Genomic DNA, 69,648 nt, shown 5'->3' on the forward strand with positions numbered 1-69,648 from the left:
CGGATTATGGAAGAAATATTTGATTATTTCTTTGGGCACATTAATGAGCTTAAAACATAGAAAATTCTATATTTTTACCCGTTAAATTAGCCTAGAATAAGGGAAAAAATTCTGCTTACAAAATGAGATTCCCCCCATTAAATCTCTAAGTCTATGCTATTCTAACACGTGGTTTATGGTAAATTTTCGTGTATTTTAACAAAATATCCTTTAGATGTTAAACTCTTCCAAATTTAAGCTAATTTAACTAAAAAAATAGTATTTTATAAGCCGATTTTTTCTTTAAACAGTAAACGTCTAAAAAATAATTTGTAGACATTTAATGTTGCATAAAGTAGTAAAAAATTTGCATTTAAAGTATAGGTTTGTCTCTAAATTTGCATAAAGTTTAGAGGAATTTAACATGCGATTGAGCATCCCCTTCCTTAAAAATTAAAATATTTTTTTTGGAAAATATTATAAGAAATAAATTATTTAGACGTTCAATAATATATAAAGTGCAAAAAGGCTTCCACGAGAACATTTTACCCTTTGTTTAAACACGAATTTAGGAGATTTAACACCTGATTGAACACGTTTTAAAAATATTTCTTAGAATAATCTTCTTTAAACTGACTGTTCTAAGAACTGTTTGAGAAGCAGCAAAATCGACTTGTTTTGCTGTTAAATTAGCTTAAGTTTACAGGTGTTTAACACGTAATTGAGCATTCCCTTGTATAAAATATTATCCACAAAAGGTTTTTAGATGTTTAATCTTACGAAAAACAGCCGTAAAGTTTTAAAAAATCACCTTATAAAAGACGATTTACACACTAAACCCTTACTTTCTTTATGCTAATTTAACACGTGATTGAACATTCCCCTGTACAAATTAATCAAATATATTTAGAAAAATGTTTATAGAATGTTCTAAAAAATATCTTTCTGGTGTTTTATCTAACATAAATCGCATAAAACAAATATATATCCCTTTAATGCTATTGAATTGTTTCATTCCTGCGTAGACTATAGGAGCAACACAGCGATATTGAGGGGAACCGTATTGGCAAGCGCCAAATCCGACAGAGGGCGCTCAAAATGGCTGCCGAAACAGGTAAGAAGCCGACAGGAAACGTTGTCTTGTAGAAGGTGAAACCGTTTTGGATGCTGGACACATCGTATTTTGTGGATTAAACTCTAACAACAACACTGAACATAGTTTTATTTATCATAATAGTTATGTTTTTATATTAGAACATGGTGTATACTGCTTAAAATATTTAAACACTTCTCACCTGTTAACGTGTAACAGGTGAGAAGTGTTTTAATTCTACACACGATAGTCTTTTATTTTATTTTTAAATAATAATTCTTATGTAGTCATGACGTAGCGGTAATATTCCTATTCAAGTTTGAAAATTATTCTCTTGAAAATCTGAAGCCGTCCACATAAAAAGAAAAAAATGTCTAATTTTTTTTTGTAAATGGACATGCCTGTCGAAAAATTGTTTTTGTACGCAGATCGGAAAGAAAATAGGTAAATTTTCTATCTTCATATACATATGTCGAGATAACTTTCCAGTCAAATTTTTAAAAATATTCTTAATTGAAAATATAAGTTAATTTACGTTTTCTGTTTTCATTTTAGTATTATGTTCGGCTATCACATGTTTACGAAAACCAGACAGCCCCGCTTTGCACGTGCATTCTCCCCGTAATTGAGATGTATTAAAACGACAATATCTGAGATTGCAACACTAAAGCAACAACATGAACATTCAGTGTTGTTGTTAGAGTTTAATCCACAAAATACGATGTGTCCAGCATCCAAAACGGCTTCACCTTCTACAAGACAACGTTTCCTGTCGCCGATACAGTCTAGAATTTGACATAAATTCAATGTATTTAATAAATATATAAAAATATAAATACGACTATACAAAGATAAAACTTGCTTCTGAAAGACAGAAGCAAAGTTTTATCTTTGTATAGTCGTATTTATATTTTTATATATTTATTAAATGTAAATAACGCCGGCCATGTACTTTTTATTAATTATTTACTTTATAAATTCAATGATTTGTTCTCCATTTGATCATCGCAGTAGTCGTCACCGATGGAAACTGAATCGGCTCAGGCATTGAACAAACACATGGTCAATTCCTTACCTGTTTCGGCAGCCATCTTGAGCGCCCTCTGTCGGATTTGGCGCTTGCCTATAAGCTAGAGGGGCCACGTCTGCTAGAGGGGATTATTCCCCGAATTCTCAACATTCTTATATTTAAATAAATCACATATTTGTGTCGGACGTCTGAATCCAAGTTTAATTCGAAGGAACCAAGTAGCTTACGTTAAGGGCAGTTTAACAAGCGATACAGCCTCCCCTTGTATTAAACATCGACATTAAACATATAAAAACTGTTCTAAACATTATAAACTTACACAAAATCACCCTAAAATGCGCATCACCCGTTAAACCTTCCCTTACTTTATGCCGAATTTAAAAGAGTTCAACACGTGATGGAGTCTTCCCTTTCACAATTAAAATACTCCCTCTCCTCGAATAAATAAAATTAAAATTTAAAATAAAGTTAATTTTTTAGATAATTCTAATAATATCAAATAATTAACATTGAATAGGGGTAACCTAAATTAAATATTTTTAAGTTCAAATTATGCTTCAGTAATTGTAATTTGAGTCCATCAGATAAGGTTTTAGCGTAGAAAAGGGCGAAACACTTATTTATTTGTTTATCTGTAAATTCAAATAAATGAACCAGAAACGGGAAAGGAAGTTACCGTTAAGACAATTCCACAAATTTCTCTATTCAATTGTCTTAAGACCACTTCAGACCTTTTAGCCTCAGGGGCAATTACAACCGGCCAGGTGTTGACCTACTTAACCCTTCTGTCTTTGCGTGAGAACATGTTATTTATCCCCCACAATGCAAATTCGAACGTTAACGTCCATCCCGCACCAAATTTGGTGGGAAAGTTTGACCTTCCGAGTTCAAAGGTTGAGGGCGAAAAATAGAGAATTTTTGGCATATATATATATTTATAACCGTCTATAAAAGATTTTGGGAACCACCCGAGGGGGTGTCGATCAAATTCATTTGGATATTTTTAATTTTTTGACCGTCTCGACCAACCTGCGGTCCTGCTATACACCTGTTCGATTTTACGCTTCAAGGCCTCGAATTCTTGGAAATTCTAGTTCGATTTTACTAGATTCTAAACCGTAAATTTAATTTTTAGACAGTAAACCAAGAGAATATTTAATAATAATAAATAATTTTAATTCACCCGAAAATAATACAAATTATTGTAGATTATTTAACGTATTGGCATGAAAATAATTCAAAATTTACTATTATTTCGCGACTAAATTTATAAAATATGAATGTTAATAGTTAATAAAATATTAAATTATTATCCTTAATTTTTTAAATTTAATAATTACGCGAGAATTTTTTAAAATAAATTCAAATTACAGCTTAAAATTTATGTGGAATTGACACCAGAAACAAAGAAACGAGCGAAAAATCACGTTTAAAATCTAAAACAATTCGACTTAATTGTATTTTAAAATTAAATAAATAAATAAAAAATCTTAATTACTAATTAAATTTTAATTAAAATACGGCATAAAAACGTTTCCGAATTTATTAGAAACCGTTAAACAAGAGGCCCGAACACCGCGTTAACGTTACCGAACTGACTACTTTACAACAGAAAAGATTGCTTAAATAATTTCAAATTAGGGCCTTAAATTAAAATGCAATATATCAAAATAAACCTTAAAGGGTCCATTTTAAGGTGTCCGAGGTTCTAATTAGCAGAAACGATAATTTAATTAAGAAATCAGTCGTTAAAGTGGGGCACCAGGTAGACAATTTTGAGTAGAGGAGGATTTTTTTTGGACGGAGGTTACGCTCTTCGGGTCCATTTTATATAGGAAAAAACTCTTAGAGTTTAATAGTTTATTAGGGAACGTATACGAGATCCGACAAGTGGTTACGCTAGGAAGCCACGTCTGGGGTTTAAGATATATCGGTCAGCGGTTGGCGATAACAAATGGCCCTGTCATAAAGTCTAGTCAGTTAGGTCATTAGGATCTAATGGATGTAACGGGTCCTAAAGTCGACCAAACGATCATTTATCTTACCTGCACCGTTGTTGGAGTTTTGCGAGCGACGAGGATTGTCCCAGCCACCGTTTCCTGAAGGTCCTGTCTCCATAATTGTCAACTTAACAAACGTAACAGTTCAAATCTTAATGCGAGTCGTGTGTTCTTCGCTGTCCTAACACTTTGGACACCAGGTTGCACTGTGTAGGTGGTACTTATACAGTTCTTAAGACTATAGCCGTTATGACTGCAGGTCACCTATGCAGCTGTTTACACATCCCCTACTGAGATCCCTCGGGTGTGGTTATTCTTCTGTTGGGGTAGCGGAACTGCATCACACTTGTGTAGTGTGTATCTTCTCCTATGTTTGCGCGTGTTTGATGAGTTTCTTTTTATTTATTTTTTATTTATTTTTTGATTTTTTCTTTAATCTTTTGTTTCCTTCTTCCTTAAGGGGACTCCCCCACTTCTAGCAATGACCAAACGGGAGGGAGAGACGATGCGAATCGGAAATCGTAGTGCGTGAAGTGGGTTAGCTTTGTGTTTCCTGAAAAAATATGTTTAGGGAGATAAAAGTTTTATTAAAGGGCCTCCTGTGCTAACACGTTGCATCACTGCCGTTCCATCATTTGCGTGCTGCTATCGTTTAAAAGACACATTAACGGGCATACTTTTACCGAAGACCTCACCCTATTTTCGACTCGTCCGCGAGGTTGAGGCACGAATTTTAGAAGTTCAAATTGATAAAAATTGCAATATTTAATAATAGAAAGTGAAGGGGAGTATCCCAGTAAAGAAATAGGATACTTTTAACCACGTTCTGTTTGAAAGATAGAAAATTTTTAAAGTAATTACAGTTGAAATCCCAAATAAACAGAAGGGGTGCTTTCGACTTCGTTCTTTCTACAATTTTAACGTAATTTAACGCCGAAAATTAGATTAAATCTACCGAAAATTGAAGCTTTCGACACAAAAAAAAAAAAAAAAAATTGGAGAAACCTCTAATATACAAATAGGAGAATTCATGCTATTTTATCCCTATAATCATAAAGATAAGCTGTCGAGATGGATATTTTATAGCGTTAAAACTCAAATATACAGTGTTTAAATTAATAAAAAAAAAAAGAATTACAGAATTAAACGAGAGAGAATTAAAACTAACTCCCTCATAAACAAACATGGAGCTTCACCACTTCCTTCCTACGACAGGGCGAACTTTTAAGGTAATTTTATCGCTTAACAACGTTTCTCATCAGCCAAATTATATGCCTAAAAAATTCATCAAACATGTGTTAAAATGTCTCCAACTCCTCACTTGTTAACTAAATAATAATAATAATCAAATTTATTAATCATCAGTATGCTAAATTATCATTTAAAAGTTTATAACACCGCATATATTTATATGTAGGGAATTTTTGAGGGGTTATAAATTGATAAATTTGTATTCACAATGCAAATGAGCCCCTGATTTAAGCTTACTGCAAGGGCTTATTTGCATTGACAATTTCAATGCACATTAATTAAGGGCTAATTTGACAATTTCAATGCAAATAAGTACTTGCAGTAAGCTTAAATCAAAGGCTCATTTGTATAACGTGTTGAAAAAAGCAATAGTATATAAAGCCGTTGCTAAAGTGCTTCATTAATCGAGTCATCATGCCGAAGGTAATCTCAAAAGATATTCGTTTACTAATCCTGCATCACTACGAAGACGGGAGAACCCATGAAGAAATATCCAACATGTTGAATGTGTCTACACGGGCGGTATCCAGGATACTAAAACAACACCGGGACACAGGTTCTGTGTCGCCGGGAAAGGCGAAGGGGCGGCATAGAAAAACAACAGCGGCCGAGGACGCTCGTTTAAAGGCCACAAGCGAGGCCAAGCCTTTTGCCACGGCTTCGATGCTGAAGACAGCGCTTAACCTGAACGTATCTGTAGATACGGTAAAACGGAGGTGTGTAACATTTGTAATATAATATTCCAACGAAATATATTTCTATAGATATGATGAATGCCGAACATATAACTTTATAAACGTGTTGTCGCATACAAAGAAATGTAGGTAGCAGAATAATATATATCTTTATTTTATTCATAGGTTGCGAGAAAATAAACTGTTTGGGCGAAGAGCGGCCCAAAAACAGAATTTGACTATCACAAATCAGATGGATCGGCTGGGCTTCGCCCAATGTTACCAGCGGTGGGCGACAGAAGATTGGGAGAATGTCGTTTTTACCGACGAAAAGATCTTTTGTTCCTTAAATAATGGGACCGTGTGGGTGCGTCGCCCACCTTCTACGAGGTATGATCCTGCTTACGTGTGGCGCACCCAAAAAAGCAGTCGTTTTTCAATAGGTGAGTTTTTTAATGTTGTGTTTTTGTGTATTAAATGTCATTAACTTTTTTGAACATGACAATTTGCTTGTTCACTTTATAAATCACAAGTTTATTGACTTTTTTCTGTTTACAGGTGTTTGGGGTGGATGACTACAGCAAGGCCCGGGGAGTTAATTCGATTAGACGGTAACCTCACCGCTGGGCAATACCTGGAGATACCGGAACAGGTGTTGTTGCCAATGGTGAGGGCCGTCTATGGCGAAGAGCGAATCAACTTCGTGCACGACCGCTCCCCGGTCCACACTGCAAAAGTAGTAAAGGAGTGGCTGGAAGAACACCTGCAGCTGGTAGACATGGGATGGCCGGGGAGAGGTGCAGACCTCAACCCGATCGAACATCTTTGGGCAGCGCTCCGCCACGGCCTTCCTCAGCCGGCAACTCCCGACGAACTCTGGAATATCGTCAGAGGTCGTTCGGAGAAGCTTTGCGAGGGCAGACTTTGTCACAAGCTTGTGGCAAGTATGCCCGAGCGACTGAGTGAGGTCGTGGAGAGAGTTGGATTGTGGACGAGGTTCTGAACCTCTCCCCGCTATCTGCATGGCCCAAACTGGGCAGTAATACAGTAATTAATATTTGTCATTTTTAGTTTTCTGTAAATACAGTAATAAATCACTCGTATAGGCAATACGTATTTAACTTAAATTTTAGATTAAGGTTAAAATTCAAATTTAATATTTAAATTTTGGGAGAATCTGTCAATGAAGTAAAAAAAATAATACCAATTAATAAATAGATATGATAATTTATTAATAAGAATATCACTTACCTATAAAAAAAAATATTAGTATCGATAATACAACACTGACAGATGCTCCCAAACTGCATTAGCAATGAGACAAAATTAATAGCAGATAAATCACGCCGCCTAAACCAAAATATTAACAGATTTTTTCTGAAAAGAAAGCACTTTGAAAACGGTTCCTATAGAATTTTAAGAGAAAAAAACGCAACTTAAAATTTTTTCTGATAACAGTTTAAGACGGCCGCATTTAGCCAAAATATGTTAGCATCAACAGTTTTTTTCTCTACACCCAAATTACACAATCCTTTCGAGTAATTATTTAAAATAGTACGGTGAAATAAACCTAGCCTGTATAAAGAAAGAGAAAATAATAAGAGAAACATCTTGATTATACAAGGAATTATCAAAAAAGTGTCATTTACATCCTTATATCAACAATTATATGTGCTACTATTTATTTTTTCATATATGCCGTATAAAAAGTTATCAAAAATGTTAACGAGAAGGAGAGACCAGTTTATCAGATCTAAATTATTTCTTATAAAATTAATGCCGTGATCGTTATAAGTGCCAATAAGATAACGTGATAAGATATATAAAAATCTTACCAAGTAGAAATTTCAGGCAAACCTTACTCAAACCATAGTCATCAAAGTTACAAATCTTAATAATACAATTTCCTATATTACTAAATATAAGTTTTATAGGCACGTTTCACCACAATTAAATAACCTGGTGTACAACGAGGTAAAGAAAATATGTTTTTAATGAAATCAATTTGTATAAAATCATCATTAACGAAATGAAAACTCAAATTTCTGAGGCAAATAACAAATAGCAAAACTATGCTTTTCAATAAACGTAAATAATCATTGAAATTACGTAATATGACAGATTTTTGTAACTGGATGATTTTATTTATCGATAATCTTGCATGAAGTTCCTTATTGATATTATGCATTCGAAATAAACCGTTAGACGAAAAAGTAACAAACAAATATTTGTAGTTAGAAACAAGTTGAATTGAAAAAACCTTGAACTACCATCTATCTGTCTTCGCTTTCTTACCATCTCTTCAAAAAACAAAAAGCTTAGACTTATTCAAATTCAGTTTTAAACCATTTTTATTTACATAAATTGTCAATTTATCAATCAATCTTTGAAGCCCAATCAGAGAATCAGATAAAATTACAATAACAACTGCGTAAGCAAGTATTTTAATTTAGAAACCTTCTTTTTCTATACCATCACCGGTAGAGTTAATAATACCGAACAGAATGTTGAAAAGAATGCTAAACAAAATTGGGCTCAAAATACAACTTTGCTTAACACCAATCTTGGTAAACATTAATGGCGATCAGACATCTCCATGTCTTACCATAAGCGAGGAGTATTCATACAAAGCAACGAATAAAGACAGGAACTTATAACTGAAACCATAACGTAACATCTTCGACCAGAACATATTCCTATAAACCCTATAAAAGGCAGAAGATATATTAACCAAAACGGCATTTGCCTTCTTACGTTTGTTAAAAAAGTTTTCGAATAACCGTCTATAAAACAACGTTATCCAATGTAGAATAACTACCTGTGAATCCTGTCTGATTTTAATGGCGTGTTTGGAAATAACTCCAAACACGCCTATTATCTTTACTAAAACAATTCTGAATTTTTTCATCATATAATTTTTTCGTAATGCAAAATCGCTTTACCAATTTTCGTAACAATATAAAACGCTAACGATCATTACAATGATTGGTCTTTTTGAATGATTTCCAGGCTCTGTTCCTAACACTACTTAATTTCCTACAGTGTGTATCGATCGATGAAAGAAAATCCTTGTGTCATCTAATATTAAATTTATACTTACAAGCCAAATTAAAAAGACAATTGTTCAGATCTTCTATTGAATGAAAACTGTTCGAAACACATATTTCTTTCACAGCCAATCTCAATTCATCTTTTGTAAATTCGTCCCAAAATATTTTATTAATCCTCTGTTTTTTCTCCAAAGATACCAACGTTTCATTGTCACAGGCCAGTCGTAAAATCAACAGGCAATGATCGGAATGCAAAAAGTGATCTATCGTAAGAGAAACATGTTTGCAAATAAACGGAGAAACTATTACAAAATCTATAACAGAACAACCACGATTAGAGATAAAAGAATATTCACCCGCTTCATCACCAAAACATCTGCCATTAACATTAATCATATTTAAATCTTCACATAAGTAAAGCTGTTTCCTACCACAAGAATTAATGGCTAAGCCTTTCGAATTCCTCTGCTCAGGACAAAAAATACCAAAATGCCTCAGAAATAATATTGTATAATTCTATCCTTGTAGTCAAATCACCGGCAATCAATAAATTCTTATTATTATCTAACATCAAATCAGTTAAGGTATCAAAAATAGATTGCCAGTCATTTTTCCTGAAATATACAAAAACATACCAAAAAATTAGTAAAACAGACGAGGATTTTTTAAAAAAACATTCTTTAAAATAATATTTTAAATTGCTTAAATCGAATTTAAAAATGCTCAAAACAATTTTTAATTCCATTGCTCCCTTAGGTATAATGATTGCCATGCATAAGATACTTGTCCTTCCTCTTTGAAATTAATGCAACGACCGCTCTTTACGGATTTAAATATTTCGAAAAATATTTCTAGTGTCCTTATGTGGTCGTCATGTTTAGCACGTCTTATGACGGAAGCTTGGTCTAGATAGACTTGTATGTCGTTGTCAGCGGCATACCTGGCAAGAGCGGTGTTCTATTTTCCTTTAGTGATGTCATACTTGTGTTCAGCCAGCCTTACTTTGAGAGATCCTGTAGTGGCGCCGATATACTCAAGATGACGCTGGAATCTATTGTCTCTCAACGTAATTTTATAAACGCCCGGGACCCTACGCATGTCGGTGTTGTCCTTTCCGTTTCTAAGGATGTTATAAACCGTGGGGGCACGCCTATAAGCTAACTTGTCACCTCTGTGACGAACAATCGCTTAATATGAGTAATTAATTATTACGCCTTTGTGTCCTTTTTATCAAAATTTAAATTTAATTTGTATACTAGTACTTTTTATATATTAACAGGACTTATTCTACTGGAAAATTTAAACTATTTATATAAGGTTTGCATGTTGTGCACTATGCGGTGCGTGTTGTGAGCGTTCTCACTTATTGATGTAACGTTATTGGGCGTACGAGTATCATTGTTGGAATATGCCTTTGCTAATTTATGAATAAGGTGTTTTTTGTAACCATGCTTTTTGGCTATGTCTTCAAGACGTTTAAGCTCTCTTAACGTGTCCTCATAGTCGGTGCAGTGGGTAAACGCACGTTTGAGTAAGGTACGAAAGTCAGCAGTTTTGTAGATATAAGGGTCGTATGAATGCGCCGGTATAAACAATGGAGGGTGAGATGGTTTATGATAAATATCGGTACAGATAACTCCGTTTATAACGCTAATATTGAGATTTAAAAGGTGCGCGTTACAATTGCTGGCTTGGTCTAATTTTATGGAAAGTCCATAAGGGTTCATGGAAAGTTTTATAGAACACATGTTATTCATGTGTTCTATGAAACTTTCAATATTTGGTTTATCCTTCTATAATATGAAAATATCATCGACGTACTTTTTGTATATGATAATATTAAGAAGGAAAGAAGGTAGAACTGTTTTTACTAATAACCTAATAATCATCTCACATAGATCTTCCGATAGGGGACTACCCATCGGTACACCCCTTTTTTGTAAGTATGTTTTGTAATCATCTTGAAAAAAAAGAGGAATAGCATAACATATAAGCTAGTTCTATAATATGCTTGCGATGAGTAGGTGTATTGTTTATACTCAGTAAAAAATCTCTAAGTACGCAGAAACATGGTTGTAAGTGTATTGATGGGTATAAGGAAATAAAATCTAACGTTGTTATACACATACTATGCGTCACTTGTAGATGCTACAATTCATTAATAAGCTGCACAGGGCTACTAATTGAGAAGCTGTATGCTTTCAAATGATCTTTGAGCAAGTCATGTATACTTTGTTCTAATAGCCTAGTAGGCGATTTAGCTTTATCGACAATAGGTCTTATGGTGTACCCAGGTTTGTGAGTCTTTGCGAAGGCAAATAGTTTAGGAGTATCTGGAGTAGTCATAATAGCATAATGAAATTAACGACACGTCTGTGTAATTTGTCGACGTAATTATCTTGAATCTGCTCGCAGCAGGTATCTCTGATATACAGGTTTATAAGGGCTTTATACCTTTCTTCTTTTAACAAAACCATCGATCTAGTTTTATCTGCTTTTAGCATGACTATATGATTGACGGACATCCAATTTTTGCTCTGCCGTAGAAGTTTTCATATGATTCCTTCTTGGCTTGTCTCAATGAATCCTGAAGAAGATCTCCTATGTAGATCGAAAACGTTAGAGACTGTGTTTTTGAGATTGCGAACTGTTAATTATTTATCCTGGAATTGCATTTAAAGGTTCAAGCCTGTAATTCATTCCAGGCTTGAAGAGTTTTATATCAATTTCTTGGTTTACGTAAATGCTTAGCAAGGCGTCGTATACATCTCCCGAATGAAATCTTAAAAGCTTTAAGGTCTCTATCCTACTCTTTCCTCTAGTGTCACTCAATGGTTTCAAAGTATATCTTGAACATGTTTTAAAAGTATTGCTTATCGAAAAGTAGATGCCTAAAAAATAAATATATTTTTGGGCCGTGTTGAAGAAATTAGCAGCTTCCAAGGATACTTTTGCCGTATCATTAAGATAGAAACTCAACTATTTTTAAGAAATTACCGTTTTTATACTCAAACAACTTGTCGCTTGTACCTCGAAAAGCCAGACCACTTTTACCAAGCATTTTAGTAATTGCTACGATTCTTAGAAGCACCTCGTTCCGATGATTTGTTTCGGCATTAATAATTCTTTGAGAGACCGCATCTGTTGTTTTACAACACTTTAACCTTAGGTTCATTTCCAGCAATGATTATTGGGCCCGAGTATGATTTTTAAAACTTTCATGCTCTTTTAAAGTTTCGCCTAGGTGCTTCAAGTTTCATAACCCTCCTTTGAAAGAGAACTAACTATACAGCCAAAAATATTGCAACAGAGGCAGTTAACGCAGTTTTATGAAAGAGAGTACACTAGCCAGTCTCGTAAAACTTGCTTTCCATCGCTTAAAATTAGTGTATAATAATTTACGTTAAAATGCCGACCAGTCTCATTGGAAGGAAATTTGTAATTATGCAGTGGTTTAAGTGGACCTTGTCTTACTAAAAAACTTCTTTCGGCTTCCCCTAAAATTTTTGGCCACAATGCTGGATCTGTACTCAACGCTTTCTGTTGGAGTCATGTTGGTGTCAAGTTTTTAATGCTTTCATCTGGTCATCTCTTTCAATTCAATGCACCAGATGAAAGCATTAAAACATTAAAGCATTAGAGTCAGAGTGTCATCAATTCCAATTTATTTAGAAACTTCCAATTAATTTAGAAACATTTCAGAAACAGTTTCAATTGATTTAGAAACATTTCACAAACAACTCCAATTGATTTAGAAATATTAAAGCATTAGAGTCAGAGTGTCATCAGTTCCAATTAATTTAGAAACATTTCACAAACAGTTCCAATTCATTTAGAAACATTTCACAAACAGTTCCAATTGATTTAGAAACATTAAAGCTTTAGAGTCAGAGTGTCCTCAGTTCCAATTGATTTAGAAACATTTCACAAACAGTTTCAATTGATTTAGAAACATTAAAGCATTAGAGCAGAGTGTCATCAGTTCCAATTGATTTAGAAACTTCCAATTAATTTAGAAACATTTCACAAACAGTTCCAATTCATTTAGAAATATTTCACAAACAGTTCCAATTGATTTAGAAACATTGAAGCTTTAGAGTCAGAGTGTCCTCAGTTCCAATTGATTTAGAAACATTTCACAAACAGTTTCAATTGATTTAGAAACATTAAAGCATTAGAGTCAGAGTGTCATCAGTTCCAATTGATTTAGAAACGTCGTCCATTTGTCATCTTCTGACGATTTTGTATTTTCTTTTTTAACCGGACTTCATCTTGGATTCTCAGAGTCGTCATTTGTTTTAGTAGAACTCTGGATATAAATTTTTAACGCGCCAGCTTGTTTTTGCCTTTCAGCTTCCTTTTCCAGTCTTCTTTTCTTGTACTGGTAACCAGACAGTTTTCTTTGACCTTTAGACATTCTGGAAGAGACACGCACATAATCCAAATTAAACAATGTAAACTATAAAATAATATTTTAAAAAATAAAAATTTATCCTTGTTCTAAATAAGCTAAAACCGTAATTAACATAACTTCAAAATTACATTGTGTCAATGGACATAAAAAATATTTATGGCTTACACATAATATTTTTCGTATCCTGTGAACGTAAAGAAAGTCTACTGTTTATATTTATGTATTTTATAATAATAAATATTTCAGCAAACTATAAATAGTCACTAAAACAATGTTATAATTCTTGATTTTGAGATTTTATTCAGTTCAATTATTCAAATATGTTATTATAAAACTCTTTTTATGGAGGCAATGAACTTAATGAGAACAATAATTTTTTTTATTCCCAGCAACTACAACATTTGGTAATATACAATACGAAATTTAATTTTGAAGAACGTTTATAAAACAAGAAAATTTAATATTTTAAAATTATATGTAAATACACTACCTTGCTCCACCCATGGGGTAAGATGGGGATATTATTTTCATATAAAAAACGACAAATTAAAATGGTTAAACTGTCGTTTTCTTCAATATTGGCCCAAGAACAATGTGCCCATTTATGACAATGGCCATAGTTAACGCAACTCTCTATAGATACTGCTTATAACCCTCCACAATGGAGGCATTCTGTGTCATTTCTCTTTTGTTTCTTTTTAGGCGTGCCCTTGCTGTAGGGGCGTGTTTGTCGTCTCTGTAGCAATAAAGTCTGCCTCCGAAAATACTTCTGGATTGATAGGCCATATTCATGGTCAACCTGAGGCTAGACGGGTACCCTATCTTGCCCGCAACGTACACTTTTCATACTGAATGTAAACACAGGTAAACTTCATTTCAAAACTAAACAATTACAGTCTTAAAGGTTACTTCGAATACCATAATATCTTCATTTAAAAAGTAACGTAAAAGTTCACAATGACACTTACTTTGTAGAAACTTTTAGCGGGCGTAAAATTAGATGAAGAATTGCTGAAACATAAAAAACGTGTCTTACTTCCAAACAAAGAGAGCGATTTGAACGTTCTCTCGCTTCATGATCCCTTTTGAGGTAGACATTTATTTCCCCAAATAACAGCTAGATAAAAACACATTAACCACAAATAAACAGACGTCCCCGTCTTACCCCATGACCCCATCTTGCACCACTTCTTTTACATACATTTAGAAATTAAGAAAACGCACTTAAGTAAATTTTATGAACTTCCACTTGTTATCACTACCGACGTTATAGCAAGAATAATGCTATTGTTTATTGAAACCGGTCCTTTAGAGGTAAGTATAAGCGAGTCTATGCATGTTCAAACACAAGCTGAAGCAGCGCCCTGCTTGTGTGCTAATGCTATTCTGTTCAGAGAAGTATCAATATATGCATGTCCAAACAAGTTCAAGCATCGTCCTTTACAAATTCTGCGTTAATTTTTCAATAATAGTGTAAATATGTTTAGCTTTTACAAATAAACAATATAAATACAATACGCACTGTAGATTTTTAGAGAACGAAAAAATGGATAAGTGAAATTTTCTATTAATTGAGTATTTAACACATCAATATTCTTCTCGCACTTACAGCCAAAACTGCGCACATAAAATTTGGCGCCCCAGAAAAATGTCCGGGTTGCCCGCCCCTAGAGCAGGTCCTGCTAACTAAAGTATTGCCATTGAAATAAGGATTCGATAGTATTAAATGACTACTGGAAAAAGGTGAACTTTTGCATAACGTAAATACTGTATACAAGAGCGTCGCCAGCCAATGGGCCAGGGAGGCAAAATGATATAAATTGATGGAGGATATGAATTGTATGTAGGTAAAATAAAAACGATTCATAAAGTCATAATCATTTACTATGTACCGGAGAAGAAATATCTTAATTAAAACATTTTTTTAAAGTTGTTACCGTCTGTCTCTGATTGGACAATAAAAAAGGATAATTCTGCATAGATTCAAAATTATTTGTATGGTCGTAATATTGATTTAAGTTAAGCAACACAATTAATCCTTGAAACTTTCTTAATACTTTATTTATTTCCACGAGCTGTTGAAGCTGTATGAATTCAAAAAATTATATTTTTATTTCCATGAGAAAATGGATGTATACCATGAAACTGAGAATGACGCAGTGGCGTAGCGTAGTGGGGGCAGCAGGGGCCGCCCGCCCCGGGCGGCACTTATAGGGGGCGGAAAAATTTCACAATAAATAATAATATCTTTTAAGAATACCTAAATAAGGGGGAGGCGAAATTTTTCTCCGCCCCGGGCGGCTGACACCCACGCTACGCCACTGGAATGACGCAATTTATTACATGAACAATTGTATTTTTCCGTATAATTTGATGATGTTTTTTTTGATCCTCCAACTTGACAGACCGTTTGCGGGAAATAAATACGATATCAGAAAAACTGTTCTACGTCTTGTCAATTTGCTTGATAATAATAACACAAATAATTAGGAAATTTTTCTTGTTGGCGTGAAAATGTTTGCCTGAAGTCCATTAATCAGACTCAAAAAAGTAAATCACGATTTGAATTTGTCTCGTGACATGTTAAAATTATTAAATGTAAGTGAAGATGTAGAATTGGTTGCACTAGAATATGAAATCGCCGGAATACTTACCATGAGTTTTATTTCATTGGAGCAATACGACAAAAATGAAATTTTTCTAAATTTCATTTTTACGCCTACTTTTCAGTGCAATTTACAGATATTATTTTAACAATAGAAAGATAAATCTAAAGCAGTGGTTTCCAGATTGTTACAACTCGCGGCTTTCTACAGAATCCATATGTTACCGTTAAAGCTTGAAAGCCGTTAATGTGTACATTACTAAGCTAATCTGCAGATTAACTATGGTGATCCGTTGAAGTTGAGAAATTGAACAATTATCTCAATTTCAACGGATCACCTTGGTTAATCTGGAAATTAGCTAGGTAATGTACACATTAACGGCTTTCGAGCTTTAACGGTAACATATATACAAAAAAATGTGGCCAACTGTGTGATTACACACCATTAACTTTCTCTGGCACGAGATCAAAATCTTCATTATGTCTAATTATATTAGAACATTTTATTCGGTAGCGGTAAGAATTAAACATTCTGCTTCACTGCTCTAGGAGTAGAAATAGTTTGATATACTTTAGAAGACAATAAGAAGTTTTTTGTGTACTTTATATAATTGTTTTCAATTGATAAACATAGTCGTAACATACTGCATTATGTGATATTTTTTCATTGTCGATATTTTAATTTACGACACGAGAGTATTGAAAGTATTTTCAATGCCATTGAATTTTTGAATGAAAGAAACCAATTTCTTTTTATAATGATAACTTTGTATACTTAAATATCTTAGATATCTTAAAAAATAGCGTATGACAAGAATGATTGTCATACCTTGTAAATTTTGTCACATGATTAACTTCTCTCTCATGTTGAATTTATTGATTGATATATAGTGAATACTGTTTACTAAACAGAACAAGGCTTGCTAATGACGTCTAAAAGGTACAAGTGTAGCATTATATTTTTATGCGTACAAAAACGCCTGCATGCTGTTACGTCGATAGTTGTGTAGTTCATTACATATTACACATAAGGCTCTGTTTCGATAAGAACACTGACGATATTTTCTTTACGATATTCGTTTATATCTCACATACTTTTCGTTAGAGACATTTTCCAGTAGTGTACTATTCAAGGTAAGAAATAATTAATTACTTCGATTTGCTAAAATATTTATAATAAATTGGTATGATATGTTTTCAAGACAGATATTATGAAAGCTTTTGTTGTAGAACCAAGAACAGAAAATCACATGAAATATCAATCGACTTCGTGGAAAATTTTGTACATGAACATGAAAGTTTTAGGTTTCAATATACAAAACAATAGATTATCACTTCACAGTATGGTTGTTTTACTTATACAAAAAATGTATATTGCTTGGAATTCTTATGTAACAGTTTATTATTTTAAGAATAGACATTCAGTACCAAAAATATTAAATTCATTACTTTATGTATTGTTTTTAATTATAACACTAATTGCTTTCGATATATTTATAATTTATAAAAAGACTTTTGTTTGCAATTTGAAAGAATTGTTTACTTTAAGAAATTCGAAACAATTAAATAACAAAAGCGTCATAATATTAATGGCTTTAACCTGGATCCATGCTATAGTTTATGTGTGCTTTTTTTTCTTGGTTGTTTTGCCAAACAATAAGGAAATATTAATTGATTCATATAATGTAAAAACCCTTTTCGAAATTACAATTGCGGAAAATATTTCTGTTTTACTTGTAATCATTATATTAACGGTAAACCTGGTATTTCTAACAACACCGCAACACTTTTGTTTCTTATTATTCGTTTCAATCTGTAAAGAATTGGAAATGGAATTTGTCGAATTGTCGCGTAAAGTAGAAAATTACACACTTGAGGACTTCTGTAGAGAAATTTCTCGTCTCCCCAAAGAATTTATCAAAATCAAGACAATCGTGGAAAACTTTGAAGAATTTTATTCGAAGTTATTGTTATCGTGGACAATTGTCGCAGGAGGAAATATTGTTCTGACTGTTTGTTGGCTTTTTGGCTCGTTATCCATTCTAGACACAAATTACAACATTGGGATTTCTGCGTTGAATGCGTTTTCCTTCTTTTTATTTACGAATGTGTGTTTCGCCGCTTCTCGTGTTTCGAATGCAGCGAGAAAAATCAGCACAGTAGTCTATAGAAAATCTCTTTCTAGTAATGCTTTCGTGCAAGATTCTGCATACAAATTTTCTATGAGATGCGTTGAAGAAATCCCTCAGTTCACGGGATGGAATATATTTGTTGTCAATCGTACTTTGGTATTAAGTATTATTGGAATAGCAATTTCTTACACAATCATAATAACCCAATATTAAGAATAATTTCCAAATATTACATCTATAATATTCGTGATTGTTAATATACTAAATTTAAGAGCACTTACGTAATAAAGAATAGATTATTAATATAACAATGTAACATGTAGAAATATTGTCCAGAAATAAAAATGTTAAATAATAATTGTTGTTGTTGTGATTTTCTTTTCTATCAAGAGAAATAATTATCAGTTATTTTATCTTTAACTTAAATTATTTTAATACGAAATTAATAGCAAAAATAAACGTAGATTTTTAAATAATATAAATCATAAGCCAGAATGTACAGGGTAAGTATAATTAAGCTGCCGGTTCATGTATGATAGATGAATAGTGGCGAGGCTTATTGAATATCTTAATGAATTCATGGAGAAGATGAGGAAATAAAAAATATTTAAAGTTTGTGTTACCAGATGATACTGACACACATAAAAGACATAAAGTACGCTTTGCAGAGGAATAAGTTTATAAATTTAGCAACAGATGCTGAAAGATTAAAAAGACATTTCTCATGGTTCTTTGTGTATATTTTATGAAATAACTCAAAAATGCTATTAATCCTTCAATTTAGTTCGACAGTTTATAACACTGTCTTTGGCACCCCACAACCAGAACTCACAAAGGTTAAGATTCGGAGATTAATTTTATTTTTTGCTTCATGAAATAAAACAGAATGTAACGAAAAATGTAATTAGTCGATGAAAAGAAGCAATACCTGCTAAATTTATACGAAGTATTTGCAGCATCATTATGTGTGTTAAGTTAGTACAGTTATGAACGGTAATCTATATATATAATCGAGACTAGTTGATAATAATAATAATAATAGTAATAATAATAATCAGCGCAGAGCCCAAACGGTTAGGAGTTAAAAGTTGAAATTTGGTACACAGTTGGGATACGTCACGAAAACGCACACTAAAAAGGGATTTTTTCGAAATTCCTCCTCAAGAGGGAGAGAAACAGGATTAAGTTTTAACACTTCCATCAACAATGAAAGTAACAATGGAAGTGTCAAGTCAATGGAAGTGTTACGTAACAATGGAATCGTTAAGAGAAAGCGACGTGCAAGACGCAGATGCAGTTTTTTTTTCGTTTTTGCGGGAAATCAAACATATTTTTATATTCATCTAAAAATTCTGTAATTAATCTGAAAACAGGGGGACCCAATTCTTGCATTCTGTGAAAACGAGTAAGTTAATAATATTAATCTTCGGTATTGTTACTTTTGCCCGAGCAACGCCGGGCCCACCCGCTAGTTTTTAATATTTGTTTGTAATGATTTTTTTCAAGCTTATAACCGTAATTTTTTGGATAGTTTTATTCGATGCTTCAGTTTCGATTTTATAATTCAATGAGAACCATTAGTATTAATTAGTAATTGTTTACAATTAGTAATAATTCTAGAAACTACTTATAGACGAATTACTTTTTGTTAAAACTTGATTACACGAATTAGACGTCCAGCTTAGACAAATTGAAAGAAATTGCCAAAGAGATTGAAATTCGTTGGTAATTTCCACTTTGCTGCGGGAGTGTTGACAGCAAACAAATATCAGCTCATCGTCAAGAATATAGTGAAGTTTGTAATGGATCATTCTAAAACATTTTAACAATTACATCGTTATAATAAGAAAACGACAAAAAAGAATCGTTTCTTCTACTCTTTCATCGCACAATTTTTTTTTAAATTAACAATACGAGTTTTACAATTGGGTTTATAATGACGGTTTACCATGACGGTACTCCAGGGAATTCGAATTATCAGGCCGATAAAATTCATTATCAATCGGATTTCAGCCAATTTTGCATTATTTTGAAATAACTTTCTTAGTGCCCACAGGGCAAAAAACTTTATAAAAACAACTGACCATAGAAGTTAATGGTGTCATCGTAAATTATTGATAGCTTTTGGTAACATAGGCAAACAGCTAAAGCTTCAAAAAAAATCTTCAACTTTTATCTATTTCTCGCATGATCACAGAACTTCGTATAAAAAACTAAACTAAATTCAAAATGCCAGACTCGGAGTCGCAAAAAATGTGTCGACTCCGACTCCTCTGGCCAAAAATTTCTCTAGACTTTGACTCCTACTCCACAGTCCTGCTTACAGTATTGGAACTCTTTAATAGTATTTTAAAAATTGTACTTTTTTAAAATGACTGGATTATTATTCTAATATATCCGAAGGCGACGATTAGGATCCGATAAATGATTATTATATTTACATGGGGCCTGTAATTGGGAAAATGTTTTCATCTTTATTAAATAAAAGATTAAAAGAATAGATACTTAAATATAAGATTTTCTGTCAGGAACAAGCACGTTTTCCATTTAGCCAATATTCAACTGATTCATTCGGTGTCGACATAGGAATTTTGTAAGGTGAAATTTTGAGCACACGGCTATTTAATTTATATGCTAATGGTGTGATAGTTCGACTTACTAAATCTGGTGTTTCCGGGATTTCTCTCTCTGATCAAGTTGAGCTACATGCACTAATTTATGCTGATGACACTAATTCTGCACTAATGCAACAAAAACGTGTAATCCTAGAAAAATTAACTACATACATGTTTCAAAGACAAAGATAATTGTACTCAAGAAGGCAGATCAAACGTCTCCCATAGAAATAAGTTTTCTTAATAAACAACCTTTGCACGTTGCTTCAAATTATGTATACTGAAAAGTTTGATTTTGGTCTTCTTCAAAAGTTATCTCTGTTTTTACTTATATAAGAGTATTTTATTCGATGATTTCTTCCGTGTTACACTATGCCGCTCCAGTATCAGCAATCACTTACTGTACTACTATAAACTGGAAATCGTTCTAGATTTATATTTTAGAAAAATTTTCATGTCATAATAAAATTTCATCGTACATGTTTCGATTAGAGTTTGGTCTCTAGATGATTGGTAATTACAATAAAAATAATAATTTTACTTTGGATATGTCTCTTGAAATTAGACGATAAAAGCTACGTTAAACTAGAGCGTGTATCATGAACTTCACAGATCGGATTCTATGTCAAACGATTACACATATAACTGGGTCTCGGCATAGCAAAATCTGTTGGATCGACTTTTCTATGGCCATTTCAAGTTCCTCATTTGATCGAATGTTATCATCCGTGAATTATAAAACTGTGCTGTGAAAAAACAAAAGAAAAAGATTGGTTTCTGTTAGAAAAGCATAAGCACTTTCAATTATATCGTAGCGTTAAAATGACGTTTATCTGTGAAGACTATTTGCTTGTGGATATAAATTATCATTTTAAACGATTAATTCTTCTTTTTGAGTAAAAATTATAAAAAACATGGCCGGCGTTATTACATTTAATAATATAAAAATATAATACGGACTTTACAAAGTAAGCTTTGTCCTTTTTTTTCGCCGTTCGTACCATCCGCAGTCCTCAAGGCTTCACAATCCTCTGGAGACGACCTTTCTTTAGAGGCTACTGCCTCCGTGCAAAGATGCAAAGTAGGTAAAGCGTCCTCTGGTTTTTTGCCACAGTAAAATTATTACATTTTGAGTAAAAATTATAAAAAACATGGCCGGCGTTATTACATTTAATAATATAAAAATATAATACGGACTTTGCTTACTTTGGAAAAAAGGACAAAGCTTACTTTGTAAAGTCCGTATTATATTTTTATATTATTAAATGTAATAACGCCGGCCATGTTTTTTATAATTTTTACTCAAAATGTAATAATTTTACTGTGGCAAAATCCAGAGGACGCTTTACCTACTTTGCATCTTTGCACGGAGGCAGTAGCCTCTAAAGAAAGGTCGTCTCCGGAGGATTGTGAAGCCTTGAGGACTGCGGATGGTACGAACGGCGAAAAAAAAGGACAAAGCTTACTTTGTAAAGTCCGTATTATATTTTTATATTATTAGATTAATTCTTCATTTGAAATACAGTGAAAATTATATCTTAACGTATAATAGCAGATAACAATAGATCCCGAAACAGATATGTAGTAACTGTTTTATGTAGGTGCAGGAAACTTGGGAACATGTATTTCTTCATTGTGTTAAACATAAAGTAAGCAGGGACAAGTATTTAGTGAAGTTAATGTCTTAGAAACATATTATTATAATAACTTGCTTTTTGAAAACTGATTATTATTCTACGCTTTATTTTGTGTTATTTTGTAGTAAAATATTAACTCGTTGAAGAGTATTAGTAACTTCTGTTTCTGTTAAACCCCTTGAAACAAACTCAGGGTGATATTAATTAATTTACGGTTCTTGTAATTTTCCTCTATTGTAAGTAGATCTAATGAATATCATTTATAAGGCACGATTTAATTCAAGAACGATTAATAAGTAATTATTTGATTTAAACAATCATAGAAATTTGCATATTCTCCTAACTTGTTTCTGTGAGTAGATGCAAACTTTTAAACTTGTCCAAACAGAAAACTTTTTTAAAATTTATTTCTGTGTGTTGTAACAGAAACGAAAGTCAGTAATGGTGTAAAATCTAGCGTACCGTAGCTTAAATGTTTATACAACGTAAATTCTTAGCAGCCAATTGCACACTTTAAAGAAATGACAAGTGTATAATTAGTGAGTTAAAGATGTATCGATGTGTTATTATTGTTATCAGTGACCAGGAATAGTCTTGCAAGGCAAGTGCCGAAAATTTTGTTGTGGACTTGTATAAAGTATATTATTTAGGTCAATTTAATGAATATTATTTACTTCCCTAACTTCCATTTGTGAGTAGATGCAAACCTTGAAACTTGTCCAAACGGAAAACTTTTAAATTAGTAAATTAACGATAATAATTCACATAAATAATTATTCACAATTCTGAACCTGAAATGTTTTACAATAATTAAAATTCTATGTAAAAATTAATGGAAATACGTATTAATTAAAAATCGATTGTTTGTAAATAATAGTAAAAATTATAGAGAAATTTTTTCAAACTCTCAATAATAATAAAGAAATGCCGGTTATATTCTTGAACTAGAAAAAGTTTAATTTTTTAGTACAGCATTGTTTTAATTAATAAAATAAACCTTTTTTTCAAAATAAATATATTTGAATGCGCCGTTTAAACACAGAAATTTTATGCAATTCTTACAAGTAATTAGTAAAGTTAAACATGAATTATGACTAAACCGCAGAAGAGACATATTTTATTTCATAACAAGTTTGCGTAATAAAATATGATTAGGGAAAATTATGTCCTGTGTCTACTAACAGACAATTTAAAAACAATGGAGAGAAAAATGTTTTTCTCGTTAGTTTTCAATAATAGAAAATAACACTTTTCCGCTTAGATCTTTTTGAATATTTAAATATAAAAATCTAGCAACGAGATGATTAACTTCTTTTGCAACATTTGCTGGCGCCATTTTTTATATTTTATTATTTAAAGTTTTATGTTTTTAATTGATATAAAATGGCGAAAGGGTTAATTTTGACGGTAGCGATAAATTTTATTAAAAATTGTAAATCCTAATGACAAGCGAAATCGTCTTTCAATTCGACCAAACCGGAAATAAACACGACCCCAGTTATTTCTCAACACTTTCGACTTTTAACACCCGAAAGTTTACAGCACCAATCCTATTAAATAAACATTTTTGCAAAATTTCAAAAGTATTCCAGTAAACTATATCGTGTCTTCTACCCACAGTAACATGCATACATTCAGAAATATCCCCTGAATTTTTCCACTTTTCCACGTTTTAAGGTGTTCTGATACTAAAAACGTAAAAATTCTTGGAGGTCAATTTTGAGAGATCGCCATACTTTCTCTCTTGTATATAACAGCCGGAAAATTAAAGTAGTTATTAATATAGTAATTATTAGTAAAGATCGTAGATTTTCTCATTTAACAATCAATTTACTTCTCGAATAAAACGATAGAAGTTTAACATGTAAGAGTGGCATAGATACGTAAAATATTGCATTTTTTATTATTATTTACTCTTTAATATTACAAGCATTCGCATTTTTAGTCATTTATTACTTTTACTTTGCTCTGTAAAATAATTACGTAGATTACCTAAAATAATAATAAGTAGAAATTGTTTATATTTGAATGTTCTTTCTATGTGGTAAGTCTTTAATGTCGTGACCGATAGATATCAACAGACTTCCTGTTGAAGCAAGTATTTTCACTTTCCCGTTGGCGTTTTTTAATAACTTACGTGTACTGTGCTTGCTTTCGTTTATTGTTCATCTGTTTACTTAGCAAATGCTACTTGAGCTCATTTAACAATTTATTGTTTAATAAGTATAATTTTACGCAGCTATTTATCTATTGCTGATCGTTACAATGTTACATTTAATAATATAAGAATAATTAGGTTTTTAAATAGAAATTTCTTGTTTTTATAGATGTACTTTTCTGGCGAAATTAACAAAAACCTGACAGAAGATCATTTACAATTCAAGAGAAAGTTCTACGAGGGTTATTTTTTAAATAAGGTCCGTTTGTGAATGAAAGTGAGAATAATGCGCAATCACGGCGGTATGCATGTGCTTCTGCTCCAAGCAAGCTTGGCGCGCGTTTTGACGCCATTTGCAGCCATATCGTCTGTCTGTATGCTGAGCTGTAGAAGTTTAAAATGTTTAAGAAAATTGAGTTTCCCGCCGACTGTGAGATATGATCTGTTATTCGATTCTTCAATGCAAGAAACTTGGCAGCAGCGGAAATTCACCGTCAGATTTGTGAAGTTTACAATGATAATGCTATGAGTGACAGTAAAGTTCGAAAATGGGTAAGAATGTTCAAGGATGGGATAGTTAATGTGCATGATGAGCCACGCCCTGGCCCCCTTTTCTGATTTCTGAAGATTTGATTCGTGATGTGGATAACAAAATTCGAGAGGACTGACGATTCACGATTTCAACGTTATCAATTGAATTTCCACAGATTTCAAGATCAGTTTTGTATACCATTGTTTCGGAGAAACTGAATTATCGAAAATTGTTTTTTTCGTGCGTTCCAAGACTGCTTTCTGACAATCACAAAACAAAAAGATTAAACAGTGCTTTATCGTTTTGACTCGATACGATCATCCACACAGTCCAGACCTTGCACCCAGGGATTTTCAATTGTTTTGATACTTAAAGGAGTTCCTTGGTGGTCAACATTTCAACGACGAAAAAGAAGTAAAAACTGCAGTCGTGGATTGGGCTTCTTGACAGGCGGCAGATTTATTTGAAGTCAGAATTCAAAAAATTGCTGAGTGGTATGACAAATGTTTAAACTAAATGGAAATTATGTAGAAAAGTAGATAAAAGTGTGTAGAATATGGAAAAAAATATATTTTAATGATATTTACAATATTTTTCTTCTTATTAAAAAACGAACCTTATTTAAAAAATAGCCTTCGTACATATTATCAGCAATTATCTGAACTATAAAATAGCTGAAACTATTCTGCGAGTCTTATCCTTTGAACTTCAATCTAAAAATAAATAATTGTTCATTGTCTTCCAAAACAAATCGTGTAGTAAAGTTATCAATGTTTTTCGAAACATAAAAATCAAAAAAAATGTTTTCACTTTGTAGGAATGTCAATGTATGAATGGTTTTCACACACACATTGACATAACTATCTTTACTCATAAAGGTAAAATTTTGCAGATTGATTGAAACTTTTACAGAAGTCAAAAGAATTTTGTATTTTTTCTATACGTATGCATTTTATTTTTAACTCGATAGATCGTTAATAATGTAAACTTTGCAGATAACCTGGTAGAATTCGTGGAACAACGTTATTAGTTATCATTTAAGACAACGGCTGAAAATACGTAAAAGTTTTCCGTGAATTTCGAAATGACTTTTGCTGACGTCGTCGTCTTCTTGCCAAGAAATTTGCATAAAATTTCCATTGAGAAATTAAATTTATTTGGAAATTTTTAAAAATACTATTTTCATCATTAATAAACGTTAATAGTTCATTTTATTAGGAATTTGTGTTTCATGTTAACTATGATATTTACTCCAATGCACAAGAATAATTCAATACATTTATTTTCGTGTATTACTTGATTAATATTCGTATTCATCAATTTATAATAATTTATATTAAGGTGTTATTTGATTGATATGTGATTTCTAAACGATTCAAACAAGTTTAATGAATAAATTCTAAATATAAAATGTAATTACTGTACGAATGAAATAAGTATTATCGTAGATAACAACTATAAATGTTCAGAGATACGGTTCGTTCGTTTTTGTGGATATAAACTGCAATATTTTAATAATTTGTGGTTAAATTAATTAATATTAAATTTTTAGAATCGTCTCAATTAAGAACTTCTCAAGTTGCTTTAGTAAAATAATTTTTAAAAATTTACATAATACATTCTTTCAATTAATTGCGTAATTAATTCTTCCATAATTAATTTCATGACTGAAATATAATTGGGGCTCTACAAGTAAGTTTAAACAATAAATTTATTACAGCTTACGAAAAAATTTAGCAACGAGATGCATAAATTATTCGGCGTAACATTGAATATATGTGGAGACATCTGTTTCGATATTTTATTTTTAAAACTGTTTATGTTAATAATTAACATAAGATTACATAAAGTATAGTAGATACGATAGAGATGTTTCTATACAAAGAAAATTGCAAAGCCAATAACGAGTAAAATCTACATTAAGTTTGACTCTCCTGGAATGTTTCGACATGGCTCCCTCCCTTTATACACTCCTTTACACTGAACCATCAAAATTTAAAAGCGTCAACCCTTCGTACGAACAAATCACTATGCCAAATTTCAGAAATTTTCGAAGAGAGGCAGATGAGTTCTGTACAAAATCTAATTGCACGCCTCATATTACAAAACTTATTTCTAAACTGTTCACTAAGCATGAAGCATGAAGCACATTCATATTACTGTTTTTAAAAACATTTTTACAATTTTTGAAAGTTCAAAACACACTTAGAAAATTTTTTAAAATGTTAAACGTACTGTACTGTACATCAAATCTAAACGAAAACTGATATTTTGACGGTAATTTTTTAATTTTTAACTGGCTAAATATAAAAGTATTCTGATTTTTCATTTATACTCTCCGTCATGATTGACCGTTGAATAACAATTAAAAAGGGAAATCGATATTGAGAAACGGGAAAAAACGCGGAAATAAGAATAAAGTTTTGTTCTGAGTAAAATCGGCGTAGTAAGGTTCTAATTAAATGTGTACAACTTTCAAAGATTTTGAAAAACCTTTTGAAAGTTCTTCGTCAAGAAAAGCATTAACTTTATGAAGAAACACAACTTGGACTCAAAATGACGCTAACCAATTCGTAAATCAACTCTGATTTTCGTTGATTTTCTGCGATTATCGATTTCAAACAAATGCCCGACAAGGCAAATATCACCGCCACGGATGAAACGTCAGAGTAGTTTGATTTAACCGATAACGTAATTGTTGAACTGACATCATCGAAGAATGTGTCGATGAAAATTTCTCACCAAGAAATTTCATGCATATGGTGATCGATCAATATTAAAGCTATTCGTCGTGTTCTAACCTGACATTTTCTAGTAAAACAAATTATAGGATATAAAAAATGCTATTATTACATTCTCACAAAATGAATAATCTAAAAATGAATAGAAATTTCGGTGAAATATTTCATTTCCAACATGACCGCTTGTATGAGATCCATACAGCTTTCAAATTTGTCACAGCACGAGAAAGGAAACGAAAAAATATATCCTAGACAAGTCGCTGATATTCCAGGCAGTTGCACGTGACCTATTAGGTACAACATGCTGATGTAATATGGAATAATTCATTTAAGAAAAAAATGATGAATGGTTGACCGTACATTACATCAATCAAATCCCATCAATGGAACCCAGGATACGGCCTTTAGTAGTGACTTGGGTTCCATCTGCTCGGGATAAACTCCCAGAGGAAATGATTAATAATTCGTTTAAAGATTGTAAGATAAAATACAAGATGGATGATACCTACCTACCGGAGATACACAGGACTTCCTTTATCTTCTCACCCCTCGACCTTTTATCACAAAAATTTAATATTATCAATTTTTCTAATAAACAATCTCCCTTGCCAAATTTCTGAAATTTTTGACAAAGACATACAAGATATTAAGCTTGAAAGCGGATGAACAAAATCGTGCCACCCACACCACTAATATCCATATATACATGAAAATCTGCTGATTTTTTGCATTACTCAACGTTTCAAGATGTCCTAAGTCCAAAAATGTAAAACTCCTGCCGGGCCAATTTTGACCCGTCGACATACTTTCTCTCTGTTACATATAACAGTTGGAAAAGCAATAGAAACGATGGCACCGGGAAGCAATAAACCGTCAATAAATTTTTTTTACGAATGCATTAAATTGGGAATAAGGAGGCAAAATCCTTTGGGTTAGCGAGCAAAGCAGGCAGGAATGGCAATGCCCCTAATAAAATATATAATGTATATATCTGATCTTGAAATAACATAGTGTAGGTATATATATATATATATATATATATATATATATCTACCTTACATACCTTTATAATTACTAAGTATAGGTGATATTGAATTGACACATTTTAATCATTAATACAATTTTTGAATATATAATATCAGTAAGTTCAAAAAATTTATGAAGTTACACCACAAGCAAATCCTACTTTTCGCGTCCAAATCGAAGACATTCATTTTTAAATTTCAAGTAACATGTTACTCCACGATCACTTGAACAGGAAGTCTGTTCGAGTGGTTAAGGGTCGACTGCCAGAGGGCAGTTTCCATCTCATTCAGAATCGGAATCCTTCCGTAATAAGTATATAACATTAATTGATGACTATGGCATCCGGTGTCTTAATAAAATACCGCACTAGATGTTTGTGTACAAAAATTTTTGATTTCTTAAGTTTAAAGCCAGTTGACTGCAATTCCTAAGTATGTAAAAATCAATGTTAATACGAATTGCTAAGAGAACAATAATCGGTTTTCGTTATCGAAATTCCTATTGACAAATTTCAGTCTAGATCAAGGTTATATAATTTACGGAGTTAAAGATCAGTTGGCGATGGAAATCTCCGAAAAATAATATTTTGAATTAATTTAATAAATATAATGTAATTTATTTACAGAACTAAATGAATAATCTAAGTAATTTTTAAATCACAAAAAAAAAAGAAAACGAAAAAATGAGAAGGAAATGGTATTCGCCGTTTAACTATAGAACAGTATATCGAAGTTGCCAAATAAAACAAAGCAGGAAGAAATTCGCAAGTTTTTTGTTGGAGATCGTTTGAAAAACTAGAAGATAATTTTTATTGGAGCCAAAAGAGTAAAATAAGAGGAAACTTTGGCGAAAAGGTAGGTAAGTCAAGCATCCGTCTATGCATCTCTCGATATGCAAACTAGTACGTGTTTGCGTGGAATCGCATGCATTTAAACGGGTGAATGTCCTAAAAATTTACCTCAATTGTCTGAATACGGTAAATGGTCAGCTTAAACAGAAGCTTGAAATTTTTCTACAATCGTTGGCTCTAGCCGTCTTTTCTTACTATTGGAAGACAATTATTCTACTGAAAAAACAACTTTTATTACAGAACCACTTTACTTTTTATACTTTTTGACGCGAATAATAAAACCATTATTGGAAATATGGTTATTTTTTACAGATTGTTTAACAGTTCGATTTAACGAATTCTGATAAAATTTTTGTTCGCTTAATCGCGTGAAAATTAAGGATCCGAAACTCCCGAATGGACCAGGGTGAATAGCTCAAGATGTCGTAAGGTCACCAATTCCAAGTTTTTTGGAAAATTTTAATTTTTAATTAAATTATTTGTGTGTTTTAAGGAACTGTTTTCCTAGGCGGCCGTGTAGCCTAAAAAGAAAGGTCGGGTCGTCTGAAGATTTTATTCTGGAACATTTTAAAGAAATAAATGGTGATCAACAAAGGTTTTTGGAAGCACTAAGTCTTTTTATTTAATAAAAAGTAAAAATTAATGTTGCGACAATGCCGTTTTGCCTCAGCATCGACAAAATTCGTTTTAACACGAGAATTTGCTTTATCAGTGTTTATTTTAAGGCTAATCGGCAGTATATAGATGTTGTCTTCATTGATAACTTTTAAATACAGCTTTTAAGCATGTTCATAAAAAGTAAATTTCTACAGCAAAATTAGGATTTGCAAAACAGCTGTAAATAAAACGAGCAATTATTTATTGTCACAATGCAGGGCTGTAATTTTTAATCATATTTTCTAAATTTATTTAATTTAAAATGTATGCTCTGCACTTCAAATCTGTAGTGTCTTGCCTTGCACCTATACATACTAATTTTCCTCTTAGCAACAGAGTCATGCAGTTATCTAACTCGTTACAGAGGAAGACGTTTGAATTGAAATAATATGACTCGATTTGCCTTGGAAGTTAATATAAATTAATCAGGGCCTCCTCTCCTTAAACTTTTCAGACCTCGTCTTGGATTTTATCTGTATAACTGCGGTCTCGAGATTATAGAAAGACAGCCGAACAGACGGATGACAGTGGAAATTTATGTCTACAATTTTTTCTAATTGGGGTCCAACAAAAGGAAAGCTATCGAAAATAGTTGATAAAGTTGCTAGAATATTGTGCTGATGTCACAGGCAATTGCCAATTTCTTAAATTGTGAAATTGGTGAGATTCACACATGAACAATCCATTCAAAGAATAAAGCAAATTTATTCCTATTTCACAAACTAGCAATTATATATTGTGACTTCGTCACAATTCCGGGCTGCAAATTTTTGTCACAACGTTTTTAATTTTAGCACTCTTTTCTCTGTAGTTCATACTTTTCCAGATAAGAATAGCGTCATGGCAGTCATCTATCTAACTCCGTTTGAAAAAAAAAGTTTTTGAAGTTCCGGAAGTTCGTATACAGTTATTTGGCTAAGTTGTCCTAAGATTTCTGTATTTCTCGACTTTCAAGTGTCTAACTCCGTTTTTGAGATCAAAGAAAGTCAGACATATGGATGACCGTCAGTGGAAAATTGCAAACCAACGAGCAACATTCCCGGATACATAAAAACATAGCATAGCAATTATTTTTACGAATATATGATGTCAAAACAATGGCAATGGTTAGGGTTATTTATTTATTTTCTTTTATGTTTCAATTACAGTAGCGATAGTAAAAATTTAAATTAAAGACATCCAGAACAATGGTCTTTTATATCTATTATCTTTATTACATTTCTTACAGTAGGCTTATGTATGATAATGTTCTGAATTATTTAAGTTTATTAAATCTCTTATTTTTATCTGAAATAACTTTTTATGAAATACAAATAACTTCTCACGAAAGAAAACCCGACGATTTAAGTATAGCTGTAAGACGGAAATCGGAAACCTTAAAAAGTGATGTCATACACAATGACGTCGTGGCCAGAAAACTGGCGATACCTCGGTAATCCGTTTTTCTATTTTAAGGAATCTGATTTTATTTTATTTCCATTTTCGTATTGGGTAGACGATTCTAAAAATTACAACTGTATTTTTCGCCGTTTTTTCTCTATTTAATAAACCGACCAAACAATCTCGGTCTTTTAGTTGTACATAGATCACAAAAGTAATTATAGACAAAAGTACGTAAAAATAAGGTAAACGATAACCAGTGATAACTAAAACTATTAACGTTAAAAATAGATCGAGACAAAAAAAATTGCTGATTATCGCAAATAAAAGAAAGTGCGATATGAGAACGGTTCTAAGATATTGCAAGCCTTTAACACAAAATTCGGACCAACAATAGACAGAGTTCAGAAGCACACCGACGCATAAGCCGCTTCGTTACATTTTAAGATATTGATTGGTAGTTTTATTTCAAGATAAAAATTACTAAAAAAAATACTACCATTTAATATTTTGGTAAGTAGACTCCGATTAAGTGTGATTTTCAGAAAGGGATTATTGATTTCAACTGGAAATATATCATTTATAAGTTATGGTAAGAAACTTGGAGGTAAGTAATTCTTTCAAAATCACTCTCACTTTCAATAGATTAATACTTTTGAATGATCTAATTTTTCACTTAAAGGAAAATATTGATTAAATCAATCTTAACTAATGTGGGCGCACCGGGAGGTGGACGGAGTCGCACCTCCTTTTTCTCGGCTAACAGGTCGGTGAGACCTGCCCACGGTCAAGATGGCGGTCCGGATTCGTTACGCGTCACGCGTCACGCGAGTGAGAATGAAAAAGCGGATGGGTCCGACGATAGAGCGGCGGCGATACTCGAATAAGAGACATTAACAACGTATAAAAACAACAACAATTTATTAAGACTAAAGCTACAGTTACAATAGGGGCCAGCTACCATCGCCTACGATTCGGATACGCGGAGGGAGAGTTTACACGAATTTGGGAAGGTCATACCTCGTGATCCGAGTCGGTCTTTCCTCTAGGTTAAAGTATCCTCGGCAAGGTATTCCTTCGTTCGCCGTCGGGTTCCCTCGGGACTCGGGACGCGCACACTATCCAATGGACACGACGTAACCGACCCCCTTTCCTCTTTCGTCGCCCTTTTATCGTCTCGGTCACGTTTCTCTCTTTCTTCTCACAAACCAGCACTATTCGGATTTTGTTTCTCATGATTCATGTTTTCTCCGTGGGAACCAAACAATAAAACATTTTATTGCTAGCGTTTGGTTCCGGCGGGTTCGAATTTTTACACTAACAAATAAATTCTATCTGATTTGTTAATTTCGAACAGAGAGAAACATCCCATTAAAAATGATTTGAATTATTTGTATTAGAGTAATGATTATTTTTAAAATATTTCATTATTTTAAATTTCATTAATTGTTTTGAACCCGGTTAAGTGTAAAGAAAACAAAAAGATAATATTTCGAAGAAAAAACAATTTTTATTTAGCCAAACGTTTAAAACCACTTTTTGAAATTAACTTTTTAAGTTGCAAGTGCAAAATTTATATTTAAAAACTGCCTATTAAAAGCAGATGTGGCTGTGTTCCGTCAATTACCAATTTAACAAAATTGAACATTTTTTCATTATTTAAAAGTAATTTCCACGGCGACTTTTGTCCCCGAGTCGCATGATGAAGACATTTCTTCATTTACCAACGGTTACAGCAATCTTCGTATCTACAACTTCCGCATAAACGGTACAGACAACAGGAGGATCCACAGCCCGAACAGGAATTGGGATATCTTCCTCCGTAACTGGGATATCTTCCTCCGTAAAAGCCAAATCTCCCCTCCTCATCGTCCTTGGTTTCTACTGCGTTTTCTTCCTGTGAAGCAGAACGTTATAATTAGAATTAATTGGTTAAAATTTATAAGACAATTCTGGAGCAAGTGTTTGGAGAAATTTTAATTCTCGTAAGAAATTAAATTTAAATGTTTTATTTATTTCAAAGAATATAAAGTACACAAAAGTAAGAAAACTTAAATATCACAAAATATAAAAAAGTATTATTTTAAAAATATGAAGATGACGATTCCCATAAACACTCGAGGAAGAGCGACGAGTGTGTCATCGACTCACGGAGAAGTTAATTTAAAAATTTCATTTTTATGAAAATAATAACCCACTTACATTTTCCTCCGATAATTTGACTTCTCGGATAATCGTCAAAAGAAAAAATGCTGAAATAATTTATTTATTAAGATTACTTCGTTCTGCACCAACAACTCAAGTCAATAATATAAAACGATTTATATTCTACACTTTCCATAATTATAATTTGTAAAATATTACGAATAACTTACCGATGAAAACGGAAAAATATATCTTGCTCATGTTTTCTCGAATGAAGTTCCCTTAGAGAATAGCAGAGAAGTGAATTTCCTGCAATTCGGACTTCCTTTTATAGCACTAAACACCAATGAGGCCAATAAACCACGCCACAATCGACCTGTCAAATTAAATGTAAACACTTGTTCTTGTCGCTTACGTGACGGCTCATTAGCATATTTAATATGACAATTGCATTTGATAAAATTTGGCCTAGAGAGACTTTTATATAATTCTTTATCGAAAGCGATTTAATTAAAATTAATAAAGATATTTTTGATTGTAAAAAAATCATTAATTTACTCACACTAATTAAAAGAGTGCTTGATAATATCTATTGTTATATAATTGGTATTTATTTCGAATTATAAGTAGATTTTATGTACTTTTACACTTGATTAAAGTCGGGTACAACGAATGATGATGCATTATTAATTAAATGTTCGAAATAAAATAAAATTAACAATATCTGTTGTTTAATATTCTAATTTTTCAATCCTTTAATACATAATTGTTAATAATATCTTATTATTTAAAAAAGAAACTAATTAGTAGCATATTCAACGTAATTAAAATTGAAGACGAAGTTAGTAAAATTATAATTAATAGATAAAAGCAAAATTTGTATTAAAGACTCGTTTGCACGGTTACTCACTTACAAATTTAATGTAGTAATTAGCTATATTATACTTTTTCACATAAATGAAATTTTGTTTTGTATTATGGCAAATATTTACAATATTTTCTTATATCACATTATAACGACAAAATTATTTTAGAATATTATAACAAAGTCGTAGACACGCAAATTTCATTTTTTGAATGAAAATTATGAAATTAAATTACAAATATGTTAAATTTCATGGCAGTTAAATATAATTAAAATGTAATAAAACATTTTTATCTTTATCTTTTTATTTTATTTACACACAAAAGTATAAATGTCAGAAACTTGTTTTTCGGTACATCAACGAAATTATAAAAACTGGGAATTAACATATAAGCGGAAATATAAAAATTATTATCTCGATAATACCTTCAATATTATCAGCACTTTTCTTTATTTCTTTTAAAAACCTTTTAATGATGTTACTGTAACTATATGTTTCTCACTATTTACTAAAATGAATTTCTATCGGAATCCGGATTGAAATAAAAATGGAGTAATTATTTGCCTTATCAAGAATGAGACTACCTCAACTTTTACTAAAGAAAAATATCTGCTAAATTTTAAAGAACATAAAAATGGACATTGTGAGCCATATTTCTGCATTCATCTCTGGCTACAGGTATATACTAAATATATGCAGCAGAACCCAGCATATCTGTGTTTGATAGTCTTTATACTGGAAGAACAAATTTGCCAATTTTTTCTTGAAGTTTTAAATATAATTACATTGTGTTACAATATGAATTAATGTGTAATTCAAATCTCGAAGTTCTTTAAAAAGGCTTGGAGGGAGTGAAATTCTCTTATTCTTACTGAGGAACTTCGATTTCTTAAGCCTAATTAATTAATGATTAAAAAACTAATTTCGTAATGAAACTTAAAATAAAAAAGACCCAACGAATAAGAAGAATAAAAAAATGCATGTAACTCCGTTCAATGAAAACATTTTAAATTTAAATAACGTGGTTTCCAATGAAAACCGAAAGTTCCTAAATAGTTAATCTGAGCCACATCCGGTCTTTAAACTTTCCACATCCGGTCTCGACTTTTATTTGACTACGTTCTCGAGAATAAGGAAGTTAAGCTAGACGGACGGGCAACAGTGGGAATTTATAGGGCTACAACATTTTAAATTGCAGCCCAATAAATACCTTCCAGTAACCCAGTTGGTAAAACCACCGAACACGGGAAGTCGGAAGTAGGTTCACGCGTGGTCAATGTGGAGTATTCTGCGTTTTCTTCCATTAATAACACCTAAATAGGGTCCAGCTTTACATCAAAATCTTTCCGAAATGCATTTTTCTCTGCAGATCGCTGACGCGTCGCATTGCCGTAAGAAATTTTCCATAAACGCAATAATTACCAGGTCATGCCTAACTACTAGGAAACCTGGAAGGATTTATGGTAGTGAAGCCCACCCCTCCCCTAACTTCATCTTCCATTATTAACTCATATTAATTAAACATATTCTAACGTTCAGTCAAATTAATGAATGTGCAACGATTTTATGGCACGAAGTAGAGCTCGAAGTCGTTTCCTGTGCCAGTGTTAATTTTTTTTATTTATCATCACGGCGACAATGCTTCATCCAAAATATCCCGTTGTTGTAGTCTGTGTATTGTGCACTTTATTCACGTGTCGAATCTTATCTTTAAATCTGCTTCCGTTATTCCTATGATACAACTTTCAAAACTTTCTTTTGAAGTTTCGGCTGAGCTTTACTTTTTCAACCTGGTTTCACCAGTTTTTTTTAAAAGCGATCACATAAAAGCAATTACACTCGTATTTTACGGGATCCGTTTTTACTTAAACAAGTCTTATGTGAAGTACTTTGCACGATAAGGTTAGCAAATATTAATTATTAGTGAACCAGTGTTAATTAGTAGTCGTTGATCATCCTCTCTTCCGGGAGAAAGCCAAATACTACTTTTCGTCGAATTTATTTCAACCTTATTCCGCGACACTACCTTCTTTCTATCAAACCATTGTTGCATTCGAATAGGAAAATTGCATAATACGTGGTCACTGGCCAGCACAAAATATGTATTCTAAGCGGTTTTCTAAGGTGCCGAGTTTGAATATTTAGTCCTTTTGTTTGCAAAATTTGAATGGTTGGAAAATTTCCATTTGATATTCGGCTGTAAATGGAACAATTTGTTACAGTCTACACCAGAAAAATGCTGTCTACTTGACAAATAAAATTGCACTATTTCATACTATCCGAGTATTACGATAAACGCGACAATGGTAGGCTAAAATGACCAAACTCTTTGTATGGTTTTCGTTTTAATGATTATATCATAGTATTTGATTGATATCACTGCAAAGGTTATCTTACGTAAGGGTTTATCACATCAAATGACCAATCTAACACATTTTAAAAGTTCTTTATTCCTCTACTGTATATAATATAAAGAATTTTTTAAATGCGTTAGACTGGGAACTTGGTGTGGTATACGCTTACTTAAGATAACCTTTATGCTTATATAATTAAAATACTATAAAATAATATAATAAAAGAGTTAGAAGTATGAAGTAATCTAATAATCTTAATGTTTATTCTTATTTTTTATCGGAAACGCCAGTCTCACCTGCTAGTTATATTATAAACTGTCATAAAGTTTAATTTTAAAGGTAGAGATAAGATGTAGAAAAAAAATGAAAATTGCAAACGCTAGTAAAAAATAAAATCTTCCTTGAGTCCGATTTCACACGAGATATTACATGTGGGCCTTCATCTCAATCTTCCGATCGTTTATCACCGAAATTTAACAGCATCAATCTGTCTAGTACACAAATCTCCGGCAAAATTGAAGCACCTCTCATGAAAAGGGGCAGGAGCTAAGCTTGAAACTGAGTGTAGGAAATTGTGACGTACAAATACACTATCAACCGTGCATACATACAAAAAAACATCCCATTAGTTTTTTCTGTTTCTCGATATTTCGAGGCCTCTAGGCCAAAAATAAAAATCTCAAAGGTAATTTTTAATCGATCGCCACACTTCTCCTTGTATCATATAATTTCCGAGAAAAGAATTTTAATATTATTCATATATTAAGTTCAGGTTAAAAGCAATTCATTTGTATTATTACATTATTTGATTTAAAACTTGTTTATGTATGTTTCTTCAGATAATGTTTCCTCGAGTAAAACAATTAAATTTTATTTATTTGAATCAGCAGAGATTTTTTAAGTTGTTAATTGTAAATTACCTTTAGTTCATTATTTTTAATCAATTGATAAAATATTCGCACTGTTAGCATCGTAACATTCGATCAGTCATAATTACGAATAATTAGAGCAAAGTAAACAAAGGTTCGTTTAATTGACAGAAACACACAACACTGAACAGGTTGTATTGTTTTGAAGTACACGTGCCGTAAACACAAATAATCGACGACCTAATTCTATCACTGGGACCAAACTCCTAACATCTACAAATCCAAATGGAAAATTTTTGAAAATAATAAAATATAAAATATTTCATCTTCTTTTTGAGAAGAAATATATATATTTATATTAGATATTAATTCAAAACATTTAAGTTTTATTATTTTAATTAATATTTTAATTAAAAAATCATCCTTATCGTAATTAAACTACTCTTCAGTCTAAAAAATTAACGAAATATTTTCGATCGTTGCTTAGATGAAAACAACTGTTAAATTTAAATAAAGTTAAGAGTATAAATTCAGAATAATTATCTCCCTGAATGTGTATTTGAACATTGTTATTTAGATAATTGTAATCTATTGTTAATTAGTTACAAAATAAACTTTAAAATAAGAAATAGTTTGAATAAGTATTAGTCTAATTAACAAGGAACGAACCAACATTAAAATAGTTTACGAAAGTTTGCACACAATAAAATACTTTAAAAATACATAAATATTCAACACTAAATCATTTCTGCATTTCGACAAGGAAAAATACTTTCTGATTGTTTTCAACAGTAAATACCATATTTTCTACCGTTTAAAATTATTCCTCAGAAATTTATCTGAAAATCCTTAAATGATTCAGAGAAGAATTTCAAATTGTCATTGAAATTTCTTAAAACTATTTCCCAGGTAAATTGTCAAAGATTGGAAAACGTAACAAAAATTATACCTTAGATCAATTATTTATATGCCCTTCATGTTCATTTAAAGTATATTAAAAATATATATTATATATCAAGTAGTGAATGCAAAAACTCTATGGTTTTGTAGAGTAAAACACTTTAAAAGCGAAATTTTGAAAATCTCAAATATATACGTGGTACGATCCAAAAGTTCGGGGACTGCAGTAATCTACGACAACAAAAGCATGTATTTGAAGTTACAGCGTATGAAATGGATTCTACCAAACCACCTCTACGTGTTCAGGTTAATTTCACCCATGTCATGTGATTAAACCGCGAGCGCTGCTGTTTTTTTCCGGAGATAGTTACCTTTGTTCTGCGACCTAATAAAAGTGGAGTTTCAAGAACAACCTCCAACATTAAATTTTGTCAGCGTTTAGGTAAACCACCTACGGAAATACCACCTACAGAAAACCACCTACGGAAATACGGTAAACAACCTCCAACATTTCGATTTCACCGTGACCTTTCACCGTGAAGTCGAAATGTTGGAGGTTGTTCTTGAAACTCCACTTTAATTACGTCGCAGGACAAAGGTAACTATCTCCGGAAAAAAACAGCAGCGCTCGCGGTTTAATCACATGACATGAGTGAAATTAACCTGAACACGTAGAGGTGGTTTGGTAGAATCCATTTCATATGCTGTAACTTCAAATACATGCTTTTGTTGTCGTAGATTACTGCATTCCCCGAACTTTTGGATCGTACCACGTATATATTGAGACATAGTACAAGTGAACCTATATTTGACGAATTAACAATATATACTAAACTATTCCAGAATAATTGCGTGTAATTTTGACAAATAGCAAACAGTTAGGAAGAAACAATAAATATGATTAGAATCAGATAAATAATATTCTCACAAATCTTAGTAATTCAATTATTTTAAATAATTTATAATGTCAAATACTTTATATTATTAGAGAGGTTGCGGCTGACGTTTTCAACGCGAAAACTTGTATGTCTGACGTTCAGCGCCGCCTACCTATAAGCCTAGAAGTTTGACAATGGTGTTTAGAACGTGAGTGGAATCATGTTCGACGTTCCAAATGCCATTGTCAAACTTCTAGGCTTACAGGAAGGCGGCGATGAACGCCTGACACTCTCTATTATAAATTCAACCAAACCGGAAGTAACCAAATATACAGTAAACCGGGATCTATCTAACTCCATTCTCAAGATTAACGAAGGACAGAGACAGCAAGACAAACGACAGTAAGAATGTATAGGTCTGAAATTTGAAAATTCAGTCCAATTTTGGTTACCCAATACATTAAGTTCCTTAGCAACTAACAAATGCAGTTAAATTAGAGTAGTCATATCTTACATTTTATTAAAATGTCGAATGTGGACGTTTCTATTCAAACATCGAAGCAGTGAAAAGATTGCACCGGTGATATTTAAATTAATAATTAATCGAGCGTATTTACATTATACATTATGTAAATATTCATGCAAAAAGGGGGGCTCAACTTTGCCTGTCCATTGCCATATTGCAATTTCAAAAAAACTGTACACTTAAAAATGTACACTGTCATATGTCTCACTATCATTCCTTAATCTGGAGAAAGGTTTTAGATAGATGTCCGGCAGGAATCTATTGTTTAAAAAAAGTATGCTGTATGGGAGCAAGCTACTAGAATTAATTTTAAAATCATATATTTTAAATTAAATAAATTAGAAATGTAATTAAAAATCGCATCCCGGCATTGGGACTATATCACAATAAATAATTGTTTAATATATTAGGATTAATAATAATAATAATTTTTCATTTTATGTAATTTTTTTAGTTATATATTTTCTTATTTAATTTTTAATTAATTTCATTTTTTTTCATATTATAACGATTTCCACAATATCTCTGTGAGATCCGGAATTTTTATAGACATTTTTTTAAAGTGTTTACCCTCCAATTTTAAAGTATTCGGGAAAAAAAATTCACAGGGAAGGGAAATCGAATATTTCCTCAACAATGATAGAATGTGATAACTCTCCTTCCTGACTGTACAATTTTGTGAATAGTAAAAATTCAGCAGTATGAAATGAAATATATTGAATACTGGCATTTTGTTAACAATAATTTTTATATTTTCAATAAATTTTTACTGTAGGGAAGTAAGACTGGACCGGCAAAGATTCTGGAAGATCATATTACTTTAAATAACAATTTTTTCGCCGAAGAAGTGGTGATAAACAAGCTTCTAAACGATCGATTTGCATTAATGTGTGATCGCAGATGTTTATCTGACGTAATAAAGAAATATAAGCTTAAGAATGTTGCAATATCGAAAGATTCGTTATTTACGTTTTCGGAATCGTATGTAACAAGAAAAGGATTTCCGTTTAATAAAAATATCGATAAAATGTGAGAAACTCATCTCGAATATACAACATTTTAATTAAATAAATTAAATAAATGTATTTTCATTTTTAATATTTTCGTTATATTTTTAATATATAGAATGTCCAGATTATTTGAATCGGGAATTACTCATGTAATCGACAACGCTGGAAATGATCCATTGGTAAAAGATTCGACTCCACTGACCTTAGAAGATTTTATAAGTCCTATAGCTCTACTAATTTGTGGTTACGTTTTGTCTACACTTTGTTTCTGTGTAGAAATTATATCTGGAAAAATGCATCGCAAAAATACTGTTGGAATTTAACCAAATGTATTTGTCTGTTCGACAAGTACAATAGCTTCTTATTGCTTACATTAAAATTCATATCTGCATAGATTTAAAAAAATCTGAATAACCTAATATAACTGACAGCTTTAATAATTCAATTTATTCATTTAAATTAGATATTTTCGCAGAATTAACTTTGATGTGCAAAAATTAGATAAATAAAAGTCTATTACATAACTAATTGCATCGTCTTCTGTATTTTATCGATTTTCTTAAGCATATTTTTTTTTTAACTTTTAATACTACTTTAAACAGTAGTGTAAAATGTTTTAACATTTATCTCGATGAATAGAATTTGGAATTGTTCGAGGATCTAATGAAATATTCAGTTTTATTTTTTTAATAAGATGTTCTGATTGTTGTATTAATGTTGCTAAAAATCGTCTATTACGTTTGCCCCACACTGAAATTTAGATTAGATTATTGTTTCCTTTTTATCCAATACGATCATTTCATAACAAATCAGTTAATGGATTTGCATAACAGTACTAAAACTAGTATCCGTTGATTGCATCGCATTAGAAAAACTGTTTCTGTTAAACATTCGAAATCAAAATATACAGACAGGATGTTTAATCATCTTAAAAAATTCCCTAAATTTAAGAATAGAATTTTCGACTTTAGTGACTGACAGTCTCTGAAATTTGAAATTTATACATATTTCTCTATGTAAAAATAGTGATTTCGGGGGTTAAAGTTTACCTAGGGAACCCCAATGGCCGCGCTTCCGGTAATCTCGACTGCATGTGATATTAAAAATTCATTGTAGGTAGCACAATTTTCAAATCACACTATCATATGTAATTTTTTTTTTCTTTTTTTGCATGTCAATAAGACTCCTTCGTGTGTTATTTTGACTAGTTAAACATTTATGAAGAAAACGTGTTACTTTCTGTTATTCTTAATAGTAAATAGGTAAGTTTCTATTCCTTCTAGTTTTAATGTTGAAACGTGAAGCAAATTTAATAATTTTTTCATAATAATATCTGTTCATAGAAGCATTTTTTGTGAGATAATGGCTACCGCAGACATTAATTTGGAAAAATTTTGGAATAAACATACCTTTGGACAATTCTCTCGATTAATGTACTCTGGATTCGATGATTTAGCGATAGATAAGAAAATATCGTGTGATGTGAAATTTGCAATATTCTTGAATTTGCAATATGTAGAAGAATTGTCCGAATCCTATTTGTATTTTTTATGTATAAAAAATATCACAAATGGCAATTGAAATGTGCAGGGGAACGTTTTCAAATTTGGTTAATGTTACCTTAGGTACCAAGATGGCGGCTCATATCTGATTTTAGCAAAGAAACAGAGGGGACGCACGTTCTAACCTAACCTAACCTATTCTAATAATTTGGTTACTAATAATTATGGTAATTTATTAGAATAGGTTAGATTAGGTTAGAACGTGCGTCCCCACTGTTTCTTTGCTAAAATCAGAGATGGCGCCATTTTGGCACCTAAGGTAAGATTAACCTAAATCTTTGTAAAACATTTGAATTTTTTTTATCTCGGGTCTGGAATTGAGCCGAAATGGAAAGAACCGGAGTCTGTTCCAGTTGTTCCCCAAAGTGATGAGTGTAAGAAGGTAAAAAAACAAAGGTAGATTCATGTGTTGAAATTAAAACACGTCTAAAAATATCAAGTAAAAAGAGAAAAATTAGTGATAAGGATCGTAAATTCAATAAAAGTGAGAAAAAACGAGAAGTGAATGTAAAAAAGTGTCAAACATGTGAGTAAAGATTTGTTTTATTTTATAGTTAGTGAAACTTGTAAAATAATCTTGAAACATTTTTTATTTACTAATGTAATAATTATTTCTTCAATAAATTCTAAATACTAACTAATTTGCATGTTTTTGAACGTAGTACGCGTGCGTAGTACAGTAAACAAAATGGCGACCGGAAGCGCAGCCATTGGGGTTCCCTAGGTAAACTTTAACCGATTTTGGTACAATAATAAATTTGCATTTTTATCGCATTTAAATTTACTTATAAATAAAGAAATCTAATTTGGATTTCATACACGGACACAAAATAGAATTCATTTCTTAAAGAGAAAATATGTACTTCTTTCCTCCTCTTAATATTCTTTTGTTTAACGCTTTTTCTTTGATGTTTTCGTTTTGTACCCAAACCGCTTTGAACTTTTTGAATGACGTCATTTTTTTTCGATTTCTTTATCGCTAAAAAGCAGAGTCTTTTAATGATTTGCTGCTGAGTAAGACTGATCCGATATTTTTTGCCATATTTAACGCTTTCTTTCCAATATATTTCCCACATCTTTTAATATTGAAATGGCTTGTCAAAACATGTCTGCAAAAAATCCGTATTCTCTTTGGATCGGGCGACCTTTAAAGTATAGTCCTTTTTCTGATTGCGGAGTAAAATCCTCTTGTCTGCAAGAAAAATTATCATTTATTAAATGTGCTTGCAAAAGCTACACCCGCTCAGATAAAAGCTTCGTTTAACAACGCTTTTGTCTGAGCGGGTGTTGCTTTTGCAAGCACATTTAATAAATGATAATTTTTCTTGATATTCTACATTTTTTGGAATATAAACCCAATACATGCCTTGGTTGTGAGGAAAACACGAATCTCTTAAACACAATTTTTTATTTCTAGATAGGTGGAAATCAATTAATAAATAACCGTACGGTTTGGATGTCACGGTTAAATATGCATCTTTAAAGTAGGTCATCTTACCTATAAATGCTTCCCAAGTGAGACAGTTGATTTGACTTTCATCTCTGTTATTCTTAAATAATATTAAATAATGAGTATTTAAACTTATATCTCTCGTTACTTTATTACGAAGAAAATAAATTTTGCATTATCAACATAACGCTTATATTTTTACGATGCGATTGAACAGTAAATAATTCAGCATTTTTTTCGGTTAAAGAATGCATTAAATCATCTATAATTATTAAATCCAAATTTTCGATATTTTCGGGAATACCATATTTAAAATCTTTCATGAACCATGATTGAAACACTGAGTAACACCACATAACTCTTTTTAACGGTTTTTCTCATAGATATTTTCATGCAGCATTTTCCAAACTAAATGGTTGCGTCATAAAAAATTTATAATATTTACTGGTCTAAAACAAAAACAATCTAATCGATTACATCATAAAAAATTAGTTAAAGGATAACAATGAATAAAACTATTTATTTTTCAATTAATATCGGAAGAAGTAGACAAAAATAAGTCTATCATTTCATTAAAAAATTGGAGGCCAAAAACGTAGCTCCGCTCTCTCACGAATTAAATTCAAATTTTGATTGGAAAGAATTCTCGAAATTAAATTTGACAGAAAGAAATAATAAGACGACTTCAAGATAGAGTTGATTGGAATATTATTTCTGAAAAAAATCTTAGTAATGATTTTATTAGTGAGTTCCAACATAAATTAAATTGGAATAAAATGTGGAAAAGGAGACGTTATTCCTCTGATTTTTACAAAAGTATGTTCATCGAAGTAATTGAAACAATGCTTGTCGTTATCAACAGTTAACAGAAAACTTTTTGACTCAATATCATGATCATCTAAACTGGGACCCTGTCTCAATATCGAAGACCGAGTCAAAATTTCATATTAGTTTTTAAACATTTTTTCTCAATATGAAACTTGTTTGTAAATATCAACAATCGCATGAAAAGATTATTAGAGAACTTAAAAACGATGTAGATTGGACATTATTTCAAAACATCAAGATTTATCCTGAAAAATTTATGGAAGAATTCAACCATAAATTTCATTGGTGTAGTGTCATTGGTAATCAGAAACAATTATCAACCAAATTTTTAGGAAATAATTATTATTTTACCCTTATTTATGTTTTAGCGAAAATATATGAAAAGCTTTAATTTTTTAAATATAATTAATACATTTATACAGTTATATTTTTTGTTTAATTTCAAATTAATGAACTATAAAAGCTTATTCCTAAATTTATGTAAATGTTTTTTTTTTATTTCAATAAAAGAAAGATAGAGTATCATTGCTGTCAATTATTTTAAAAAAAATCCATGTATATATAGGGTTAAAGAATAGATAAACTCGAAATAGCGAATAGTGTATTCCAATTCGTGATAGTATGCGTTATTTGTGAGTCCCCAGACAAGTTCGAAAGCGAATAAATCGCGAAATTCTTGCGTAAAAAATTATAGCGATAAATTGTGTTACGAAAGAGAAAAAAACCTTCGATGTAGACAACGCGACACAAAACTGTAAACAACAAGACGCGGAACTGGTTGAACACGTGTCAAATAATCTGTAAACTCTAGCACGAGCGCTAATAAACAGGTATATCTTTGACTCGAGTATTTATAAATTTTTGACAGGTTGAACTTTTTCGAAAAAGGGGAAATTTTTGACAGACAAAAAGATCGTTAAGGTTGTAGACGTGAAAAAAATTACAAAGAATGGCCTGAATTATGAGTGCAGGTGTTATAGTATTATAAACAATTCCGAGCAGAGTCGACAAAGAGGTATCAGATGTACAGTACACCTCAAATCGGACCTTTTTCCTGCAACCCAAGATGGTCTCGTTTTGCACTTGGAAACAAAGGGGAGACCAATTGGGAAGCGAGAAAAGGGACGAGGGATCAATTAGAAATATGGATGGTGCACGAGAACATGTATAAAAACTGGGACTTCAGGGTCAAAAAACAGTTTCCTCTGAATTAGGCCAACAGCCTCCTCTGGATTAAGCTCACCGTGTGTTTCATAGTGAATTGTGTCATTGCCCGAGACGTCTCTGTGACTCTCCGATCATTCCCAACATCCAGCGATCCTTCTCGTCAGCCCCGCGGGCTGCGACCAACGCCAAAGTTCTCGTCTGGATTAGTGAAGAACTGTCGATTGACGATGAAAGCACTAATGTTAACAAATGAACGGTTTTCGTGTGAAAAATACTTGTCATCATTTGCCTCCTCTGTCACGATCCACATACAACCCTCCTTTCGCTTTATCTTGACGCAAGATTAACACATCCCATCTAAAAGACAGCAACCTATCACGGGTGCCGAGGAGTGGGTTTCTAAGCCACTTATCTTCACCGGGTCAGCTACCTTACATATTCATAATTTCTTTTGATATCTAAATCGTTGTTGAAAACAATATATTAAAAAATATATATTATTATATAATATTTTTGTCAACAGATGGCGCCAATAATCTCTTAAAATATAAAAGTTATATAAATATTAGTTCTTATATATTAAAATCATAGTTTTCTTATATACAAAATAAAAAATATTGATATATATATAAAGCTTTAAATAAATATTAGTTTAAAAAAAATAAATAACCGATGCGATTTATTCTAGAAACTCTTGCTCAAATCGTGTGGAAAAGTATATTCAAAAAGACATTAAAAATGGATGTGGTTTCGATGTATGCGAGAGATTCTGGAATACAAATTATCTCAGAATCAGTTGATCGATTTTGAAATTATGCCACAATCTGTCCTATTTTTCACCCTGCTCAACATCTTTCCCTCAAAATGATAAGACTCTACAATAAAAGTTATAAAATGTTAAACTTTTTAACAAATTAGAGCAGAGGCTGTCATATATATACTACTCATATTTCACGTTTATATGAAGATAAGACAACAGTGATGCAGTGTAACGTTGAAACACTTTACACTACTGTTTAAAGTAGTGTTAAAAGTTAAAAAATACGGTTAACAAAATCGATAAAATACAGAAGACAATGCAATTAGTTATGTAATAGACTTTTATTTATCTAATTTTTGCACATCAAAGTTAATTCTGCGAAAATATCTAATTTAAATGAATAAATTGAATTATTAAAGCTGTCAGTTATATTAGGTTATTCAGAATTTTTTAAATCTATGCAGATATGAATTTTAATGTAAGCAATCAGAAGCTATTTTACTTGTCGAACAGACAAATACATTTGGTTAAATTCCAACAGTATTTTTGCGATGCATTTTTCCAGATATAATTTCTACACAGAAACAAAGTGTAGACAAAACGTAACCACAAATTAGTAGAGCTATAGGACTTATAAAATCTTCTAAGGTCAGTGGAGTCGAATCTTTTACCAATGGATCATTTCCAACGTTGTCGATTACATGAGTAATTCCCGATTCAAATAATCTGGACATTCTATATATTAAAAATATAACGAAAATATTGAAAATGAAAATACATTTATTTAATTTATTTAATTAAAATGTTGTATATTCGAGATGAGTTTCTCACATTTTATCGATATTTTTATTAAACGGAAATCCTTTTCTTGTTACATACGATTCCGAAAACGTAAATAACGAATCTTTCGATATTGCAACATTCTTAAGCTTATATTTCTTTATTACGTCAGATAAACATCTGCGATCACACATTAATGCAAATCGCTCGTTTAGAAGCTTGTTTATCACCACTTCTTCGGCGAAAAAATTGTTATTTAAAGTAATATGATCTTCCAGAATCTTTGCCGGTCCAGTCTTACTTCCCTACAGTAAAAATTTATTGAAAATATAAAAATTATTGTTAACAAAATGCCAGTATTCAATATATTTCATTTCATACTGCTGAATTTTTACTATTCAGAAAATTGTACGAACCATTATAAATATTCCTGCATTAACGAAAAGCCCGCAAGTATATTTTTCTTTTTTTACGGCATGGGCTAATTCGTCAAATGTAGAAGGAATGGTTTCGTAGGCAGGAGAAGTCAAGAAAGACATCAAAGATCCCGTGTAACTATAAACTAGAACCACAACTGAAAGTAGCCAAACGCCAATCAAAAGCCTGGAGGAAAATCCAGTGATGCCCTTGAGGTTAGAACCTGACAAATTGTCTTCGCTCAGTATTTTAGCTAAATAAAAACGTAATCAAAAATAAAACTTCCAGTCTCACCTTGATACACCACAGTTTCAAATAGAAACCAATAAATTTTTGTGGGTGACTTTAAACTTCCAGGTTCGTTACGATCAAATTTAATTTCCAAATACAGAATGAAACCAAAGAGTAGAATTGTGGCAAAAGTTACCATCCATAGCTGCAAGAATTGGTTTTTTTAAAATAACTTTTTCATAATTGCTCTCATAATAAGTTTACTATAATTTCTTGAATGATATTTTTAGAAAGTACAAGCATGCATTTTACTGAACGAACATTTAATATAATACATTTTTACTGGTCAGACACTTTGGTATAATGTACGAATATATTTTCTATGTAACATAAAATATATTTAGATCATTACGTGTATTCAGTGTATGTTTATATGTAATTCATTAATTCATTATATTTAGATCATTATGTGTATTCAGTATATATGTAATAAAAGCATGTTTATCTATTTTTAAAATTGAATATTAAATAAAAGAAACATCGATACAGAATTATTAAAAGTTTCAATTGGAAAAAATATAAATTAAAAATTAAAAATAAAATACAGTATATACTATTCATAGAGGATTGTATATTTATCAAACAATCTGTCATAAGCACAGAGGTGAGTTTTACTTTCCTGGCTCTCTTAAATGGGCTATAATAGAGGGCAAGTGTGGCAATCGGTTAAAAAATGACCCCTCCAGATTTTTACATTTCTGGACTCTGGGAACCTAGAAATGGTCGAGAAATGCGAAAAAATCGGTTTTTTTCCTATACGCATGGGTGTTAGTTTATGTCAGGGGCACGATTTTGTTTACCTTCTTTGAAGCTGAATTACTCCTGTGTTTTCTGTCGAAAATTTCTGAAATCTGACAGGGCGGTTTCTGTACTAGGGGAATCGAAGCTGTTAAATGTTAGTAATTAAACGTTGAAGGGAAGGGAAGATAAAGGGGGTCGTGTATCGTATCTGGAATAGGGTCATCCGAATGAAGAGTTTACTGGTTATTAGTATTTACAATTTTTTTATAAAGTCTGTCTCTACTCTTAACAACAAGCTTTATGCAATTTTATAATAATTTAAAAACAAAATTGTTTCAATATAATATCAAAACAGATGACGCCATATACAGTTTTGAATGTTGCTGGAAAGTTTACCAAGTGGGTATCTTTGACGTGTTTGTGTAGCTTTTTTGTAACTCTTTCCGCCCTGTGGGTACTAAGAGGGCCTCTATTAGTAGGCCCATTATGGGTTCGGCCAGGCCCACAATGGGGCGACCGAGTAGTGAGGGACGGGGCCCGACATATCCGAACGGACCACCCCCCGAAAAATTCCTGGGGATTATTCGACCCGCTCGGATTCGATCTCGGGTTCCCCAGAGCGGTAGGCTGCCACCTTGACCGCTCGGCCATCCGGCCGTCGTCTCGACTGCTATTAAGAGATTTGCGGCCGGGCGACTCCTGTCTTACATACGGTACAAGTATGTAAAATAGTGTACAAGTGAACAGTATGTAAAACAGGCTTTTTAATCTTCGCTTTTGAATAAAATAAAATAAAATAGTTAACTAGAGTAAATTATTAAAATAGATTCAGAGCGAAATTAGAGTAACTAATTAAATAAATCTAATCAAAAGACATGTATATTATGTGTCAGTTAAGGAATATGCATAAAACTATTAAGATGCTAATAAGAAGTATGAATTTTCAGGCTATAGTAATTCGTAACAATATATTTTCAATCAAATTGTTCGGATTATTTTCGATTACGTTGTAAATGTAATAATAAATACTTTGAAAGAAAACGGTTTGATGATCGAATCCCAATTTGATTTTTTATCGCCTGTCCTCGTCAGAAAATGCACTGATTGGAACATATTAGCAGAAGTGTATTGAAGCACTTCGTATCTTTCGATGGTTAAGAACAGTGGAAATGGGATAAAATCAGCTTCCTACAAACGAAAATAATTCATTTATTTAAATTATACGTTTGTATTATAAATATAACAAAAAATAAATGAAAATGTGTGTGAAATATACTCACGTTGTTGACTAATTGTCCAATCATACCGTCCCAGTTTCCATTCTCGTCTCCGTAACCAAAACTCGTGGTAAAAGGCCGAATTAACTCGTATCTGTAAAATTCAACAGAAAATATATAATGCCGTTCTAAGTTATTATATTCGATATAATTATTTTTTAAACTAGCGAATTTATTTCAATCAACGCCAATTACCTACGAAAGGAAACTTACCCGTCGTAAATAACGCGTAGAAAACGATAGACTTACTCGAATTTTAAAACATCCTCCAAAATTTTGAAAATGTGATGATATAAACACCAAGTGATTTTTGTTTGCGTTTCATCTGTTTTAATAAACACCGTACCCTAAAAATGAATAGTTATTTACATGTAAGCAGATTACACAATTTTAAAGTAAAAATCATTCTTACATCATAAACAGCAATTCTCCATAACACCTGCGTGTGATTTTTCCCTTCTACGTAATCTTGATATAAAATTACATTAAAATATAGTATAGTAGTTGTAAATGAAATATACGATGAATCTAATTAATAAAATAAACAGATTTACATAGAACACGAAATTAATAATTTCAATCTCAGTTAATTTTTAACTACCATACAGTACACTTTATGAAAATTGTGGAATCGGATATATGAAAGTGGCGTTAAGTGACATGTTTTCTTCAATAATTATTTCATAAATTAAAAAAAGTTGTTTGACACAAAGAGTAAAATAAAATTTTTATACCATTGTTAATCGATGCTTTTACATTGTCGAAAGTGTTCATAAAATTTCTTTGGGCAAATTATCAGACAGGAACTATCTGTGTGATTGATCAGACAGACGTTATTAGTTAAAGGAACATTCACAGAAAAATTTCTATTTTGACTATACATACATAGATGAGTCTAGTTGATTTGTCCCTTCACACGCTAGTCAACTATTCTCATGTATGTATGTATAGTCAAAATAGAAATATTTTCCTGTGAATGTTATATTGGCCCCGGCAATTTATTTAACGGAAACACAATTTGGGCTTATTTGCCTCCTATTATTTCAGTTAATAAAACTGTTTTGTCAATTACCTAACAGTTTCTGTGTGATAAGGGCTTTAAAGCAGTTATATACTCACTTTCAACAACCAATTTCTGATGTATTCGTAATACAGAGTTTATATACGATATGTAAGTTAACGTATGTAGAGTAATGTATGTATACCAATCAGTATATTCGGAAATAACTTGTGTGTGTGTTTCTATATACATAGTAGGTATAAAAGATACATAAGTGAAAAATAAATATTTATTTGTTTTTCACTTGGAATATCGGAACCTATTTTTTTATTTCTTTACACTCACTATACAAATATCGATTTTAAATAATTTGTTCGTAATATAAAGATTTCTTAAATTATCAAACTGATAACGACTTAAAATGATTTATCATGTAATATTACATAGTAAAATCTTTATAAGTGAATATTTACAAAATCAAGATTATTTTTCAACCTGAATAAACATAAACAGAACATAATAAAAATGAAATTGGAATGTGAAAACTAATTGACAATACTATGTCTTGTCTATAAAATAGCGCTGCTGTCAATGGCTAGACACTTTGTAGGTATGAAGCAGTACATGTCAGGAGTTGCAATTTTGCACATAGTATTTGGTACCCAAATCATGCGCTCATAAAAAAAAACCAGACTTGCAGGTAGTCAGGAGACTGAGAACTGAGTCAAAATAAAATACAAAATGGCGACATTGTTTCTACAAACAGACGCTAGTGCGACATTTGCATTTGGAATTTAGAAATGCGAACGTTGCGAAATCGAATTTCGACAAATGTGTGGCATACATTACATGTGTATTCTCTTGCTCTCGTCGTTTCGCAATCCTGCGAAACAACGAGAGCAACATCGGAACAAATCGGGTACAAATATCTTTCCGCTTACCGTAGCCAAGAAAAGGCTCGTAACAACGCAATTCGTACGGCAACGAAGTCTGCCGTAATCTTCCCCATGACCCCGAGTACCGGTGTCGGCTTTTCCTCATTGGTTAGTGCTCATTTTTCTCTGTTTTCTTAAAAAACGGTGCGCAGTCAAGTCCTGAGTCTAAAAGTGATTTTGCAGTTTTAATTGTTTACTTTTAAAGTGCATTAAACCAAATGTTATAAATACAAAATATATTATCGCAGACAATTGTATAATAATTTATTTGTTATTCCTATATTCAATATTAGCATTTTTGTGTTATCCATGAAATTCCGTGTTCAGTTAGTAACAAGTCGAATTAATCATATATAAAACACATATTTTAATTAACTAAATTGACATTATCGAGAAAATTAATAGAAAATAATACTCACGAATTTCTGCCAGTACAAAAGCAATATTAATCGAAATAAACATTCCAAAACATCTAAAGATCCTGTTTCCATTCATCGATATGAAATAAGATATTATTTGGAGGAAGAGAAAGAATAAATCAGAAAATTTTCATGTCAAAAATGTGAGACTAGCATCAAATCATTGTCTATATACCTAACGTCCAATTTCTGTTACATAAAAATATTCATAGAAATTATTTATAATACCAATGCATTGTGTGACTCGTTTCTATTCATTACTTTCTTTCCTTGTGTAAAAAATAGTTTCTAACACACAAATGTGTTACCAGTAACGAACAATAAGCAGAGTAGACTCCGTTGTAATAAATGTAATAAAAGTTTACGTGATATATTTTAAGTGAAATCAATATTCAGGATTGAGCTGGAAGCTATTGTTGTTATTGAGAAAACTCGAAAGTTTTATAGAATACTTGAAATGAATAGAAACTACCGACAAATTCTCACGCTATGTCTAAATATTATAAAGTTCGAAAAAGATAATAATAGCTGTAAAGTTATATCGAGTTAATCTTGTGAAAAGTAGTGAACTACGCGATGGCCTTTATACCACCTGTACTATGCTTATCTTTTGTACATTATACAATGATAATGTACAATATATTTCATATTTTTCATAACTATTTTCTATACTTTCGGCTAGCCCCTCACAAATTCGATAATTTGTATATAACAAAATATTTGTAAAGTTTAAAAATATATATATAAATGATAATTATTTTCTTTATTATATTTAGGAATATAATTGAACATTTTGTTTACTTCTCTTTTATAAAGAAAGCCTTTTCTCATTGCAAATGCGCCATTTAAGCTTAGAAGTGCATAATCACAGATAAAGAAATTTCTTTGGAACATTCGTTTTAAATTAACTAATGCATTAATACTAGATATAATGGTAAATTCAGAATTATGTAGACGTTTAATGACCTCATAAACTTGAAATTCCTCGAAATAATTAATATTTAATATTATGTGTTTTTTTTCATGTGATTAAATCTTGAGCGTTTAATGTCTGAAAAACAAATTCTTCATACTATCGATTTCTGAATATTGAAGTTTTTACACAAATGATTTTTATAAGAGTAAATATAAATAATAGAATTAATAGTAAATATTTTCTTCTCTTACAAGCAATGAAATTGAAATAAAAGGTTTTTTTAACAATAAAATATTTTGTAATATGAAGATTAGAAAAAAAACTGAGAATATATCTTTAAAAAAGGAAGAATTGTTGTATAATTGCTGAGAGTAATAAATATAACTGTAATACGAAAAAAGTTTGTTATCGTTGTTTGGCTTGATAACCCCATACTTAGGATGACTTAGATACTGAGGCGATGGCTTTGAGAGTATTTCGTATGGAAAACTAGTTGCTGTTTACGTGTTAGACAGGAAAATAAAACTCGAGTGGCTTCACTCAGCCGGGGCTTTGGTCGAGAGTGAAAAATAACTATAAAATTCTTTACTACGACAATGCTCGATCTTGTCCTATCACAATACAATGGAGGCGGAAAGTTGCGCTTTTGTAATATAAATTCAATTGGTATTAGCTCATATGAAGTAGCTTTGGCTCAATCTAACCCGAGCGCTGACACTTGTTAAAGTGTGTATGTAAATGCTTGAATGTGTACGAGAGTGAGAGAGACTGTACAGTACATGTGTGTGATGAGAAGAAAACCGTTTCCGGCTACAAGACAAGGCAAACCACTGTCCTGTCTGTCACCGAGACGCGATCCTGACTCTTTCTGAAAAGAAGGCGATTGATTTACCTTCTGGACACGGAATAGGTGATTTTTACATTTACTCGGCATCGATCACTTTCTTGTGTTCTGTCCGGTTTTGGCGTCCATTTCCCGCAAGTAGGTGGCAATATTGCAATTTTGGCTTCAGTGTATATAAGAATCGTAATCTTGAAACTTCATCTTAATTTCTCAGCCTCTTGTGTATATAACGTGAAAAATATCAAACTTGTGTCAAATTTGAACCACTAGGAATTTTGTAAATCTTCATGTTTGAAAAAACCTGAACTAAAAAAAGTAAAAAACAGTGAAAAATTCAGTAGTAAATGTATATGTTATATATATATATATAGTGTGTGTCTGTGTGTGTGCATATAGGGGTCTACTTCCTTTAATATCTCTATATGGGATATGATTCACAAAGAAAATTTGGCATGGTAGCGTTGGTGCTATCAAATTCTGGCAGTTAAAGTTTGGGGGATAGAGGAGTATGTATTGTATCTCAAGTTGGGTCAGACTTAATGACGATTTTCCTTATTATTGTGCATATACATTTTTACATTCCTGCCATAAAACTCATCTTTATCGTCAAAATTAAGGTTTTTGCGATTTTATACTAATCAATATACAGTAGAGCATCGATTATCCGACTTAATTCGGGACTGGGGTTGGTCGGATAACTGAAAAGTCGGATAACCGAAAAGTATGAAAAAATACATTATTACTATAGTGTATTCGGCCTGGTTTAAATACTAGCCTCCCTTTCATGGTCGAGCCAGTGTTGCCAGCTAAAACACGCAAAAATTTAACAAAAATAATATTAAAGTAGCCAAGACAGCCAAATATTGTAGCGCCACATCACTTGCGGACATTTGAATTTGCCGACTAAAACGCGGTCGGTTAACCGATAAGTCGGTAAATCGGAGGTCGGATAATCGATGCTCTACTGTATATCATAAAAGTAAGTGTACAGTGTGCGTTCCGCTAAAACTCAAAAACGAGTCCCGGTACGATCAAGGGAGTTATATGGTGTGGTAGCCCTCTCTCCCTCATCCATGAAAAAGGTTCCCGTTTTTACCTGAATGGCGCGCTATTCAAGATACAAGGGCTGGAAGTTTTGCTCTCAACAAATTTTTAGAACAGTCCAGAACATTCGGGAGTATTCGAGAGCATTCCACAACATTCCAGAATGTTCTGGGGTGTTCTGTTCCAGAACACCCCAGAACATTCTGAACGTCACGGAACGTTCGGGAACGTCACGGAACATCCCGGAACATGTATTCCTTAACAATATCTGAACAGGAAGTTGACGTGGGGATGAAAAAACAATGTATTCCTTAACAATGGGAGTGTTAAGAGAAAGCGATGAGCAAGATTTACAGGCACAGATGCGGTTTTTGCGGAAAATCGAACATATTTTTAGATGCATCTAAAAATTCTCTAATTAGTCTGGAAACAGTTTGAACCTAATTCTTGCTAATCGCCTTTCTTGTTTTTTTTAATTTTTTATAAACTAACTGTATTCGACAATTTTTTCCGCAAAGTCATTAATTACTTTATTATAAAAGTCGCTGGTCGTCGACTCCATCAACGTATTTGAAAGCTTTTTTTGTACCGAAACCAACACTAGCGACCAGAAAATTTTTCCTCCGACCGAGTGTTCCTGGCCAATGTATGAATTTTCTTCGTGGTCAATAAACTGCGCTCAGCAGACCCACCGGAAGATGGTACCGTAAATATTAATGATATTAAATGATATAATTCTTTTAGTACGTCTTTGTTTGAATCGACATTAATTATAATATGTTTTATGTCTAAGAGTTACTTGTCAATATAGTCCGGACACGAATAGAAATATTGCGATTCACTACGTAATTTAGATAAATCAAAAAATTTCCCATAAAATTTACTTCATTTAAAGAATTAAAACACGCTATGAAAAATTGTTTTTCATAATATTAAAATTATTAACATCTAAAAGTCATAAAAATTCTATAGATTTTATGTCTTAAAATCTGTCAATATAATTACAGTATATGTAAAAGAAAATTATAATCAAATATAACTTTGCAAAGAAACGTACATAAAAATAACATTGAATACACTACTGTTTAAATCTTAAAAAATTCACTTAGATAGCTCCCTACCCAGTGGCTAAGGGATAGAATCGTTGGAAGCGTTACACGTGTGTAGCTTTCACCAGCTAAACAGGGTGAGGTTGGTGCTCTATTAAGTGCATGCACCAATGCTCACTGGCTGCTTTACACCATTCAGTTTTTCTCGCCATGAAAGCTGTCTCGGAAGCGCTTCCATTCCGCCGTTGATATTCGAATATACAATAGCAATCTTATCGTTTTTTCACATATTTATAGAAATTTGTAATAAGATACATAATGCAGTTTTAATAAAATATTAATTTTAATTAATTCAAAGTACGTTAAAATATGAAAATTTATATTTTAGAAACTACAAGGGCAACTACGAGCCGTCATTGAAAGGTGGAAGCAGTGCTTCCACCGCTTCCAATGACGGCACACCACTGTTATTATAGAATCAATCACGGTGTTAAAAAATCTGTTTCATACCGGCTTTTGGGAGACTATATAGGTTGATCGCTGCCTTTCATAATCGAACATCCTTTTCTTTTTGGCAACCCTTCATTTTTAAAGTCTTTTCGCAGTTCATAACTTATTCTCAATAAATTGACAAGCGTCAGACAAGTATTTTTTGAATCCAGCGTAAACGTAACATAAACAAACAGAATGGGCAATCCCCATCCCCGGCTGGCAGGGATTCCTCGCGATAGCAACGCAATGCCAGTAAATGTTACGAGTCTAAATAAAAACAAATTTGATATGTAAATATATTTATCGTTTTATGACAAGTAAATTTTTTTGTTGCGTTCAAGGCCTTTACGTAGTTCATAAACTTTTGAGGCGCAAGGCCCCTCGGACAGCGAGGCTGTAGGCAGTGGCCCATGTCCTGTTTTTATCGGATATATACGTCCCTCACTGCTGAGTGGATAGGGATATGACCCAGTATTGCGAAAGTTGCCAGGAGTGCATTCTCTTTTGTAGTCGAACTACTGGACATCAGGTATCTTTTCAATTTTTTCCTCGGATATCAAGATTCGTCGAGAGAACTGCTATGGATATCCAAGGCCGTTTACAGGATACACGAAATGGCTACAAATATTTGCTAGTGTTTATAAATGTATTATTGTTAATGTATATAAATGGTCTATTTATATACATTTGGTGTAGCAATTTCAATCTCAAATTTAACAACAAAAACGGTTGCCAATGCATATGCCATGCGAATCATTTTGCGGATTTCAGTACCAGAGCAACTACTCACTAATAAAAAAAGCAATTTTACCTCAAAGATAATGCAAGAATTATGCAAGTTATTTCAGATCAAACGAGTCCTGACCATCGCATATCATTTCATGTTAAATAACTATGCTGTGTTTAGATGGAAAATCCTGCGAAAAAGTTCACGAACAAGTTGTTGCACAGATCAAAACTGAAAGCGAATAGTTTTACCATTATATTAGATGAGACTTCTGAAATCAGCACATTTGCAAGAGCACAGCAAAGTTTAATAGGTGGTTGTCTCTTTAATCCGAAAACATTCGGTAGACTAACTTACAGCTGAACAGGCTTAAAACTTTTTATTGGTTCTTCATCAAATGCATTTCGGACCAGTTTTATGAGTCCTGGTCCCTCATCAGTGCTACAGGAAATCAAAGGTTTTTTATTAACATGGGTGACGCGAGTACGTACATAATAAGATTTACAAAAATTCTTTAAAAAACGTTTTAACTAAATACATTTTTTATACCTTTTTCGTATACTCTTTATTAACAATACATTGCTTACACCAATACATAAAATTTGATACAGAATTAGAAAAATATAAAAAAATCAACTTTTTAGATATTACTATAAAAAAAGAGAAAGATTGGTTCACTTTTAAAACTTACAAAAAACCATCGGACGTAAACAAAACAATCAATTATTATTCCTACACCCCTAGTACCATAAAAAAGAATACATATATTATGGACTTAAAGAAAATATACACTAGGACGAGTCAACATAACGAACGCCAAACTATGGTCGAAAAGTTAAATCATAAATATATACTTAATAACTACCCCAAGCACTTATTAAATATCTGGCAAACACAATATTACAAACACAGGTTTAGTATAAAATACAAGAAGGAAACCAACCATAAACCGTTCCCTTATATATCTAAACATATTTATGAAAAATGCTCTAAATCCCTAAAAAATGACAATATTGTTTTAGCCCCTTTGTTAACAAACAAAATATCGCAACAAATCTGTAATGTTAAAAAACCAAATAATAATAATATATGGGAAAAAACAGGAGTCGTTTATAAAATCAGCTGCAATTGTCAACACCCACAATATTACATAGGTGAAACTGGTCGTAAATTGGAATCACGGATCAATGAACATATGGCTGCCATCAGGTTGAAACATAACACCTCCCCTTGGTTTAACCACATAATAAACAATAGTTGCCAAATAGAAAAAAATAACACCAAAATTTTACATTCCGAGAAAAATATATATAAACGTAAGTTTAAAGAACACATAGAAATAAAAAAACATTGCAATAATAGTAACTTAGTGAATCTGTCAAATGGAATGCAAATCGACCAACAGTGGTATTATGTAATAGATGGCGCAACAGACTAATAGTTTTATGTGTGGCACCCTACTGCAAAAACGTTCTAGTATTGTAAAAAGCGCAATGCTTTCCGAACAACCTTCAGTGTATATTTATAGGACCAAAATTTGCTGTAAAATGTTTAAAGTACATCCGAAAAAATAGTAAGTACGTATTTAATTTTAGAAAACTCTATATTAGTTACACAGATCTTTGTAAAAGATTTTATATAAGAAAACTTTATAATTATAGTACTACTGTAAATACAAGGGAAAATAGGAATTAAAATACGAATATGAAAACAGATACCAGTAAGCAATGTATTGTTAATAAAGAGTATACGAAAAAGGTATAAAAAATGTATTTAGTTAAAACGTTTTTTAAAGAATTTTTGTAAATCTTATTATGTACGTACTCGCGTCACCCATGTTAATAAAAAACCTTTGATTTCCTGTAGCACTGATGAGGGACCAGGACTCATAAAACTGGTCCGAAATGCATTTGATGAAGAACCAATAAAAAAGTTTTAAGCCTGTTTCAGCTGTAAGTTAGTCTACCGAATGTTTTCGGATTAAAGAGACAACCACCTATTAAACATATATACAGCGACTAAACAAATTTAATTAAAGCACAGCAAAGTTTGGTAAATTGAAAAAAAAAAAAAAAAAAATGTTTATTTTAATTTTCTGTCCTGTAACTACAACTATAGAGTGCCCTTTTACCTCATATCTACCGAAAAGTATTCAAAATTTAATAATATGGAATCCCTGTTGACAAGACATTCGAAATAAAACGCAGGAAGCATTTTCACTTAACAAATAAAATATTAAAAAAATCATTTCAGCAAATAAACTAAAGGGCTATTTTCTCAATTACCTTTATTGATTTCTATAAATAATGTGCATTTTCAATTAAGTTAAGTACGGCAAAAAGAAAAATTTTCAGAACGTTTTCGGATTTTTAGTAATATATTACTGGATCGCGTTTCGAAAGTAAGCAGTCTTTCTTGATTTCATTGCTGTTTTGTCACGAAAGCTGGGCCTACCTTTAAAAGTCGTGCAATTATTCGATAGTGTTATATTTTAGTGGCAAACTTTAAGAAGTATCTAGACATCACACCAAAACAAAGACTTAACAGAGAAAGGATTATCTTATTTCCGGTAAGTTCTGGAATTAATATCATAAATTAAGTTTCCGTTTGTGTTTTTTCGCATAATAAGTATGTTTTATTCATAACACAGGCAATTATGAATAAAACAATAGGCTGAAAAGCAAAATCTTTTTACGAAGGTATTTGTTGTTTCATAAGAAAAATTGTTTATAAATATTCTGATAGAACATAATCATGAATAAAAACAGCGTAGCTTGGAAAATATTTAAATCTCTTTAAAAAGTATGTATGAATCACATAATTCACCAATGATATTTACAAGTGAAAACATTGATGTGACAGAAAAATATTTCAAGAACGCTTTCGGTTTTCTACATGTTTGATTACTCATTGTATTTTGATCTGTTAGTCCATAAATAACGATTTGTTTTAAAAATACTATCATTATACATTATCTTGATGACTGTGAATATTTTATTTATTACTTATATTATCTAGCTTGATTTTGAAGGCTTTATCATTTAGAAATAACTTGATACAATGTGAAAAATTAAGATTTCATTAAATTAATAAAATAGATATTTGCAATGCAGGCTTATCATACCAGCTAGTAACTAATTATTCAAATTTAAATCTTTTATTTACACTGTCTATCTGAAATTCATATGTACATGTACTGTACATACAAGAAAAGTGTTTTAGCTAATATGCATTTCAAATCTAAAATTACTTTTCAGTAAGCAATAATTTTGAGAATTATTAATTAAACCAAAACATCGACATCAATAATTTAGTTTACAATATTTGTAATCGATAAGCAGTAGTTAAAATTGTTACTATAAAAATATAGTTCTACATATTAGTTTGCAAGAGTAAATTGATTATATATTTTATGTATTATAGCATTTAAATAGACTCATATATTCGTCTTATAAAAACGGCGCAAGGAGACATACTGATCAAATAGTAAATAAGTTATTTCTTTTTTTTTTCCTTTTCTATGTACTATACATACTTTATTACGGTATACATTTTAAAACAATTTTTACATCAGACATTTCATATGATAAAACGTAAAAGCTATAAAGTACTTTTACAAGTAATGGTTAACATTGCAATCCACTTTCCAAATTTGTTTCTTCCAAATCCGGACTTGCCAAAGGCAACTAGAAATTTTTCAAAATAATGTACACAACTCTAAATCTTACGTTTCCGTACTGCCGTGTGCACATTTAAAAATTCTTCATTGTTAAGGTAGACTTGAAGTCCATAGGAGAGCAAACTGCATCAACCACCGGTGAAATGATAACAATGAGGCATTAGCGAGATGTGGCAGCTCTTCAGCTAATCGAGAGGAAAACAAATAACTTTAATACAATACTTTTAAAACTAAATGTAATTGTCAAAAATAAGCCTGAATGTCAAAATAAACATTTTTTCATGCATATGTGGCTTATTGCGCCTTATTACGGTTTCTATGTAGCTAATTCAATTGCTTATTGAATTAGCACACTTTCTATGAACTTACGGAATCGAACTTGTTCTCAAAATTTAATTGGGAAATTTTAGTAAAACTTTTGCCATTTTCCATTATTTGTTGACTAGGAATCGAAAATTTTAATGAAGTTCCATTCAAGTATAAGAAAGAGAAGTTCATCATATCATTTTCGATATACAGAAGTATGAAAGTGATTATGTCCGTGCTCCCTGATCGACTGAGTGCGCCTAGTAAAATTTAGTCCTATAAGTCCACCAAAAAATAAATTTAAACAGCATTGCGTGTGCCAAACAAAAAGTAGACGCAAAGACGAAAAAAACAGAATTCTTGGATCCCCTCTCCGTGATGGCGAGTGTATCATGTTTCCCCTTGCCGGCAGGTAAAAGGATAGCGTCTTCTGTGGCGGGAAGTGCAAAGTTCACCTGTCCGCGTCCGTCAGGCACAAGGATCACCTCTTCTGTCTCTAAGAAGTGCAAGAATCGCTTTTTCTTCCGGCTCTGCCTCAATTCTATTGAGAGTTGACAAAGTCGCGCAATGTCCTAGCTTGACTTAATTTTCAGTTCGACATGCCAATATGTTGTAAAAAAACCTTTCTATAATGTATGTAGACAAAATTATTAAAAGAACTACGAAAATTATCAGAAAATAATGAAACTACTAGCATGCATGAGCTAGAGATACGCATTAGACGGGAATTGATTTTCTTGTGTAATGCATGAGACAAACCCAGGAATATCTAATATTTCATAAAACACATTTTCTGTTTCGTTGTTTCTATGTCAATTTTAAAAGTCGTTTAAAATATATTTAGGTTTATCGAATCAGTTTGGATAGATAAAATATAATTTAATCTGGATAAAAGCTAATGTATTCAGTTTACGTTTTACAAATAAATATGCCTTGTGTGCTGTAGGTAATCAATGACAAAAAAAATTAAGTTCTACGATTTTCGAAGAAAAAAAAAACATTAATTGATTTTCTGAGTAAAAACTTTATTCAGTATTTAGCATAAAAGGTCAATTGATATACAGGGTGGGCCAACGAAAACGAAACGGCAGAGTGTTCGTGTTCCTCCAAGCAAATCGCTCGGACAGGTCGATTTTATTCTCGAGGGGACATCTTATGCAATAAAGTTTTTGCGAATCTGAATATTAACTAAACAAACATTTTTTTCGAAATAAATGTTTGTTTAGTTAATACAAAAGAAATGAGTTTTTAAAATTTTTGTTATCTGTTGTATTCAGAATCGCAAAAACTTTATTGCAAAAGATGTCCTCTCGAGAATAAAATCGACCTGTCCGAGCGATTTGGTTGGACGAACACGAACACTCTGCCGTTTCGTTTTCGTTAGCGCACCCTGTATATATTTTACCTCGAATAAATTGTCTACTGCTTCGAATTTACATATAATCTCTTTCTTATCACAGTTTGACAAACTACTGCCATTTCTCTGTTTCACTTCTTTTTATTTAATTCATCACTTCTTCTTCTCTCGATCCCCTTTTTATCATAAACCTTCCAAATCACTTATTTATCCATAATACGATTTGCAACTTTTTTGAAAGGAAACTTTTCTTCCGTTTCGTCTCACATCCTCATTTCTTCAAATTTCCATTTTCATAGTTTACATATTATTCATCTCATCCTCCTCAGTTTTGTTCTCTGTATAATTTACTGTTCTCTTTGCCACAGAATTTGATTACATAAAATTATTTAGAAATGTTTTCTTTGTTAGAATGTGTCTTTACTTATCCGGCTGTTATAAAATAACACGGGAAAGTATTGTAATGATATCAAATTTTTTTGTCATTGTTACCTTCCTGGTTGTTTTAACGTAACATGATTACATTCCCGACTGTTGTAATATAATTGTGACGTTGTAATCGTGTTACTTTTGACTCTCCAAGTATTTGAAATAGTGATGTTTTCACAAATCTCAATCCAAAAAAGTCGAAAAACTCATACCCCCTAATATGTATGTATGTATGCGTGTGTGTTTTTGCGTCTATTTCGTTTATATTTCAGAATGAGATAAAGATTAATAAACGTAATTTGGCATGTTAACTTGAATATAAGGGGCATTGATGTGATAAATTTTGCTAGTCAAAGGTTGAAAAAGTAGATGTAGGTGAGTTGGTATCATATCTTCAGTGGAGTAAATGTAATGAAAATTTTCCTGTTATTAATATTTATAATTTTTTTATCAATCTTATCCGTACCATTAAGCTAATCTTTTTTTCCATTTTAAAGTAATTAACAACATAAAATCTTTTCATAAAAAAATCTCATAACCGATGGCGCCATACACAATTTCATTTATTAGCATTAACTCTACAGCTGCCATAATTAATATAATGCGTATTGACGAAATGTCCGAATCAAATCCCACTGCCCCAGAACCATCAGAAGAAGAGAAACTGGCCATCTAGAACTAATTAACAAATTATCTATCAAAAAGTATTAAACAAACTTAATCTAACACAAAAGATCAAAACAACTAGCAAATTGCCAAAAACCGAAAAAAACTTAAAATACTGCAATGAAGGTATCCAAACCGGAAGAAGCCTTTTATTGCAACGCAATACATTTAATATTATAGAGAAATTATACAAACTATCGGTATCAATTAAAATTTTTCTTGGAACTTTATTATATAAACAGTACTTTTTGTTTATAACTTTAAAATTTCAATTACATTTTTAATTGTTAATGAAAATTTAATTATATGATTTTTAGATCGAATGGAAAATAAAAACAAATTAATTTTGTTTATACTTGTCATAAGTAATGCGTATCTATCCTTTGGTAATGAAAGTAAGTACTTAATATATTTTATTAATTGTTTTTATATTTTAATTTTAACATTTAATTCGTACCTCATGTATTTCAACGACACAAATTTATACAATAGCTTCGTTTCTGTTCCCTTAGTTTATATTTTATATACTCTAGTTTATAAAAATTTTATATTTATACTGCAATATTCAAGTGTTTTTCTGCGAAGAAACAGATTATCTATAAATATATTCTCTAATTTCAATAGGAATTTTTATTATATTAAATAAAGAAAGAGAATACGACACGATTAACTATTAAAACGAACATTATTGTCTGTTTCATTACTTAAGATATAATGAAATCACGCAGCAATTACTTTGCATTTGTAGAAATTATAAAAGAAAACGGATCGACATTTTAAAATCCTGTTGAATTCAATTGAAGTTTCTACGAAAAGTAAATTGCAATACAGTGTATTTGAAGAACGTCTGCTATATCTGAAATGAGCAACCTTTTCTAAATTCAGAATCCCCTTTTTTATGTTGTTACAGACTTTAAGTGTGTTTTAACCAATATAACGCTCTTTTCGTCTTAATTAGAATTAGACAGAAAACGGGAAAAATAAAGATATGTTGTCAGAGTCTCAGAAACCGCATATTAGCACCTCATTAATTGAGGGTTGCTCACTATTACAACCATGAGCAATCTGTATATTCTAAAACAATTGTTATAGAATATCTTTTTAAGATAAACTTAATAAATTCAATTTAGAAGAAAATTCGGAATTTTAAGAAATATTATAGATATAATTAAAAATAAATTTTTTATTAACCTCTGCGGGTACTGCAAAAAACTTACATTTTGGAGCCTGTGAGAATAAATAGCAGTTATTGTTTATATTCTCACATAAATTTTATTAATATGATTTACTTTTAATGTTTTTTCACTTACAGCTATTTATATCATTAAATCAGTTTTTTTTCATTGTTGATTATTATTAAACTAGCAGATAGGCCCGGCGTTGCTCGGGCAGAAGTAACGATAGCGAAGATTAAGATTATTACGTTATAGTCACAAAAGAAAAAGAGTAATTTCATCAACAAACTAAGTATTTTGAAAGAAAGGTCGAATTTGAAAATTGAATGTTCTAATATTGTTCGATTTTCACGACGTGTTCTGATTATATCGTTCGATTTTCATCGAATGTTCTAAAGAAGAACGGTCGAGAAAAACCGAACGAATCTGTTTAAATTTGAAAATCAAATGTTTTCTAACATATTACTCTTTTTCTTTTTCCTTTTTTTTCCGGTGCCCGTAATTCCTTGATCTTGTACGTCGCTTTCTCTTGTTCTCCATTGTTACTTAACACTTTGGTACTTAAATTTGGTACCCTAACTGTGTACCAAATTTCAACTTTCAACTCCTAACCGTTTTAGCGAATATTAAGATTATTACGTTATAGTCAACCATTCCCGTTCTCACAGAATGCAAGAATTGGACCCCCCTGTTTCCAGACTAATTAGAGAGTTTTTAGATGGGGCTAAAAATATGTTCGATTTCTCGCAAAAAACGAAAAAAACTGCGTCTTGCACGTCGCTTTCTCTTAATAATTCCATTGTTACGTAACACTTCCATTGTTGACATTTCCATTGTTACTTGACACTTCCATTGTTACTTAACACTTCCATTGTTAATTAACACTTCCATTGTTACGTAACACTTCCATTGTTGATGGAAGTGTTAAGCCTTAATCCTGTCCCTCTCCTCCGTGGGAAGGAATTTCGAAAAATCCCTTCTTAGTGTGCATTTTCGTGACGTACCCTAACTGTGTACCAAATTTCAACTTTTAGCTCCTAACCGTTTGGGCTCTGCGCTGATTATTATTATTATTATTATTGTTGTTATCAACTCGTTTCGATTATATATATAGATGTGATCACACTGAATTGAAAAATTCCAATCGAATTTGAAATTAACGTTTTTGTCTGGTATATTGAAGTACAGTACATACTATAATTCATTGATAAAATATTGTGTATTTTTATTCACATTTCGTATAGATAATAATATTCTGTTTATTGCAAAGATAATTATTTCAATTGTGGCAGTGTCTTCCGTGCTCTTCCTGAAGACTGTACGTAGTATGGATTGCTGTCTTCTGGTGGTAAAATTTTTCGATAAAGGCGCTGGTGACAGCATCGCCTGGGACATTTAAACGAATAACCTCAAGCGTGGTCACACCTTGAAATTTTCATCCGCGAAGGCAACCGAATCGCGACCGTTATTCTTGTCAATTAATTAGTAAAACCCCTTCGAAACCCGGAGAAACTGCAACTGCACTAAAAATAAAAAGTTTGTTCTACTCGCGCCGATTGCAAACGCGCATTCAATCAGCAAACGCTTTGGTGCTACGTCATATGGTGGCAACATTGAAAGTTGCTATTATAACGACAGAAATTAAAAATACCGATTGGTACAGCATTAGAATCGAAGTTGATCGAACTTTTTCGGGCTCACAAATACCTATGGTGTTTTAATTCTTCGTTTTATCGAAAAAAAAGAGAAAAGAACAAAGGCCTGGTATGAGATAAGCGAAAGTCTCACCATTGATTGCAAGTATCATTTTTAGATTTGTAGATATAAAATGTCGATTGTTATTGGTTTATAACGAAAATATTATTTAAAGAACTAAGTAGAAAGTACCACCATTTGCCAATGATATTCGTTCGCATTAAAGGAAAAAATATAGCAGACAACGTGGATGTTAGTTTATTATAAGCTCACGTGTTTTCGAGTTGCAACACCAACGAACAATATGACCATAACAAGATGTGCACAACTCGCGCTTGTTGCAGTTGCGGTCGCCTCGTGGCTGGAAATCGCAAAGTATGACCACTGCTTTAGGTTGCATGGTTGCAGAGTAACAAATATCTACGCTATTTTTTAATGTTGGAACCTACATTTAATGTTTATTTCAGTTATTATTTTGTCAATGTAACCCTTTGTGTTTAACTTAATGCAAACTCCGTTTTACTAGGCTAACTCGGATATTTCTAGCTGACTCGGATTAATGTTGTCTATGAGTGCTTGTTTAATCGCTGTTTCAGAAAAGCTAAGGTTTTCTTTTTGGTAAACAAGAGTGGTTTGTTTTTGAACAGTTTTTTTGTAGGATTTATCGTGGCAGTCCAGGTGATACTTGCGAAAGATGGGGTTGGCAAACAAGATAGAGAACTGTGTTTTGTTGTATCGACCAGTTTGTTGATTTTTGCGTCAATCATTGAGCCAACCTATTCAGAAATCTCTTTTTCCAATTTTCTAACAGTGTCTGAAAGATTTCTGCACTGCATCATCGATGAATTTTTTAAATGTCGATGTCGCTGTCAGAGTGCCTATAGAGTTAACAGATAATCTCCTCAGCCAGATCAGAAATCCATTGGCAATGTCACGAATTTTTGAACGGTGTTGTTTCCGTATAGCAATACTGCCATCTTCTGGACAGTTAGCCAAAATTATGTCCAGAACAGGCCATACCTAATTCGATGCGTACCGACAAGATGTCCGAATCGAATCCCACTGCTCCAGAACCACTGAAACAAGAGATACTCTCAATCTATAACTAACTAACTTAGACTTATCTACCAAAATACTACTAAACTAACTTAATCTAACACAAAAAATTAAAAACAACAAGAAAGTTTCCCAAAAACCGCAGAAAACTAAAAATACTGTAATGCAGCTATTCAAACCTAAAGTAGACTTTCTTTCACTCGAAAAATAAATAAGCAGTTAACACAAAACTAACAGAAATAAATAATACCTAACTTATTTCGTTTTTTGTATCGTAAGTCTGAGGTTGCAGATTGAGTTCGAATCGAGGAAAGTGCATAAAATTTTGTAATAATAATGAACGAAATGCCGTGATAAAGAAGTGAGTTCCGAAAGATTCGGGAAGGTATTAACATGCGTGGACTCAGCCACTCCTGATATAGGAGTAACATTTTCAACTGTCGGCTATTCTACTTAGGCAAGCAATTTAAACTTAACCTATAAAAATTTGACTAAGCTACTAATGCCCTGAAGAAAAAATTAAAACTAATTTAGTGAAAAAACTAGTTCACACCAGCAAAAAAAAAAAAAAAAAAAAATGGAGAGAAACTAATTCTAAAAGCAGATAACCAGAAAAGCTAAATTAAAACAAAATACTACAAGTTTCTGCTAGGCCTAAGCCTAACTGCAGAGACAGAAGCTAGTTAGGCCTAAGGAACTATAAACAGTCGTAAAAAACAAAAACAATCTAACTAAAGCTGAAAAACCAAGTATTGGTCGACTCTACAAACGAGTACTAACTGATATTCACAGAAATCATAAATGAGAAAACACTGAAAATCGCAGATCTGACGATTCAAAAAGTTTCTGATCAACATGAAGAAAAACTAGCAAGGAAAAAAACCACGGAAGTGATACGCTGAAGACTTAATGAAAATTAAAAGCAATAAAAGATTTATTTAACATGAGAGTATAATAGCTAACACCTAGCGTGCTTATCAATACACGTCGCACCTATTAACCTATCGAGAAAAAGTTCACAATTAATCCATCAGTCGATCTAAATTCTTCTCTGGTTATTCGCTCCCTTGTAGAGCAATCCTTGTTTTTCCTTCTTAGTAAGCCTATATAGTGATTTTTCGTTATCTTGTAATTCTTGAGGTCAGTTTACTTTGCTCGGATGGTAGATCGAAACATTTGATGGCAGGCACCAGGAAAACTTTATAGAGAAGAAA

General features: G+C 31.9%; 1 protein-coding gene and 2 long non-coding RNA genes across 3 annotated transcripts; 1 reads left to right on the forward strand and 2 right to left on the reverse strand.

Moving 5' to 3' along the window:
* Positions 1–33,685: 33,685 nt before the first annotated feature.
* LOC136971926 (uncharacterized) lies at positions 33,686–34,546 on the reverse strand. The gene is made up of 4 exons (XR_010880239.1): positions 34,532–34,546; positions 34,200–34,345; positions 34,027–34,076; positions 33,686–33,721 (listed from the first exon to the last, which is right to left on the reverse strand). It is a non-coding gene; the product is annotated as an uncharacterized lncRNA (long non-coding RNA).
* Positions 34,547–50,274: 15,728 nt separating this feature from the next.
* LOC136971894 (glutamate receptor ionotropic, kainate glr-3-like) lies at positions 50,275–51,528 on the reverse strand. Its single transcript, XM_067266419.1, has 5 exons — positions 51,402–51,528; positions 51,058–51,173; positions 50,895–50,992; positions 50,649–50,739; positions 50,275–50,556 (listed from the first exon to the last, which is right to left on the reverse strand). The coding sequence occupies exons 1-5, from the start codon at positions 51,526–51,528 to the stop codon at positions 50,371–50,373; spliced, it is 618 nt and encodes a 205-aa protein (XP_067122520.1). The 3' UTR covers positions 50,275–50,370.
* Positions 51,529–59,784: 8,256 nt separating this feature from the next.
* LOC136971927 (uncharacterized) lies at positions 59,785–60,015 on the forward strand. The gene is made up of 2 exons (XR_010880240.1): positions 59,785–59,829; positions 59,938–60,015. It is a non-coding gene; the product is annotated as an uncharacterized lncRNA (long non-coding RNA).
* Positions 60,016–69,648: the final 9,633 nt, after the last annotated feature.

Source organism: Centruroides vittatus, unplaced genomic scaffold, assembly GCF_030686945.1.
Source record: "Centruroides vittatus isolate TY-2023 unplaced genomic scaffold, ASM3068694v2 contig_273, whole genome shotgun sequence".
Classification (NCBI taxonomy): Eukaryota; Metazoa; Arthropoda; class Arachnida; order Scorpiones; family Buthidae; genus Centruroides; species Centruroides vittatus.

Excerpts from the sequence above, each read along its gene's own strand:
- LOC136971894 (XM_067266419.1), bottom strand. The coding sequence starts at position 51,528 with ATGTATAGTCAAAATAGAAATTTTTCTGTGAATGTTCCTTTAACTAAT. Across the intron at positions 50,740-50,894 it reads GAGGATGTTTTAAAATTCGA|ATACGAGTTAATTCGGCCTT; the intron begins GTAAGTCTATCG and ends TGAATTTTACAG. Across the intron at positions 50,557-50,648 it reads TTGGACAATTAGTCAACAAC|GAAGCTGATTTTATCCCATT; the intron begins GTGAGTATATTT and ends TTTCGTTTGTAG.